We start from the raw sequence: 69,370 nt of genomic DNA on the forward strand, positions 1-69,370 counted from the left end.
TTCCCCTGGCTTGGTTGGGCAGGGCTTCCAAGGGCCCACGAAAGCTGACGGAACCGGGCTCAAAGTGTCTCTTCTTGCCTTTCCCAGGAGGAAGCTGTGGAAGGTAGGGAAGGTAGTAGCGGGGGGCTCTTTCCCAACAGAGTCCTGAGTCATCGGGTCCCCACCCAGCTCAGACCCCCACTGAACCTTACAGAAGACGCTCTAGGATTGGAAATTGCTATGGCAACGAGGCTCTCAGAATACTGAAGAAAACCAAGGTCTAGAGAGGCGACACCCTCCTGTACCCCCTTTCGATTCACGGTTAAAGTGGCGCCCCCCACGCACAGGAACCGTCCCTGGGGCCCCGCCCCGGCGCGGAGACCGCCGTGGACCTCCGGGGGCGGAAGGCCGCTCTGGCCCCAAGCGGAGCCTCTTACTGGTAGACGGGCCCGAGGGAGCCCCTCTGGGCACAGCACTGCCGAGCTGCTCGATGCTCCGACCGGAAGTGCTCTTCACCGCCGGCCTCCCACCCGGCTCTCTGGTCTAGGCGGTAAGATGGCGGCTGCCGCGGAGTGCGATGTGGTAATGGCGGCGACCGAGCCAGAACTGCCCGACGAAGAAGGAGCGAAAAGGTAACCGGGTGGCAGGGTAATAGAAGGGGAAAACTTAAGCTCCGTGGCTCTGGGTAACCCGTCCTTGCCAGGATGTAGCTCCTAGCTGGTGAGGCGACGCCCCGCCCTCGCGGATCCCCCCCCCCCCCCCCCGCTCGAGATCCAGTCCGGATGGACCCCCTGAAGGGGCGCTCTCGGAGGTCGGACCTCCCCTCCCGCTTCCGCCTGGTTGGGGAACTGAGGCATCGGTCGTTCTCCAGCAGAGAGGAAGGTCGTCCCTAGGGCGAAGACTTGGTCTCTGAGGGAATTTGAGGTCTGTTGCGGGGTGGGGGAGGCGGCGCGGTGACAATGACAACTTCCTTACATCGCCCCCGGCCCCTGCCTTATCTTCTGTGCATTGTCGTCTGTCAGCACTTTGCATCTCCAAAGCCCGTGCTCTCCCCATCCTTTTCTTCCTTAATTATACCCCAGCGAGCACTAGTCTGGGTCCGAGGTCATTGTGTGTCTTCATTATTTACCTGGTCGCCCCCTCCCCCCAGTTACCCCAGAAGTCGAAAATGATAAAGAGGAAGAGGGGAGGGGCTTATTTCTTGCGTTACACGTCAAACATCTCTCCCTCCAACCCTCCATCCCCACCCGAGTAATACCCTCATTCTTCTCAGGGCTATTATTCCTTCTTAAGCAGCAAGGAAGAGGGCAGCTGCTTGGGCGCTATTGACACTGCTGGGCAGCTGCAGTGGCTCGAGATTGCCAGTTCAGACTAGCCAAGGGAGCTGCTGAGTGAGTGTTTTTCGAGAACATTCTGGATTCTGGCTACAGCTAAGGCAGATTGTTGGAAGTGGGGTTGGAACACAGTTGTGGGTATTCATACTCGTCCTAATCTTGAAGCAAAATTAAAAGGTTCTGGAAGTTTGGAGCCCTTTCCTTATAAGCTGCAGATTAATTGATTACAATTCTCTCAGTTTCTTTCCATATTTCATATCTTTATACCAAGCCCGTTATGTCTTCAGTCTGGGTTATTTGAGGTGGTGATGTAGAATTTGTGCATGAGATCTGAAATCGGGATTCTGAGATATTTTTACTACGTAAGTTAGAAACAGATTCAGTGAGGCAGAATAAATAGATATCAAGTATAAGGGTAGCTACTGCAGCCATTGAGTGCCAAGTTCCTGACCTGTTGGGAGCCAAGAGGCTTGGCAAAGTATAGTAGGTCTCTGGGATATCAGAGAAGTCAGGATACCAGAACCTGGTATCCTTATGTTGGTGGCAAAATGGCACCAGAATGTTTCCAGTGATTGAACCTTGATTCAGCAACCTCAGGATGAGTTCTGGCTAAGAAAGAAATCAGAGCCAAGACTCAAATACAAGCAAATGTTTATTTAGAAAGTCACAGAGGTAGAGGTGAGCCAGCTGAGCTGCATGGGCTCAGGGAACAAATTACAGAGGCAAAAGAAGGGCCTTTGGAGCTTAGGAGAAAGAGAAGCAAAGAAAACATGCCTGGGGGAAGGAGGGTGGGTAAAAGGGCAAGCCTGCTCCACAGAGACTGCTGCTCTGGATTCTCCTCTGGAGGGTATTTATCTAGAGGTCTCAAAAGGATCCCAATAGAATGTTCATCAGCTTTCCAGGTGTGTCCTTTCAGGATCTAGGTCTCCACTGACTGATTGTTTGGCATCAGGGCTGGGGGTCATTAGTTAATGCAACTGGCCCCTATTTCAGCCACAGCTTCGCTTGTCTGGTTTTGCTGCTATTCTGGGCCTAGAGCTGAAACACAGCTGAGGCCTATACGTATTGATGTGGGTCAGAACCTCATTGTCCTGGGGGCTTAAGGGCTATTCTCCAGCCCCTTTTTTCATTCCCCCTCAAAGGGGGCCTAACTGGAATAGTAGTAACATGTCAGGAGAGGAAAGGTCAGGGGAGGATCTGAACCGCATGACCAGCGATGTGAAAGGTCAGGGGGTTTAAACTGCATGACCAGCGATTTGCTAGGTGAGAGAGGGTAATCCTGGGAGTGAGGTCCTTGTTTTCCCAGATCTTCCCATTGCTGGGCACCCAGGGCTTTTTGTCCTAGTGACCTTCTGTACCTGGCCCATCATCCTTGCGCTGCTCATGTCTAACTGCTTGCCACACTTAGTTATGAGTTTTCACAGATATTTAGAATTAAGCATCATTGGCATTATTAAGGAACTGCAAAATGGGAAATACAACTACCCCAACACAGAGCTTAAATTAATTATAAGGATTAAACTTCATGTGAAAAGAGTTCCATGGTTCTTTGCACTATAAATAGGGTCTTGGGCTGTGTGTAATTTAAACGCACTCAGTGTAAATATCTGATGTAGGGACTGTCCCTAATTTGTGCTCCTCTTCAAAGCCCCCTCTCTAAAGCAAATCCTTTTCCTTAAAAAAAAGGGAAAAAAAGAAAAAATTACAGCCTTAGAGAATATTCGATCATAAAATTATAATAAATGAACTTGAAGATACAGTAAGAAACCTAAAACTGGTGATGCTCTAATGTGACTGCATCACTCAAAAACATGGTGTTTGGTAGCAGTACAGCAAAATAAGGGAGGGTGTTGACTTATGTTAACTGCCTTATTTCATGAAATTGAAGATGTCATTGGTTGTGAACACAAAACAATATACAGATGATGTATTACAGAATTGTACACCTGAAGCCTATATAATTTTATTAACCAGTGTCACCCTGAAATTCAGTGAAAATTAAAAGTAAATAATTAAAAATTTAAAAAGATGCCATTGGCTGTAAAATGCACAAGTTTTTTGTCTTCCACTAAGAAAAAAATAACTAAATTTAACTATGAAAAATGTATTATTACCAAATACTTATATGTTATACATATATATAGATCTCTTTTAAATATAATAAAGCATAGATGTTTATTATATACCACTAAGGTAAACAAATAAAAAGAAAAATAGTGAAGTAAACAAGAAAAAAAGTCACAGAGTGATTTTCTGCATCCTTAGGAGGTTTACATAAACATTGGGATCTGTTATTAAGAAAAAACCTTTGTATGTGTATGGTTTTTCCAATGCTGAAAATGGAGTGGGAATTTAGAAGTTTTGGAGAAAGGTTATTTACATTTTTCATATATCTTGGAATCCTCCTAAGTGGTCATAGCAGAGAGCAGGGATAGGAACATCCCTTATAAGTGCCCTTTACTATCTGTCTTGATTTGTCGTTTGGCCAAGTTCACATCTCTGGTTACAGTCCTACTACCAGTTCACTTGGGGACATGTGAATTGATGGGTCTCTTGGGTTGTTTTTGTGAAGTCCAGCAAGGAGTCCTTCCTTGCATCTTGGCTTAGGGGCATCCTGCTGCTGCTGCTGCTAAATTGTTATAATCCCTCAGGGGGCAAGATGAGAGGAGCTTTCAAGACACTGGACCTCATGGTAACAGCATTTTAAATGGCTACATGTTTTATTTCCTTAGCTTTAGTGTCTCTAGAGAGAAAAGAAATGGACTTGGCTTTTTTGCCTGTCATTCTAATAAAGTTCTTTTCCCCCATAGCAGCTGAGAGGCTAAAATAAGAGATGTATTAGTTGGCACTCCAAAATAGACCAGCATTCTGTACATGAAGATTATTTATTTTTCTTTGCCCACCAGAACAGATAAAGCAGCTTGGAAGACAGAGGGCTAAATTTCATAGGTTTTACATTTCAGCTGTTCTGGGAAGTTGCTGATTGCTTTACCTAATTTATGAATATCTGTCTTGGTTGAAGGCTCTGGTCACATTTCCTGGGCTGGGAGCAGCTTGGTCTCCAGAAGTCTTTATTATGGTAAAATCAGATGGTTTCAAGTTGTTCATTAATGGAGGAGACAATGAATTTAAATCTCGTTGTCTTTTAAACAGAACCAATAGGAGCCATAGACTGAGGAGCAAGGACATCCTTAACTGATTCCTTGAGCTATAGATCTTAACTCCTTTGTATCTGTTTTCCTTATGGATGCAAGCAAGAAGTTATTTAGACCCTTTCTTAGTACCTAGATATTGTAAATTCTGTGGATTTTGCCTTTTATTTCTCCATCCGTATTGTTGGTGGGAAGCACTGAACCCTGAGTCTGTATCCAGGGTTTGCTGTTGTTGTTTACTGTGGCTCCTTGGGACATTTTGGAGTTCGTAGCCTCCAAGAACAGTTTGTGGGGATGCCTTCCCCCCTCTTCTTTACCCTGCTTTCAATCCTTAGGCATTTGTCCCCCTAAACTTTCCCCTGAATTTCCAGGGCAGACAGCTAGACATTTCAGTAAGCCTGCAAGTTAAATGGGAATTTATCTTTGACCTTGAACCCAAATCATTGAGAAACACTATGACACTCAGCTTTCATTTTAATTTTGGGGTCAGAGATGAAAGAATGGGAGATAGGACAAATGAGCCATGGTTAAGGAAGGGGTAAACCTAGAAATACAGAATCCTGAATACCAGCAAATTAATTGAACCCCTGATATTTAACAAGTGCGAAATTGTTAAATAATCATAACTGGAACACAGGTAGACTACAGAGGAAGGAAGGGTCTCTCTGTTCCTTGCTGCTCTAATTCAGATCTACATATTAACCAGAGCCAGGTAAATTGAACTACAGTCAAACCTTGATTCTCAAGCATTTCCCAACTTCTCCTATCTGAAACAACTCAGTTTTTGACCTGAGACCACCAGTAGGACAAAAAGCACAGCGTCTCTCAGACCATAAACAAAGGAGAGAATGTGAATCGGAAGTAAACCTCCTGTTGTTAACATCTCAGGAAATTGTGGTGTGAATATTTTTGTGGGTTTTTTTTTTTCTTTTGTTGTTGGTCGAAATGGACAATTAGCACAATTTTAAAACATAAAGAGGCCAGTAAGAGTGGTAATGTTGCTGAGGGTGTGAAAGAAACAATGATCATAGGCAATTGAAGAGTTAGGAAAACGTGTTGATTTGGATCAAGGAAAAGCGTTAGCCAGTGACTGCATTTTCCAGACAGTGATTTGTGAGAAAGCGAAGATGCTGCATCCCTGGAGGGTGCTGAAAGTGATTCATTTAAGGCTAGTAGGGGGTGGTTCAATAAATTCAAGTAAAGAAGTGTTCATTAAGCAGTTCATTAGATGTACTGTATATAAGGTTAAAATGGAATCATTTGGGGGGGTCTAGAAATGAATTCAGTTTACATTATTTCTAATGGGAAAAAATGATTCAGCTTTCAAAAACTCTTCTCAAACAGCCTTCTGGAACCGAGGTTCCACTATCTTTTAATAAAATGTTGGGCCAGTAAGTGGCAGTTGCTCTAGTGTCTAGTCCATTCCCAACGACCAGAACTCTGATTGGCTTAAGGTCCAGCTGTATGTACATTCCAGCCAATCAGGGGTTAGTTTAGTCATTGAAGCTAGTATTTTAAGTTTTAAAAAGCTGACTGAGTACTGGGCACTTGCCTTTGCTTTCTTTTTCTAGGACTTTAGAAGATTGGAGAACAATGGTCAGCGGCTGCCTAGGTGCCTTGTGGTCTGATGCAGAGTCCCTCTGAGAGCCCATTTCTCCCTTACTCCACTAATGTTTGGTCCCCTTTCTCCAGTGCTGAGTGATGTGGAAGTTACTTAGAGGTCGTTCCAGGTATTCTTTTAAACTGTCTGAATTTCAGCAGTAAGGGCAGGAATCAGTGTACATTATCCCAGTAGTCTGTTGATTTTATTGGATTAACAATTTTTTTCTCCCCCAACCAGATTAAAATGGCAGTTCCTGTGTTTTACTCCATCATTGGCAGGGGTATGAGTGGTTTGGGAATGGTAATATGAGGAGGAATATTTGACTTTTAAAGTCTGATTCTGAGACCTAATTTTTTTTGGCATATAACTTAATGTTTATGTGGGGAGGCCAGACTGATGAGCAAAGTGTTAACTGTCTCTTCTGATTCTAATATTAAACTTTGGGGGGAGGGAGAGGCAAATGGGACCCTCTCTTATTCTTGGAGTTTCTGACCTGAGAGTTCTTTCTCAGACAGTTTGCTCTTAGTCAACCACCTGTTGAACTAAGGAACCTAGAGAACTTGGGAAGCAAAATACTGGTTGACAATCCAGATTCCTTATATTGGTTCCCATTCCTCCCACTTCATCCCCCCCAAAAAAATCTCAGAAAGCAGCCTTTTTCTTAGTACCTCAGTCTAGATTTTGGATGGATGCTAGTGTCCCCGTGAGGGTAGGAGATGTCACAGAATCGGGAACCAAGGAATAGAAAATGGTGGGTTTGGAATATTTTATGAAAACAAGCCTCTGGCTAATTCTGAAAAGCCAGTGACTTGTGTCCTCATAGTGGCTTCAGGGAAGCTTGTTTCTCAGAAGCAGCTTTATGGTTCTGTGTCCTTTCCCCAGGGGTAATTGAAGGTTAGGTGGGTTCCACAGATTGTGACGCCTCCCACCTAAGGAACTAGCATAACTCACAGTTGAAGGAGCTATTTCTGTGAGACTGTCCATCGCCTGCACTGATGGGATTTCTGTCCAGATTGATTGATTGGTTGTTCCACATCCCCCCCCCATTTGAATGAGACAGAGCCAACTCCATCCAGCATGTTGCCTGGTGTCCTTCCCTACTTGAGCAGTAGAGAGTGCTACTGCCTTGTGTAGACTGTATCTATGACTCGGTGCCTCTTGGTCCCTCTGGCTCTGCCTCTTTGAAGCTTCCCCCTAGATAACTAGACAGAATGATTTGAACTGGTATGTTTATAAGTTTTGTTTGTCTTCATCTTCTTCCCTCTTTTGGTGTGGGGGTAGGGCAGATGTTTTAATTGTGTTTTAAAGTGAAAGCAGAATCTGTCTTTTATAGAAAATTGGAAGGAAGCTGGGTAGCCCACCTTTACCAAAAGGTATCAGTTGGATGGAGCCCCACTCTCTGTTTTCTCTGGACCGTAATGAAGCCTTTTTTGCACTCAGTATGCAGTACCTTGCATTTAGCAAGCTCTTAATCTGTGAAATTGTTCTAAGTCATGTATTGCTTCCACCTATCTTTATGAAACTCAAATTGTCAAATCACCCCTAGATTAGTCAGATGATAAGAGAGTAATATGTATTTGGTAAGACAAAATCAAAGTTAGGTTCCTGGGCTCCTTTTACTTTACTCTCATGAAGGTCAGAGAGATTACAACATGAAACAGATCCTGTGACATGCCTTTGGGGACAAAAGGTCTCAAGCTGTGGGAAGGAGGAAAGAATTTCTACTCTGACACTGGCCACGATCCCATGAATTCTGAAGGGTGGAGGACATTTCTAGATCAGCAGCAACTAGTAAATCTGACTGAATAAAAGAAATGGGTGCAACAATCATAGAGTAAGGATGACATTTTGGAAGTAGTAAATGTAGTAGGAATGCATAAAGGGTATTTGTTTCACTGGTGTATAAAGTAGTATTCTTAATAGCCAGAGGGTAAGAAAGGGGAAGGTATCTTTTTTAAGGCTCTTCCTGCCAATAAAATAGTCTCCAGAATCAAAGGCCCCAAACACTCCTCTGTGCTAACAAAATAAATCATTTTGTTGTGAGTTGTAATTTTAGCAAAGCTAGATTTTTCTTCTAAGAAAATGGAAAAAAAACACCCTTGTTCAAGCTGCTGCTTGCGTGTGTTTTGATTTAAATGATTATTAATACCATTGGAAGAGCTGAACTTTATTAAAAATACGTTATTCTAGCCAAATACTTCAAATAAATAAAAGCAGTGTTATGTATGCTTTTTGTCATACAAAAATCTAATCAGCATTTCCTCAGTTAAGAATGTTGCAGAATTGTGAAACCATGCTGGTCTTTATTTTTTGTGCACTGAGGCAGAGTACATCTTAAAAATAATACTGTACAAACGATGAAGCACCTCATCCCTATTTTAATAATCTACAAATGTGTGGTATGTGACACAATTCCAGAGTGAACCCAGCTATGTTGAGAATGTTTTAAAAACTACCACCCAATGAATCCTGCATTATTAAAAGCTGATTAAAATTTCTGAATACCTCTTTAATTGCTAAAAGATAGACTAGTTAGCCTAAGGCAAAGATCTTGCTTAAGTGCACAACTTAGAAGTATTTAGAGAGAAAATGGAAATTTTTGAAGGGCATCTAATTTGGGGCACATTGCAATGTCAACTGTGGTGTTTTAATGTATTTTTAATTTAGCTGAGCTGTAAATGTGCAAAGTTGGCTGGTAATCATAAGCCTAAGTTGTCTGTTTGATCACATGATGCTGAGCCCTGCTAAGACCTGTGTGAAATGATTCCCTTGGCAGTGTTTGTCGGAGTAGTTAGCATCTGTGATGAATGGGTGCTCAAATGGGGAAAAAAAATGTACCTGCATGATTAGAGGATGTACAAATTTTTAACACATATGTGTAGTATAGAAGAGCAGGTTTTCAGACCTGCACTTTTCCAATTGATGAGGTTATTCTGAAAAATAAAGAAATACATTTTAACATAGCAAAGCAAACCAGGAATGGAATGTATTCTCCTTACCTATATTTGTCTGAGGGAAGGCTAGCCCCAGCCATCCAGCAGTGATCCTGTTGTGGGAGACCGTCCCATCATGTGACCAAAAGAGGACAGAGTTTTTTAAAACCTTTTTTCAGTAGCTGTTTTCATAAGAATTTGTTGCCAGCTATTAAAGTGAAAGTACTGGTTTGGTGGAGGGGAGGTAAAGTCATTTCCAGCATCTCTTGGAAAATCAGAGAGATGAAGCTTATTCTGCTTAAAGTTGACCCAAGGATTGCATAAGGAACTGGATAACTTAGTTTTAACCTAAAAACCTTGAAACAGCAGGATCCAGAGGCAAAAATAGGGGACTATAGGAGTTAGGAAACCTGTGCGGCCACCTTGGGTGCCTCAGTTGCTCTTCCTCTGTTGGAGAACACGTGATGTTATTATCATAACCACTTCAGAAGGCCATTTCAAAGCTCCTCATTGGAAATCCTTTGAAAATCTGAAAAAGGACTAGAGATAGAGTACACTGTTAATAGTGCCATCAGGTCAGTTATGGCCAAGCCTATATTTTGCTGTGGTATTACATTTCAGGGTTTAGTCTGAATTTTATTTTGTAGCTGTAAAAGATAATCCGTAGTTTAATTTAGTCTCTTTTGGAATCCTTTCCTTTTTTTAGATTGTCCCAGTGAATGCAGTTAATTCTAATTCTTCCTTTTTCAGTACTGACATGTTTTAGTACGTATGTGTTGTACCTCACTTGCTTATCGAATAAGTTGACCTTGGCAGTGAGTGGAGTGACAGATGCCACCGTGCCAGATTGCCCTCAATTCCAGTGTTAACCAGCTCTTCTCCTTCTTTTCCAGTCCCACGCCTTTGACATCTCATCCTTCAGTCCCTTTGCTGTAAGGGCAGCTTGAACAAGCTTCAGCCCTTTCTCAGACTCCCAGGGCAGGACTTGAATGGATTTGACCCTGGAATTGTTCCTGATGCAGCCTTGTTCAGTTCTTGCTGCTGCCATGCTGGATTCCAAAGATCCACTCTTTCCTCGGCTGGTCGCGCAGGGTCAGGCCCATTGGTTAAAGCTTGTCATGTACTTGGTGGGGAGGATCAAGATGGAGGAGGGGCTCCACTTGGGCGGTGGACCTGGAGGCAAAAAATAAGCATTCAGTCTAAAAGCAGAACCAAGTGCCCATTGTTTAGGCAGCTGTTAATCAACCATGTTTCTATGAAAATAAGTCCTTTTCATGAGGCAGTTGTGTGGGAATAGCTAATTCTTGCCTGATGCTGTGCAGTGTGAGGTTAAAAACATGGTAACTTGTCACAACACAATTCTTCTTGTTCTTTCTGCTGTGGGCTGACTCTACATTACTTGCTTTGTTTGCTCTAGAATGGAATCTACTCACCATTTACTAAAATGAAATGCATTTCTTGGGGGAGGCAAAGTCCAGTTCACTAGGTCTTGGATCTTAAAGGAGCCCTGCTCTCTCTAGGACCAATTGTTAGAATGTCATCCAGATTGCAGTTCTGGAGTTTGATTTTATATATTGGGCAATTTTGTGTCTTGGTTTAAAGAAATTCACGTTCATTGCCCATGTCTTTTTCCTGGCAGTACAGATTAATTTTTAAAGTCTTAGGCAATAGGTAGAAATGAGCATTAGAGAGAAAGTGTAGCACAGTACGAAGTGCAAAGCTTTGTAATCTGACAGGTGTGGGCTGACATCCTGACCTTGGGCCAGTTTTTCACCTCTAAACCTTAATTTCCTTTTTTGAAAAATGGGAATAATGAAACTCATGTAATAAGAAAGTAATGTATGGAAAGTACCTGACCTCAATGATCATTACTAATCTTCCACAGAAACCGTCCTTTGCATTTTTACTAGAAGCCAGAGCTGAACTCGCTCGCCTCCATGGGATTAGTGTTGCACAACAGAAAGGACACTTTGAAGTAGCTCTACAGATTGTTTCACCTTTGACTAACAAGCTTTATACTGCCGACACAACATTTATCCAAGTGCTTAGACGCCTTTCGTTTTCCTCAAGAATTTGTGTATTCTTAACCACTAGCCAGCTGAAGAAATGGCTAGATCTTCTCGGGCACCATTTTGGGCCTGATATTTCCTTTGAATTTACTACCCCATTTCTTCACAGGAATTTGACTCAACTTCTGAAATCCAGTGTTGGAGAAACCCTTTCTTCAACTCTTAGCATGTCTGTTCTGAAAGGATAGGCTTCTCATAGTTTTTATATAGTGCCTTGGTTCACTTAGAGTTATAGGACAGTGCACACAATGTAGAAAGATTGCCTTTGGTCCCACAAGTCTTGCATTTGGGGGATCCTTCTTAAGGACTTTCAATAGCAGGTGGCCTCTCTATGCATGTGACAGTTGGTATAAAAAAAATTAAACAGAATTATCTATTCATCACAATTCAAATCTTGCAGCATTTTTAGGTCATTCCCTCTTTCCTTCTTCTAGCACTCTTTTTCATGTTAGTAGGGCTTGCCAGGACAGTCATGGAGAAGAATGGAAAGGGAGATTGCCTCAATAAAAGGAGGGCAGCTTTGCCAGTTTGTAGTTTAAAGTGCATATGTAAGTAAATCACAAATCTCCCCAATGCCGATATCCATAGTGTCAAGCTGTAAACTCCCATACCATCACCAAGGTTAAGAACTACGTACTTTTGTCCTCACTTCAGGCAGCCCTTGAACTCTGTTTTTGCATGTGTGGAGGACAGGAAAAGAAACAGACTCTTCCTTATAACTTTTCCTTAGATATTTAGTAATGTTGCAGTAATTGTTTTGGCAAAGAGTTATCTTTGTCACTGTAATTGATCAGAATGATTTTAGGTATCTTTGATAGAGGTTGCTAGTTTGTTGTTCCTTTAAAACATTGTTGATTATGTCTTATTTGGTTTTAGTTCCTTGGTCAGGAATATAATTCCCAATGATAAAACATTGTTCCTTTTGGAAAGTACAATTTGTCTAATGGCACAGCTTCAAAAAAATGTATCTTGGGATAGGGCAGAAATTCTGATATTATCCAGATGGTGTTTATACAAGGTACTACAGGGATGGTAGAGAGGGCAGAAAGTACCCATATATGTGTGATGGGCAGAGGGAATACGAGTAGATGGGTAATTTTTAAAGCATGGCATGGCAGCCTATACCTCATAGAAAACCTTATTTTACTTCCTAGTTCTTGATCTTTGCTGTCACTCTGTTTCCCATCTTAAACACCAATGTGCTGTGCTTTTAACTCCTTTGCCACCTGCTTTTGCTCTGCTTGTCCTTCCAGTGACAAACGCATGAGCCACTTCTAAAGAGAGTAAATCATTAAAACTCTAAGGATATGACCCACTTCATATTGAGAGATCAGTTGCCATGAATGAAATTATCTGTGGCTCATTTTTTGTAAGTTCGCTAAAGGGCAGCAGTTGTGACACAGTGGAAAGGAAGTAAATATATAAAGATTCAGTCTCTGAGAGAATGTCTAAATTTGCATGTCATAAAGAGAATGACTGCGGGGGGAGGGGAGTGGGTGGGAGTAGCAAGGTAAAACAGGGTACATGAGAGAGGTTTTCTTAGTTTAAATGTATCTAAGTAACAAAAACTAGCATTTGAAGACCCTGGATTTTTTCATTAGCACCTCCTTTTGGTCCATCAGCCAATGGAACAAATCTATAAATTCCTTCAAGTATCACACTAACTTTCAACTCAATGTGCCAGGGGCTCTAGACCAAAAATTGCTCCCATGAGATTACAGAGGTTATTGCCTTGGTATAGATAGTAACATGATTCTCTTTCTCTTTCCTTTTCAGGGAAGCAGAGTCTTTCAAGGAACAAGGAAATGCATACTATGCCAAGAAAGATTACAATGAAGCTTATAACTATTACACAAAAGCCATAGGTGAGATGGACCTAATGCTTATGCTGGAAAATAATTTGCTAACTAGTGTTAAAATATAAATAGCTTCTCTCTAAAAAGTAGCACATCTTTAAGCTTAATGGCCTCATGGAGGAGTTACTTTTTCTAGCTTAAGTGGGTGGTAGTTCTTTTGGCAAATTAAAAGCTATTCCAGAAATTCTAGATGTTATGGCAAAAAGATGCCCACCTAAATGCATTTCACCCATTGCCAATTCATTTACTATCTTAGAAGATGGCCTTTTTGGATATTCAGGTCTTAGTTACCTCCATGCTCAATTTGCCAACCTATTTTAATCCCATGCTAGTATTTTTCTCACCTAACTTGCTTTACAGGCTTCCTATCCCCAGATAAACAAATGCAAATTCATTTTCATGTCTTATTACATAAAACATAGTCCAGTAAGAAGAGAAGTATGCTAACCCCTATTCCAAAAGATAATAGATGCACTTTAAAACTAAGTATAAATGATTTTTAATAACTTTTTTTACTTTTAAATTGGTTTCACCATTGCTGCTGTCCATTAGCATAGGTAGTCAAAAATTTGACAGTGGCTTTTTAAAAGGAGTATCACCATTCCTATTACAGTTTGATATAGTTCTGAGGAAGATGTCCCATGAGCTTTTGAAGCAGTGGCCCATTCTAAACCTTGTTTTACTTCCTTCTTCCTTTCCTGTAGATATGTGTCCTAAAAATGCTAGCTATTATGGGAACCGAGCGGCCACCTTGATGATGCTCGGAAGGTTCCGGGAAGCTCTTGGAGATGCACAACAGTCAGTGAGGTTGGATGACAGTTTCGTCCGGGTATGTAATGGGCTCTTTGGGGGGAGTGCTGAGTTACTGCATTTGACTTCTAGCCCAGGGTTTCTCAATCTCAATGCTATTGACATTTTGGGCTAGATAATTCTTTGTTGTGAGGTGCTATCCTGTACATTGTAGGATGTTTAGCAGCACCCCTGGCCTTTAAGGTATCAATAGTATCCCCTCCCTTCCCAGTTGTAACAATCTAAAATGTCTCTAACATTGCTAAATGTCCCATGGAAAGAAGAATCAGCCCTGGTTGAGAACCATTTCTCTGGCCATTTTCATCCCATGTCGGCTTTGTGTAGCTGTTTGTTGCTGCTATTAATATCTTGTCTGCTTGGCCATTCATGCTCCTTGTCTTCCTTCTTTGCGTTTCTTCTAGGGACATCTACGAGAAGGCAAATGCCACCTGTCTTTAGGGAATGCCATGGCAGCATGTCGCAGTTTCCAGAGAGCCCTAGAATTGGATCACAAAAATGCTCAGGCACAGCAGGAGGTACGAGTCTGATCCTGTCTGTTATTAAAAGAGACATTGTGGTACCTTTGGGTGAATGGTGACTTGAGACTCCAAGATCTGGTCTCACTTTTCCCATCAGCCATACCTGGGTGACTGTAGGCAAGTCTCATAGTCTCTCTGAGCCTCAGCTTCCTGATCTGTCAAAGGAGTTTTGAATATGATTTACAGCTTTAGAAATCTGTGAAAATTGGAGAGTTTCTGAGATGACTAGGGGAATAGACAGATGCATCAAGGAACTGGTTTGAGTGAGGCTAAAGAATTTAGTAAATTCAAATCCTGGTTAAGCAGCTGAAACACGTTTTAGTTCCATCTCCATATATGCGCAGTTTACCCATGGCTATATTTTAGTGAGAATCTCCAAGCTTTTACTTAGTCCCTGACAGTGCCTTGCCTTTATTTTGTATATGTCAAGGCATGACTCTTGGTATTCCTGAGTTTAAGTTCAAATTAGGGGTGAGGTTTGGGCCTTTAGCCTTTCTGTTAAGTCTATGGTTCTTATTTTCTTAAAGTAGCACATTCATTGGCCTTACTGATTTTTGTGGTGATTGAATCTACAACTTCACTAAAATGTTCCCTTATTTGATTTTCTGGTGTAGTTCAAGAATGCTAATGCTGTCATAGAATATGAGAAAATAGCAGAAACGGATTTTGAGAAGCGAGATTTTCGGAAGGTAAAGTACAACTATGCATAAATCTTTTTTTTTTTTTTTTTTAATATATCTGTATTGATTTCAGAGAGGAAGGGAGAGAGAGAGATAGAAACATCAATGATGAGAGACTCATTGATAGGCTGCAACCTGCAACCCGGGCATGTGCCCTGACAGGGAATCGAACCCCGATCTCCTGGATCCTAGGTCAGTGCTCAACTGCTGAACCAAGCACGGCCGGGCAGCGTAAATCTTATCTACTCTCTCACAAAGGGGTGTGTGTGTGTGTGTGTGTGTGTGTGTGTGTGTGTATGAGAGAGAGATATAAGAGGAGCAGTATGGGTACAGAAGATCTAGAATAGTAAATTTAATTTGACTTTTTCCTTTTAATTTTTTAAGACCTTAAAATTTTTTTAGAATAGTTGTAGGTTCACAGCAAAATCAGGAAGAAGGTACAGAGATTTCCCATATACTCTTTGCCCCATACAAGCATAGCTTTACCCATTGTCAGCAACCACCACTGGAGGTACATTTGTTATAACCAGGTTTTTGGTTATGAATAAAGCTTCTATAAACATCCACGTGCAGATTTTTATGTGGACATTTTTCAGCTCCTTTGGGTAAATACCAAGAAGTGTAATTGCTGGATTGTATGATGAGAATATATTTAGTTTTACCAGAAACTGCCAAAATGTCTTCCAAAGTGGCTATACCATTTTGCATTCCTACCAGCAATGAATTAGAGTTCCTGTTGTAAGGTACTTTTTTTGTTAATTATATTTGACTTTATGATAAAAGGCAAAATGAATTTATCTGAATTTCTGTTTTTGATGTAAGATAGTGGACTAAAAGTGTGCTTTTAGGGGGAAAAAAGAGGAAAAGCCAGTTGGAATTAAATATTGGGTTTGGATAATTTATTTTTATTTGAATAATGAGAGCTAGGTTTAATTCCTGCTTTATGGGAGCTGGATGGAGCTAGTAATCAAAACTATAGAGAGGCTTCTTAGGCCCCTTTTACATTTTGAATAGTATAGATAACCTGATATCACTACCTTTTTTAGGCCTTTCTACAAAAACACACTACTGGCCTTTATGGAGCTGTGTGGTAGTTCATGGAAATTTAAATCCAAAGGGGTTGACAAATCTGAAACATGGGAAAAGTGTAAAAGCTCTAGGTATCTTTCTAGGTCTTATAGTAGTTATGCCTCATCTGTATAATAATTCCTAACTCCCTTCTTTAGATGGTACTCAGAAGTAGCTTTCAGTATAGCTTCAAAAGGGTAGATAAATGGACCCCTGAAAGGTTAAAAACCACTGATCAGAATTGATTTTCATGATCATTTAAAAGTTTGTAAGTACCATCCAAGGAATGGAGTTGTCACTTCATATGTAGGAATTTGCTTGTTGCTTTCTGGAGCAGGTACTCAATAAATGTTTGACAAAAGACTACAGTTAAGAATTATTCTTAAGTCACACACCGTTACGGTCTTTTATTTGGTAATTGATATATCTGATTAGCGTTTGGAGAGTCCCAGCATTAACTTATTAGCATCCCTCTTGTGTCCATTGGTTTTAATAACCACAGTGTCTTTGTAGTGTAATTTATAGGTGTGTTTGTGTTTTATTTTGTTTTGTTTGTGTGTGTATGCTTGGGAAGCGATTCTGTCTCTTGTCATATTTTCTGAGGTTTACATAGGCAGAAGCTTTGTCTCAAAAGGCGGTCTTTGGGTTTCTTTTCTCTCTTGCCTACTCTGGAACCAGAATCCCCAGTTTGTGACAGAATCCTCTGTGACATCCCATCTCCCCCCCCACTGTTGCTCATGGTGATGTCACAAATGAAGAATTATGATCCTGGCAGGGGGAACAGATGAAGTTGGAAGAAACAAAGGACTTCTTTGCTTGCAGCTGTCTCTAGTCATGAGGAGGTGGGGGTGGGAAGTGAAGCGCCGAGCTTCTGACACTCCCCACAATGACAGAATCATCTCCATACAGAATGTTGTGAAAGTAGCAGGGTGTGGCTGCTGAAATTTTGACTGACTGCTCCCCACCCCCGCCCCCCATTCTTTTTCCACTTAAGGAGAGAAAAAAATAGCACCATGATTCTGTCCTACATAATACCTGATTATTCATATTGTCCTTAGAACTTCCAGCACAGTAACCAGTGCCATTGAAGGAGAGGCATCCCTACCACTGCTCTGTTAATAATGCAGAAAGTCTTCCCAGTATAATAACTTGTGTTTACCTACTTCCCCAGATTTTTAAATTTAATTTTCAAATGGGTGGTTTTTGTGGGTCAAAGCTAGAAAGTATAAACATATTCAGTGTTAAGTGTTGCCCCAAATTGTCCTCCATCTGCCTTGATCTCACCTCACGGTAACCACTGTTCTTGTTTCTTCTATTTCTTTCCATAATTTTGTTTTACATATATAAGCAAGTACAAATATAGACTCTTAATTTTCTTTTATTTTGCATGAAAGGTAGTAGTGCTCTGCATACTTCTGTACCTTTTTTTTTTTTTTCCATTTATTAGACTTTGGAAGTCTTTCCATATTAGTACATGGAGAATTTCTTCATTCTATTGTAGAGCCACCTCGTATTTCATTATATGAAGGTCTGCGTTATCTGACCAGTCGCCTGTTCATAGAATTTGCATTATTTCCGCTTCTGAGTTTTCATACTTCATACCTTCCTGATCCCTATGGCCAGATTCTTAGAGGGAATGGGTGTCTCTTAACTCCAGGTTTCGCTTTTGGGTCAGTTGTTCTTGGAGGAGGATATGGTTCAGCAAGGATCTTCCAGGAATAGCAGCTAAAGCAAAAAAATGAAAGCTCAGAAAACAAACTTCTGAAAAGAGAAGTGTATGTGTGTGTAGATATATATGGAGAGCCTTTATGAAACTAAAAGCGTGACTAATTCCAGCTGTGTGCGTGTGTGTGTGTGTGTGTGTGTATGGATACTTGGCTTTTGGTTTGTATAGCACCATGTTGAATATGGTCTATTTACGACCATTTAAAATGAACTTTTATTGGTATGTTTCCGTACTATAATAAAAGTGGGAGAGTGGCCACCAGAGTACTCTTGAGATGTGAGGCTCCTAACACAGGTAGGAGAGAACTGGGAGCAATTTCAGTAACACAGGGAGCAATGATTCCATACCAGGGTATTTTTGGTACTTCCTGTCTTACTAGGCTAAGCATGATGAATTATGCAAAGTAGCAAGTAACAGTTTTTACAATAGAAGAATGTAAATTTTGATCATAGTCATTGTGGATATGATTCTCTATAGAGACAGCTTAGCATGGTGATTAAGGTTATATTAGTATCAAATCCTATTTCTTTTTTTTTTTATAATATGTTTTTTATTTTAGAAAGGGGGGAGGAGAGAGAGAGACATTGATCAGCTGCCTCCTGCATTCCCCCTTCTGGGATGGAGCCCCTGACTGGGAATCGAACCTGGGACCTCTTGGTGAATGGGTCGATGTTCAGCCACTGAGTCACACTGGCCGGGCCAAATCCTGTTTCTATTGCTTATTAGCTTTTGCGACCTTGAACAAGTTATTTAATCCCTATGTTTTCATCAGTAAAATAAGGGTAATAATACTTACTTTATAAAATTGAGCATCAAATGAGTTAATATACAAAGTACTGATAAATGTTTACTCTTGTTATCATCATCTGGATCAACTGCTTTCCTCATTTCAGTGGTTTAATCAAAAGAATTAGGTATGTTCTTAAGCTCTGATGTTACTCTCCTTTGAATCTGTTACCTGTGACCAAACTAAAAATGAAGACATTTCTCGAGTCCAGGATGAAGAACCTTATTTGCTTTTCTTCCTCCCCTGTAGGTGGTTTTCTGCATGGATCGTGCCCTAGAATTTGCCCCTGCTTGCCATCGCTTCAAAATTCTCAAAGCAGAATGTTTAGCAATGCTGGGTCGTTATCCAGAAGCACAATCTGTGGCCAGGTATGAAGTCAGGCCAGTTCTGCATTGAAAAGTCAGATTCTACTGAATGGGTGCTGTCTGGTAGCTGTCTACAGCGGTAGCTACCATGTGTCCTCTAGGTTGGCCAGCTAATACGAATCGAACCTTCCTGGGACTTAAAGCCAAAGATTATACTAAATTTGAAAACCCATAGGGAACATAGGATTATAGGAAGTACTTGAGCTGTATGTAAAAGAACAGATGTGTGGATTTGTTTGGTTTTTATTTTTTTAATTTTTTAATTAATTTTAGAAAGAGAGGAAGGGAAAAGGATAGAGAAAAACACTGACTGGCTGCCTCCTGCACGCACCCTACAGGGGATCGAGCCTGCAACCCGGTCATGTGCCCTGACCGGGAATTGAACCTGTGACCTCTTGGTACATAAGACAGCGCTCAACCAACTGAGCCACATCAGCCAGGGCATGGTTTTTATTTTTTAAATGTCCTTTTATGTATTCCAGGGATTTGCAAACTCTGTAAAAAGGCCCTATAGTAAATATTTTAAGCTTTGCAGGCTATGTAGTCTCTGTTGCAACTGTTCGGCTCTGCCATTGTAGTCCCGAAGCAGCCATAGATAGGAGATAAATGAATAATGTGGCTTGGTGTCAATCAAATTTTACATACAGAAACTGGCGAGAGACAGGATTTGGTCCTGTGGGCTGTAGTTTGCTAACCCCTGTTTTAATAAAGGTTGTGAGACATAAGGAGTGTATTAAAGATAACTGTATGTGGTTTGTTGGGAAATATTCTTGGGAGTCTGTCTACCTTTGGATACTCTCTATACTAGACACATGGTCAAGAAAAAAACCCCCACAAATGATAGTAATGGTGGGGACACCCAAATAACAGCTAAACGTGCCCTCTTTCTGACTATTGCAGTGACATTTTACGAATGGATTCCACCAATGCGGATGCTCTGTATGTACGAGGTCTTTGCCTTTATTATGAAGATTGCATTGAGAAGGCGGTTCAGTTTTTTGTACAGGCTCTCAGGATGGCTCCTGACCATGAGAAGGCCTGTGTTGCTTGCAGAGTAAGTTCTGGGCACCAGACCTCGGTGGGAAAGAAAGCTTCCTTTTTGAGCCTTTAAGAGTTGGAATGGAAGGTTTTAGAATCACAAGAATGTAATAGCTCCTCTTTCTGCTTTGCCAGGATGCTTGGTCCTTTTATTAGAGATGATTTCAGGGGAGCATTTGAGATCTTGCTCCCTGGCATATGTCGTCAGGTTGGCTCAGATATACTCATGAAAATTCTCTAAATTAAAAAAAAAGATTTCAGGACTACTTTATTTTGCCTAAAGGCAAATGTGATCAGATAGGTCAGATTCTTTTAATACTGAAGTGCTTTTTTCTTTGTTCTTCCCTCAGTGAAGGAAAGTTAGTAATACTTGCCCGGGGGAGGAGAGGTAAACCCTGGGAACACGGGTCCCCTTGGTTTCTCCTTTCCACTCTGTAGGAAGCACAGTGAGGAACAAATAGCCCGGGGCTGGGGTGGAACGGAGGCTGTGTGATGCTGAACTACTGGGATCAAGAAACTGAAAATAGACTCTGGCCTGTGTATGTAGTGATCTGAGGCTTTCTGGGTGTGAACTGACCTCCCCTTGCTTTTCTCTGTAGAATGCGAAAGCACTGAAAGCAAAGAAAGAAGATGGGAATAAAGCCTTTAAAGAAGGAAACTACAAGCTAGCATATGAACTGTACACAGAAGCCCTGGGGATAGACCCCAACAATATAAAAACAAATGCTAAACTCTACTGTAATCGGGGTACGGTTAATTCCAAGGTAAGTACTTGGTCTGGGTGTTGGGGCCTATGGAGATATTTTTAAGGGACATTGAAGAGGTCTTGGGAAACCTGCCCAAGGAGGGTAAACCAGAGGACAAGAGAAAAACTTGTTTGATTGGTATCTCAGCTTCTTAGGAACTTCTGAGAGGCAAGCTTTTGTCTTTTCTATGGAATTTAGGGGCACTTGAGGAATGATTTGAAAGGATATTCCCACCTGTTCTACCTCAAGGTCCTTTTCTTCCAGAGAATGACTAGAGCTTTGGGATAATTTTTTAAGCAAGTACTGTTGCTTCTTTTTGCCTATGCAAGTGATTCTTTAGGAATGATTTGGAGGAGATGAGAGTATGAGGCAGGCTTAAGTCTTTCCTTCGGCATAACTGTTGGTCACCATACCAGGCTCAGGTGAAAATAGCCTGAGTGCCCCTGAGGTCCTACACACCATAGGAAAAAAGAGTAGGCTCCTTGCAGAGTTCCAGTAGTTAAAAATCCCAGTAATTCTGATCCCTCTAGTTGATCTCTGGAAGAATGGAGGGCAGGAACCACCCTTATTATTTCCATGTCTTCGTTGGGCACTAACCTGGAATAGTAGAGGTGGTTTTATCCTTATAGATAAGTGTGCCTGGCTTCCATTACTCAGAAAAGAAACCAATTTCAAAGTTGGTGTCCTTAGCCCACTGAGATACAGCTTTCCCAGTGACCAAGAACAAGTGTGACAGGGAGCAAGCATGACTGATCCTCTTAGAATTTTGAAGGCATGTTCACAGCTTCTGGGCTCCTTCAATCACCGCCATGTGAAGTATGACTGCTCTCTCTCTCCTGAAGCTTAGGAAACTAGATGATGCAATAGAAGACTGCACAAATGCAGTGAAGCTCGATGACACTTATATAAAAGCCTACTTGAGAAGAGCTCAGTGGTGAGTGCCTCTGCTGGGTGGAGGGAAGAGGGAGTTGCTGCTGGCCTGCCAGGGGAATTGCATTATGGATGATGAAGCAGACCCGGGGATGTTGTGAGGTCATTTGGTCCTTCCCCCTGCCTCTAGGTGGGATTGTTCCAGCCCTAGACTATGTTTATAGACCTCCAGCGGAGGAGATTGCACAAGCTCCCTCAGTCTCCCATGCCTGTGTCTTACGCCCCTCACGGTCAGTAAGTTTCCTCTGATGCCTGACCCAAATGCCTTTTGTTAAAAGTTTAAATCCATTTCCTTTGGAGATTTTGTTTTGTGTTGTACACTTTTGCTCTAACTTGGCACAGTGCTTAGCACGTAGTAAGTGCTCACTAAATAAATGTTTTGTTGAATGAATGTATGGTGCTTGAAAGAAGAATCATCTTGGAGACAGTTGGGAGTCTTGCTTAGCCTGTTTGTTCTGGGTTAGGAAAGACAGTCTTAAAGTTAGAAGAGATTTAATCTAGCTCAGTCTCCCAGCAGTATAAGGAACCCTATTTGGAAATACTTATCAGACTAGGTGATTTCCAAGCCAGGATATGCCTGCCTCTGGTGCCTAGATTTGCTTTCAGAGTTGGAGTGCTCCCCAGCATACTTGTTCATCTTACTCTTGGAACCACCAGATTCTTCTCTTTGCAGGAACTTGGCAAGAGCTAAGAGAGACCCCTCTCAAAAATTTGTCTCTTTTTTTTTTTTTTTAAATCCTCACCTGAGGATATGTTTAGAGAGGAGGAGGAGAGGGAGAAAGAGAGAGACAGACAGACATTGGTTGGTTGCCTTCTCCTATGTGCCCCAAACGGGAATCAAACCTGCAACCTAGGTATGTGCCCTGACCGGGAATGGAACCTACAACCTTTTGGTGTCTGTGACGATGCCCCAACCAACTGAGCCACCTGGCCAGGGCAAATCCATATTTTTTCAGATTCTTTCCCAGAGAACCTCCCATCTTTAAAGTTTCTAATGGAAGACCTAATTGTTGTATACCAATCTTCCATTCCTTGTTATGAAATGTCGTATCTAAAGAGTAGGTAATGTACTGATGCCTGATGAGCCCATCATTTTTTTAATATATTTTTATTTTTATTGATTTCAGAGACAGAGGAAAGGAGTGGGAGAGAGAGATAGAAACATCAATGATGAGAGAGCCATTGATCAGCTGCCTCCTGCACACCCCCCACTGGGAGTCGAGCCTGCCACCCAGGCATGTGCCCTGACCAGGAATCGAACCTTGATCTCCTGGATCCTAGGTCGATGCTCAACCACTGAGCCACGCTGGCCTGGCAAGCCCAGCATTCTTTAAGCACCCAAGTCTCATCAGTAGTGCAGAAAGTGGCCTACCTCCCATTTAGTTTTCCCAAAATTATCCACATTTTTTTAAAAATAGGAAAACTGCTACTGTGTGTGTGTTGGGGGGGGGTGTTGTTTCTTTTTGTGAATTTCTAAGTAAAGGAATAAGCCTGTCAAACAAACACAAAATTATAGATTCTGTGAGTTATCTCATCTTTACAAGCCACAGTCAGACAAATGTGGAAGCTTTGAAAGACAAAAGAGTACTCTTTGACCCAGCTAAAGACTTATTTTAACAGATGCAAAATGCTGTATACATGTTTACTGTTTACAGTTTTAACTGTTATAGCAAAAAAGGAGAATCACCTATATGTCTAGATACATGATACTCTATCATACTCGGAGTACTCTGCAATGGTGAGAGAACAGACATTCTTGATTTGTTAGGAGGAGGATGGGATGGAGTATTATTTTTTTCATATCTACAGTAAACAAAAATCAGGAGTTGCTTTGATCAGACATCTCCTTATCTTTGTGGTAGAAATAGAACTGTCCTCGGTGTGGCTCTACCTTTGAGATCCCATCACGGGGCAGTAGCACTGTTTGGCACAGTTGGCTGAGAACTTGGCAACAGTCCCCTCAAATAGCTGTGAAGAATTGGAGATTAGTTCAGACAAGAGCCTTTTCAGAGCCCTGACTGTTGCCCCAGTCTGCCTCAATTTACCCCTAAAGTTTGAGAGATGTTAGACCTTTGCTCTTATCTCCCATCCTGAGCTGGAGTTTCTCATTTTCCCTAAGGCCCTACATACTTTTCTTCAACTTTAAAAAAACTTTTAAATGTAAGAATATCCTAGAATTTTGTTTTAAGTGTGAGGTAAAAATGTAAATCACTGTAATATCAGTTTGTTGAGCATATCACATATGGGCCTAGGAAGTTTAAGGTTGCTGGTTTGTCAGATCATTCTATACCCAGGGCAGTCAGTTACCAACTTTCTTTTACTTCAGTTTATACTATACTTCATCCTGTAAATGGGTTCCCTGAACTAATAGCATTTGTGTCCACAGGGCATGGTTCAGTCACCACTTTTTTTAAAGGTGTAAATCAAGATGTTGACAGAAAGAGATGCCTCAGCTGTTGGGCCTCTCTTTGGCCAGCCACATGAGCAACACTTCCTCTGTTCTGGTCTCCAAGCCTGGTGGGGCTCTCTGGTGTTTGTGAAGATGGGCTTAGGTTGGAGCGTTAGAGTAAATTGAATCTCTGTTGTGTAGTGGCCAGCTGCACTGCGTGGTCACTTCCCACTCCTCAGCTGATGGTGTTTGTCTCTACAATTCCTACTGCAGTCTGTGTAATCAATAGGCTAGTCTTGGTGCCAGTGATCTTGTCAGGACACAGAAGATGCCCTTTTGTTTTTGTGGAAGAAACACTTAAAAGGTCCGGCAGTCAGCCTATCAAGCCAGATTCCTCCCATCTTGGGCCAGGGCCCCTCCTTTCTTCTACACTCTCCAAATCAAAACAAGCCTCTTAAGTTTAGACTGTGCTTTTCTGTTTCACCTACATCTCTTTGATTGATTGGTCTTCATGGAACAATTTGCCAATGGCCACCACCTTTACCTTGATCCTTCTAGTGGCTCACTAATCCCACTTCTACCCTGGATTGAAGCTGGCCCTGCATGTTTATGGCACTCCAGGTTTCAAAGCTCTTCCACATCCATTTGTTTCACTTGCTAATTTTTCTCATGTGTTTCAATTCCAAGTAATCAAGTAGGTGCTTTCACATTGCCTTTTCTAAGGCAGGCCAGATGCCTCTTGGTGGCTCTGTGAAATCAGAAGGAACTTTCTCCTCTTAGTTGCTTTCTGCTCAGAGCAGAACATCACTTTGTGGGTTGGCTGCAAGTGGCATGAGACCTATCTTTTATTTTCTCAAGGAAGTAATTTTATTCTCATGGTTAGCTTAAGGACTCCTGTTTCATGAAGCATCTCAGCCAAAAGTCTATGTCTCTTGCTTGAGCCATGCCTCTTCCTTTAGAGTAATACTGAAGGTCATTGCTGTTTATATCACTGTACTGCCCTGTATTTCCTTCTCAGTTACATGGACACAGAACAGTATGAAGAAGCAGTGCGGGACTATGAAAAAGTGTATCAGACGGAGAAAACAAAAGGTAAAGGTGTTTGGGAGCATGCTTCTTAGGAAACTTGCCTTTCTTGTAGGCCCTAAAACTGGACACAGGAGTAATTTGATTCAGGGATCAGGATTGTAGCTCTAGCTTATTTGATCAGCAGCCAGGAGGAAGTGAGCAGAAATCCTGAGTGCAGAACGAGGCACCTATTTTCTGGTTCCAAATCTTCCCTGTTACTTTCACTTCCTTTTTATGTGAGGAACCCTAAGTATGAGTAGGGTTTTTTTTAATCTCTAGGGGTAAAACACACCATAAACACCTGGTATAGTTAACAAGGCTTCTGACTCCAAGGCATCTGGGCTGGGACCTGGTAAGGGAAGCCAGAATCAGATTTGTCCTTGATGCTAGATGTCTCCCTCTAGAACACAAACAACTCCTTAAAAATGCACAGCTGGAACTGAAGAAAAGTAAGAGGAAAGATTACTACAAGATTCTGGGAGTGGACAAGAATGCCTCTGAGGATGAGATCAAGAAAGCTTATCGGAAACGGGCCTTGATGCACCATCCAGGTAGAGTGGTGGGGGAAGCGACCCTGTGGGAAGAACATGCCAGGCTGGCCCACTGCCGAACTCAGTCCAGAATGAGAGCCTCAGGCTCTGCTCTGGGAAGAAGGTGTGGCTAAGTTCAGTACCCTCCAAATTTTGGGAAGTAGTAAATTCTAAAGTCAGGTATAAAGTGGTCTTTCTTGTAAACTTTCTTCTGAGACAAGTTTCCTGTACTCCCTTTAGATCGGCACAGTGGAGCCAGTGCTGAAGTGCAGAAGGAGGAGGAGAAAAAGTTCAAGGAAGTTGGGGAAGCTTTCACCATCCTCTCTGATCCCAAGAAAAAGACCCGCTATGACAGTGGGCAGGACCTGGATGAGGAGGGCATGAATATGAGTGGTGAGTTGTTTGGGGCGACCTGCAGTGACTGTGACAGCTGTAGAACTTTAGTGTCTTTTCTAAAGGTACTCAGAGGGAGAATCTGTGTAATTAGCCAGTGACGTGCAGTGGTTCCTAAAGCATACCCTTGATGAAGACCTCTGACATGAGGCAGCGTGTTGGGTGCTAGAAATAACAAAGATGAATCAAACAGATTCCCTGACCTCCAGGAACCAAGTCTAGAGGTTTGCAAACTTCTGCCCACAGACTAAATATGACCCCTGATCTAATAGACATGGAATCCAGTGAGTGCAATGTGTAGCAGGTGCCCAGAGTGCAAAGTGCACCAAGGAGTAAGCAATAGCAAGGGAAGGCATGGAAATGCAGAAAAGCAAAACACCCTTGGGAGCTGCAAGGGGTTCTGTAGGATAGAGGGTGCTCGAGGTGGGCAGTGGGGAGAAAGAAGACCAGAAAGTAGCTAGAGCAGACGTCAGAAGGCCTTAGGGGCTGGAGTAAGGAATATGGGCTTTTCCTATTGGCTGGAAGTTCTTTTTTCCCCCACTGCAAAGTGTGTGCTGATATTTATGTCCGTCATACATTCCTGTAAGCCCTCACAGATTTTAATTTCCCCAAGACTTAAAATGATGTAAAGCACAGCTGTCAGCATCATTTTTCTCTGTGAGCTTAGAAATAAAAGAGGCCTTGAACTGTGCCCACTTCTCAGACCACTGTCTCTACTGCCAACCCCTTCTCCTCCACTAAGAAAATCTGTTGGAAGTTAAATTAAAATTGATAACGATATATAAATAATCCTGACCTCTCCAGTTCAGCGAGAGAAAGAAACATAGGATTATAAATATTGCTCTGCCCAGCATTTGAGAAGAGCTATAATCCATCAAAAGCTATTGAAGTGTTCTAAGTAGAAGAGCTGTGGACAAGATTTAGGCTCTAGAAATACATGTGTGATGGCAGCAAAGAGAGGTGGTTTGGAAGGAGAGGATAGTGGAGGGAAGACAGTAAGTAGATAGGAAAGGACTGGAGGGCACAGTTGAGAGATAGTGGTGGACTCAGCAGGAGTTGGTTACTGAATGTGTTGGGAGAGAGGAAGGACCAAATTGAAAGTGGCTTTGGCATAGCAGACTCAATGGGGCCATTCACTGAGCCAGGGGACCCAGGAAGATGAACAGATGTGCTGGCACAGAATTCACTTTTGGACACTGTGTGCCTGTGGGATTCACTGGTGGAGATAAATCTTTCTGTGCAGCTTAGCAGGTCAGGCAGGGGTTGAGGGCATCAGACCTGCTGTGGTCATGTGACAAGGGAACAGTGCTAGAGTCAGACAGAAGTTGTAATTTTCAGTTATTTTGCTTTTATTGTCCACATGATCTTGGGCAAATTACTTGAGCTCCCTACTTATGTTTCGTTGAGTATAAATTGGTAACAGGACTTACCCTGACAAACTGTTATTAGGATTAAATGGTATGTATGCAAAGTACCCAGCGCCATGATTGGCACCTAGTAGGTGCTTTAATAAACCACAAGTTTTCTGGAATACAGTGTAGACAGCATAAAATCAAACAGATACAATAACTCATAGGTTTTATATTATTTTCTCTTGATAGTGTGTAGGTGATAAACTTTAGTCTTTTCAGTAGCAGACCCAGCAGTATAGGGAGACAGTGTGGGGAAAGTCTTGTCAATAATTGCAATTGGCATTCCCAGCTGTGGAGAAGAGAGGGCCAGCAAACTGGGTTGAGGCAAAGAATGCTCTCCTTTGGGACTGCACTTGGGAAGAGAAAGGAACATAGCTCAGGAATGGGATCAAGTGGTAAGGTATGCATAGGGTGGGGCAGATTTGCTCACCTCTAGTCTAAAGTTTTGGGAACCGAGGGAAATGATACTATCTGAGAAAGCTTTGGAGACCCGACCTATTCTGTCATAATGTTCCCCTTCAAACACTTTTTTTCACCTTTTTCTCTGTTCTCACCTTGCTCCACAGAATTTGATGCAAACAATATCTTCAAGGCATTCTTTGGTGGTCCTGGGGGCTTCAGCTTTGAAGGTGGGTATGCCTGCTGTTCTTGGGAGTTCCCAGATCACAAGCTGACACAGTGACTCCCCAGTTAGGCAGCTCTTTGATCAAGGGGTCTCATGACTGGAGGCAGCTGAATTCTTACCTAGGTAGGGCTTCGGTCTATTCAGGTGTTGCTGAGGGTGGCAGAGGGAGCTTTCTGGGCACACCTTACCTTGGGACCATTATAGCCACACCTCCACAGGGTCAGGTAGGCATCGCTAAGCTGCCTAATACCAGGGCTTGTTTGCACAAGGGAAGGTGTTAGAAGCTACCTTTACACCCAGGGTCTAGGCTGTTTGATACCTTTAGAGCTGCTTCTCTGACGTTGAAGCAGCCCTTGGAGACTTCCATAATCAGAGCAAAGTGATCTTTCCTAGAAAACCCAGAGTCAACTAACCAGCCCTTCTTTCCTTTACAGCATCTGGTCCAGGGAATTTCTTTTTTCAATTTGGCTAATGAAAGGAAACCATCCAGAACCCAGAAAATGCCGACTTGCTCAGTTTAACCTTGAATGTGGACACAATTCACCTCCTCTCTTCATCATGTCTCCATGTACTTAGAGCAGTTTCGTTTTCTCAGTTGGATGCCCTGTGTCTGTGAGTGGGGTGAAGGAAAGGGAGCCAGCGCCGAAGACTGCGGGTAGGGGAGGGAGGCGGGGGGGGTGAACAGGGAGGCAGCTTGTGAATTTTTGTTTTACTGTTTAACTTTATTAAAAAAAAAAAGTTAAGAGGATAAAATGTTTTGACCCTTTCTGGCACTTTTCTCTGGCAGCTGCACTGTCAGTGCGCCAGAGCTGAGCCCAGGGCACAGAACTGATGCTGACATGGACTTTAGGATCAGCAGGCTGCCCCACAGGGGTGTGGGCACCCAGAGCCTGGTGGCAGGTGGGGTGCTGGCTGCCACTCTCAAATCTGTTTAGCATGTCAGTGCTGAGCAGGTGCTGGATAGTCTGCTGGGCCCCATCTGATGTCAGTTATAGGGAATTGAGTTCAGAAAACATGCTTAGCTTATGGTGGGGGCCACGAGAAATCACTAGAAGCTATGTGTATCCAAAGCTCACATAGAGCATGGATGGATATGTGTCAGGCCAGGCTAACCTAGACAGGAGGTTTACACAGACTCAGTTACTTTTGCAGACTTGAGGGAGATGGAGACAAGGTAAAATCCTGCCTCCCCGACCCCAAGGCCCTTTCCCAGTGAGACAGGCAGCTCCCGGGCCCAGGGGTCTGTCTGGTTGCTGACATTAGTCCACACGGGGAAACACCATTCTTAGCAAGTGCTCTCACTTCTCCACTGGTTTCCCTTTCTGCATGGAGGCAAGCTGGGGAAGGAAGCCATGACATATGTCATACTGGTCTGCTCAGGATTAGTGTTTGTGGTGAGGAATCTTGTTGAGATTTCCAGGCAGGCACTACAGGCTTTGGTTAGGTTTTTGGTGCTTTGGTGGTAGAGATGGTGGGACAGACCTTGGACCAAACAGATAACATGATTTCTCTTCCTTCAGAGCCCCTGCCCTGTTCTTTATAGTCTTCCCCCTTTGGTGAAGGCCATGGTGAAGTGAAGACTGAGGCCTAGAAGTTCCCTATGTAGCTGTCCAGGCCCTTGTTGGCTGGAAGAGACTCTAAATGTCAGGCTTTCCTTTGTGTTTGAGGCAGCACTGACCTGAGGGTGGCCTTCCCAAGAGAACTGGGGAAATCCATAGTAGGAGTTTGGGGTCTTGCCTCTGTGAGAAGTCTTTCTTGATTGGATGGGGCTGGGTACACCTGTGGGCCTGTTTTAGTAGTTAATAGGGGATGAGAGGCTCTGTGCTCTATTTCCCTCATACCCAGCCAACCCCCACTTTTTGTGTGTGTCTAAGACCAGCCTCCCCTTTCTGCCTCCTCATGAAAGCCAACACTGTTCAGCTGCCCAGCCTTGTCACAGCTGTGCCCAGCCAGCAGCGGGGAGACAGGACCGATGGCCCCAAGCTGTGGGACAAAGCCAGTCCTAACACACCCAGCCCTCACCCCAGGGGATGATAAGCTGGGCACAGAAGGGTGAGAGAGACTGTACACAGCTAGGATTAACATGATTTATTTCATTATCAGTATTACAAGTTGCTGAGGTTGGGCAAAGCCAGGATGGTAACTCAAATCCCAAGCACTAATTAGCAAGGCCCTGTTACTGAGCAGAGGGTAGTGGAGGGCACCCCAGAAACCACAGCCCATGTAGCAGTGTTAAAAACCCCTCTCAAAGGCACCAGGTGGGGCTTAGCCCTTAGCAGCCAGGAGTCCACTCCATTGGCTCTTAGTACCCACCAGCCCCCTTTAGAGGAGGCACAAGAGGCCTCCAGAGGCACCAAGGAGGGCAAGGTGGGCTGGGCAGACTGCAAGACTGGAGCTTCCCCACCAAGCACTGTCTCTGGCTTAGGTCTCCTATCCATACAGCAGAGCCACACCACCAGAAAGGATGGCCACCCCATCCCCTTCTGGGGTGAGGCCCTGGGGTGTAGCTGCTGCTTACTGTTCTGTTTTCTTCCCTAGTTATCAAACTGTTACCTAGTTAAAGTGTGAAGAAGGAAGGGACAGGCACTTAGGACCCCAAGGTGCGAGGTAAACCCTTTTCTACCCTGGTAAATAGCCTCAGTCTTCCTGAGGCTACACTGATTAAGAAATAGGATCAAAGCCCAGGGATCCTCCCCTCTCACACCTACCAGTGCTTCAGGGCTATAGGGACATGGAGCCCTGACATCTCTCTCCCACTAGTGAGCTCTGGGCAGGGCTGTGGACCTGGGCTGGGGGCATCAGTAACTGAAAACAGGGCTCACGGTTGTGGCTGTGGCTCCAGGCCCAGCTCTGCCCAGCCTTATCAGCTCTGGTCCAGATTCCTGAATGGTACCTGCCCCCACCCCTTTATGTTGAGAGCTTGAGTGTTAGGAAGAGGGTAGACAGAAAAAGAGGGGCAGTTACTTTACAAGTTTTTTAAAAGTTACAAGGTTAACTGAATAAAAAAATCTTAAAGATCAAGCAGAGGACATGCTTCCTTCTATACCCCCTTCCCTTCTAAAGAGGAGCACACAAGGGGTGGTAAGAACACTCAGTTGATGGTGCAGGACTGAAAAACACCCCCCTTGCGACTGCCATGTGTGGGCACAGGTTTGCCCTTCCCATAGTAGCCCGTGAAGATGGCCTTAACCTTCAGGTTCTTGGTCAGATTCAGCATCCAGCGCCCATTGCCCAAGGAAAAGAGCTTGCCCCGGGTTAGCTCACCCACCTCCTCTCCTCGGCTGCCCCCCTTCTCCTGCCGCACAATCTCCAGGAGGTCAATGCCAGTCTGCACAGCCTCCACGTCATCTGCGCAGCCTAGGGTGATGTGAGCGCGGCTCCCCCGGGGCAGGCTGTCAGAGGGAGACAGCTTGTCCACATCATTTGGCCACAGCAGCAGCTCCTGCTCGCTCAGCTCCACCTGGGCTCCCGTTGTCTTGGGCGTCACAAAGAGGGCAGAGATGGTCAGTGTGAAGGCCTTGGAGTAAGATTTCTTCACCACCTGTGGACAGTGAGAATGAGGACCAAGCTAGAGGTGGTGGCCTCCAGAGAAGACAGCTGCAAAGGGTGGTTCTGACAGGTGAGCACACCCGAACAGAGCCCTCTGGTAAAAGCACATCACCCACAAACATCCCTAACAGCCTGTGTGGTGTTGGGGTGTCTTTCCACTGACTGTTGAGGCTGATGTGAAAAAACCAAGGTGCCAGAGAGGCAGGGGTTAAAAGCTAGACTTCCTGAGTTCAGAATCTATAGTCCACCATCACTAGCTGCAGGGCTGTGGGCAAGTTGTTGAACCTCTCCACGTTGGTTTATTCACCTGTAAAATGGGAATGACACTAGAACCCCCTCCATGTGCGGATTAAGGGAGTGACTGGGTGAAGAACTTAGAACAGTGTTGGGCACGTAACAAGTGCTACTGTCTACTAGGCTCCCCTGGCAATAACCACCCTGGTGACCAGGCAATATCCTGGGCAGGGCAAGGTGAGAAATGCCTTTGAGCAAAATCTCTGTAAACCTTGGTTTACATCTGACTGCATATCTGTTTATATCTGATTCTCTGAGAAAGCCCATCTCTTCCATGTGACCACAGAACTTCTCTATTTTTGTTCACAATTCTTTGTCCCAAAGGTGTCTAGCACATAAACGATGCTTAGCACATACTGCTAAATGAATGGTTAGAGATGGTAGTAGAAAGTGTTACACACTTATTCATGTAGCTATGCCAGGTGCTAGGAATAGAGGTGAACCCAAATAAAAATTCTCACACTCAGGGAGCTTCCATTTGAGTGGGACGAGGGTCAGGAGGCCTTCCCTGACCACAGAGAGCAAACTGGCTACATTAACCTAGGGAGCGAAGTAGGGGGAGATGGGTTGCGTGGAGGGTCAGAGAAAGCCTTGCTGAGAAGGCGACCTGAAGGAGGCTGGAGACAGCCATGTACATCTGGGCAAAGATCACCATGTCAGACGCTGTAGGCAAGGATACCAGTTGTGAGGTGTGGAAGGAACTGGTACCCCTAAGTCAATAAGCCTCTATGCCTGGACACTCCCTACTCTGGGGCAAGGCCAGGCCTCGGACCTGAGGACAGAAACCTCAGAGCACCAGGCTGCCTTGGGACAAGGGACTCCTAGCCTTTGGGACTGAGCGTAGGCTTACAGAGGCCAGAGCAGGAGTCTGCTCCCAACCAGCATTCTCCATTAATCTACAGGAAAACCAGCACTGGTGGGTAGGCCTAGGGACAAATGCGAAAGCTGGCAGCACTGCCAGGTGGGCCCCAGAAAGGGTCCAGAGGGGTGAGCTGGAGCAGATGATGTCATTTTTCTTGAGCTGCCATCTGGTTTCTGGTCCCTGCCTTAAGCCAGTACCCACCTCCAGAACCCTGCCCCTCCCCACCTCCACCAGTGTCCCTGAGGAGCACTCACATCCTGCTGGGCATACTCATCTGCCCCGGCAGCCTTCCCATAGTCACAGAACTTGGTTGTGCAGTGCAGCACGCCTGGGGGTCTCTTCCCAAAGTAGGTGACCAGGTCAACCTTCTCCCTGTGCTCATCCCCAGAGACAACTGCAGGGAGAGAGAGTGGGGTCATCAGGGCAGAAGAGCAGGAGCATCCCAGCATCTATCACCAAGACCATCAAGGCCCAGAGGAAAAAATTGGACATTAAGCACAAATTGTCAAGCCCTGGCCAGGTAACTTAGTTGGTTAGAGCATCAATCCAGTATGCCAAGGTTGTGGGTTCAATCCATGGTCAGGGCACATACAAGAATCAACCAATGAATACATAAATAAGTGGAACAATACATCTCTTTCCCTCCCCCCCTTCCTTCCTTTCTCTAAAATCAAATAAAAATTTTAAAACAACCCAAATTCTTGAGCAATCCACTGTAATTCATTTATTCATTAGTTGGTCAAACTAATAGCAACTTCAGGGCTATAAAAAGGTGCTTAAATTCCCTGGCTTTATGTTATGTCAATTTTTACAGCTCTTGCCCAGACTTGAGCACTAACGCACTTGTAACCCAGAGGTGGGCAACATAAGCCAAAGAATGAGATTCACCAGCATTGCATCTATACAGGGAACCCACAGTGGAAGGGGCCGGAAGGAGCATCATTAACATCCTAGCACACTTTTAGCCGTTGGACCTGGGTCAAGTGATTGACCCTTATCTGTCAATGAAGTACAATAGGGTGACCATTCACCCCTTTTCCCACAACCCCCCAGATAACTATTAATAGCACCCTACACCACTCAGTGGGATAGTTACCTGGTCACCATACTATGCTGTGTACCTCGCAGGCTTGTTTGGTGGGTGAGAGCCTATACAAGCCCTGGGGTGTAATGGGTCTTGGGATATAATGGGATGGCATTATGTGTCTGGCAGATACAACGAGGTTTGGAGTATCTGTCTTTTCAATTTCCAGACTCCAAACCTTGTGGCTAGCTTCGAAGTCACTAGGGTTTTCCCTGTTTATTCCCAGAATCAAGTATACCTGCGAGGATGTCACTCTCTCTTCTCGGGGGAGGCCTCCACTCAGAGCAGGCCCAGTACATTTCTCCTGCAGTATCCCAGGCAGAAAAGGATTCCATTTTACAATGGTAAAAAGCAGCTTCAAGAGGCATTCGCTCTCTAGGGCAGAGCCACCAGCTTTAACCAGGAGTCCTGGCTCTAGGGTGCTTTGCTCAGGTACAGGACTATTCACAGGTACAAGACACACCTGGCAGTGTCACTGCAGCCTCTACCATTCCCTGGTTTCCCAGCGCTCAAGCTTTAGGAGCTGAGCAAAGAGTTCTCTGAGAACATACATAGGCACAAATTATCTGCCTCTGAGCAACACAAATATATTGGGGGGGCGGCATTTCAAGTATGAAGATAACCCAAATTTGGGGTACCTAGAAATGGGTTAAAGGAACAAATGGATTAGTGGGTGGCATCTCTCTAATAGGTCATTGCAGGAGAATGAGGGCCACCAGGGCCCTTCCTTATCCAAACCTACCCCATCACTGGAGCAAACTGCCCTTGCCAGTAGAGAACCCTGGGGAGGCCCCTGATGGAGTAGGCAGAGTCCAGGCTCTCACTATGACTTTAGGCAAACCCCACATCCCTTCTGGGCATGTTTCCATCTGCAAAACAAGGTGGTTGGACTAGGTGGGAGACTTCTTTGAAACATAGGATGCCACAGTGCACTGGGTAGCCCAAGGCCGGAGAACCGTCCCCGCTGAAGTCACAACAGTCCTAGTTATAATGTTTTTGCAGCATAGGATTCTGCAGAACATTTTATTTTAGAAAAATGGTTCTGCTGCTAAAAATGAGTTTGAAAACATTGGGCCAGATTCTCCTTCTACAGTTATATGAAATGCTGACATATTTCCTATTAGGACAGTAATTTGTTTTCCCACCTCTAATAAGACAGGGTCAGTGGTCTCGATTCCCCTGGGGAGAAGCATGAAGGGGAAGGGAAGCACCTCTCCCCATATCCCACTGTGCTCCCACTACCCAAGACTACCCCCCCCCCCCGCCCTATACTAGGTGAGCCTCCACCTGCTTCCCTTCTCGCTCGCAGTGCTTCAAGGACACCTTGGTCTTGTGCATGGAGCACCTTGTGCACAGCAAGGGGGGCTTATGAATGAGGCTAATTGCCCCCACCCTGCCCACCCTGCCACCTACAGTGTCGCAGCTCCTTCTTGAAGGCCTTGTGATTCCCCAGCTCATCCAGGAAGGCCTGGCCAGCTTTTCGGAGGCTCTCAGAACTTTTCTTGGTCAGGAACCAACCGAAGTAGAGTGGCAGGAAATCCTTCTCCAGCCCAGGCTTCAGCTTCTTCAGCTCATCAACCGACAGCCCCCACTGGTTCTTCTCTTTGAGCTGGGCACAGTCCAGCCGCCACGCCGTCTTGGGCTCCACCAGTAGCACCTGGTACTGGTACTGGTCGGCTAGTTCAAAGAGCTGCTCCAGCCGCTCCCGCTCATGGTTGGTGTCATCCAGCACAAGGACTCGGATGTCCCGGCGGCAGCAGTCAGCCAGGTCCTTGTCCAGCTGCTTGTACTCCTCAGAGAAGCCGCCTCGAGCGGGGGTGATCTTGTAAGTGTCGGCAGACACTGTCTTGGTGCTGTCACGGTACCTGTCCATGATGACCCGTGCCAGAGTGGACTTGCCACTTCCTGGCAAGCCACGCAGGATGAAGAGCGTCTTGCACTCTTGCAGTGTGCCCACCGTCTCCTCATCCTGCAGGAAGGGAAACTGCAGCTCAGGCTTGTCCTTGGCCCCTAGGGATGACATCTTGCGGAAGAAGATCTTGGGCAGGAGTGTATGGCTCTTTCGAGAGAAGCCTCTATTCTGTGTAAGGAGGGGAAGAGCAGATGTCAGCCAGGTCACTCGTGGCTCCCTTGCTCCCTTGTCTCTGGCCTTGATCTAACCAGGAACCCCGCCCTGCTTGGAGCTCGCCAGCCCTCATTTACAGGTACCCTGCGTGTTGTGGGTGCCTCCCAAGCTGTGAAGTAGTGGACTCTCGTCTCTATTCTGTACCGAATGCTTCTGGTTGTGGAGGATGAGGACAGCCTGTCCAAGCTTTCCTAGATCTTCTTCTAGTCAGAGTAACCCACTGCTGTAACCTCGAAAGGAAAATGCTGCAAGTGTGTGCAGGGAGGGCCCGAGGCTGTGCTTCTAGAGCAGGCCCCCTAACTTTTATGTTCTCCACACCTATTCAGGATGACCTCTTTGGAGGAAGGCATCTTACGTCTGGGCACAGCCACAGCTGCCCTGGCTCTGAGTGTGCTGAGGACGGTGTGGGTGGAGAAGGGTTACCCAAAGACTGCGTCCCTTCCCCCAACAATGGCAGCAACAGATAATACTCTCTTGTCTGGGATGGGGGGGGACAATGGTCCCACAGAAGGGTTGGTGGGGGGCAGGGCTGGAGAGCGCTGGACAAAGGGCCTCATTCACCACGCGTGCCACCTCCTCCTCTGCTCTCGACCCCCCTCAAAGTCCTGGTCTTTGTGCCTGCACCAGGACTGGGCAGTACTGGGCACCTGCGACCAGGGTCTAGCTCTACCCACCACTTTGCTGTGCGTCAAAGCACCTCTCTGAGCCACTTCTGCCAGCTAAAAACCACAAGTGACAAGTTTTTACTGTAAACCGTCTTCTCTACACCAGCTCCACCTCCCGCCAGCACCATGAGAGATGCGCTGGCACACTGAGTTCCGAGACAAGGCCCCAGGGCGGGGAAGGAGAGGAACGCCCGCCCGGCGCGGGAGCCACGCGCCATCTGGTCCGAAGGTCCTAGGTCCCCTCCTCTTCCAGAGGCCGCCCCCCACCCCCAGCCCTGTCCCCGTCCCCCTTTCCTTGGTCTCCCCTACCTCAGGGACTCGCCCGACCACAAAGAGAGCCTCAACTCAAGTCCGGAACTTCAGGGCCTTATTTGCATGCCACTTCCTCCCAAAAATCCCCCAATGCTCCCGGATCCCGTTAGGGCGCTACCCCGTGCCCCGCTCGCTCCCGCCTCCCGGCCTTCCCGCGCCTGCTCACCATGATGGGGAGGAGGCGCCGCGGTCACCGCCTTCGCAGGCACTAGCTCTCCGGGGCCACCCGCCTGCGCGGAGGGACACGGAGTCTAGCGATCCCGCAACCCCGCGCCAGGCCGCCTTACATAGCCGGGGGGCGGAGCGCTCTCGGAAGGGCCCGGGCGCGCCTTCGATTCTGCGCAGGCGCGACAAATCGAAGCCCGAAACTGACTCGGCGTCGGGGCGGAGGGTGGAGACGGGGGCTGGGCGTCCGCCCGGAGGATCGCGGGCGGGAGCGCACGCCGGCGGCGCACCTGGGAGCCGCGGGCCGAGCGGCAGCTGGGGGTGTGGGGTGGGAGTTTGTCCGGCCTCTTTTTTCATTCATTCATTCATTCATTCATTCATTCATTCATTCATTCATTCATTCATTCATATAACCTCTTTTTTCTTGTAGGTGTAAATAATGAACTCTTTAAAGAGGAAAACCAAACCGTCACCCTTCTCCGGAAGCAGGGTTGGATTCTGTCTTTATATAAAATTCTGAATTTTATTCATCATGGGTTTTTGCATTAATTTTTTTTTTTTTACAATTGCATTAAAATACTGTTTATCTTGCTTACTGAGTTTTTTGGCATCCCATGAAATGTTGCAGCTGAAATGCCTCACTTGCCTCACCCTGGTCCAGGCTCTGTCCCAGCCTAAATTCAATCTCAGTCCACTCCTGCCAGGAATTGTGGGGACAGAACCAGGATGGCAATGGCCAAAGGGACAGATGGTTAACTGTAGTGACATTCTAACTCATCCTCTGAGGCAGCTGCTCAGCCGCCACTTCCTCTGTGAAGCTACTGAAAGCTTGGGTGGATTTTGGAGAGCTTACTGTGTACCAAGTGCTGTGCTAAGCACTCATATAATCCTCACAGCAACCCCAGGCAGGTACCCATTCTACAGAGGAGGAAACAAGCTTGGGAGCCTGACTTACTTGACTATACAGGCAGCGACAGCACAGGTCGGCCTGCCCTAGCTCCTACTCCCAGGTTACTTCCTGTTCTCGGGCAGGAACCTTTTCCTTCCTCTGGGTTCCTAGAGCCCAGTGTCCCTATCAGGGCCAGCATCCACTTCATTTTGCTTTCAGGGCTTAGGGGTTTACAAGTAGATCTCCCTCACTGAATGATGGTTGAGGCTGTCCCATTATTTCTTCCATAGAGCCTCCCACAATGTGCTGCAGAAAGTAGATACTCAGCAAGATGAACCAATGGCCAGCAGCTGGGCAGACAACCTCCACTCTCAGGCCTTTCTCTTTCCTCCCTCCTTTAAGCCGTCCTGGTTCTCAGAGCTCACCTGTTTCTTCACGCTCCCGAAACTCTTTCTTCTTAGCACCTTTCTCTTTCTTCCATAAGATATTTGGACAGGGCCTCGGGGAGAGGATCATGCTTCACACCTTGATCACACTCTGGGTCAGGCCTTGTTTTGGGCTCTCTGTGTTTCACCCAGTCAAGGTAAGACCAGAGTTCTGCTTGGTCATAGTACGTCATTCATTTTGAGAATGGGTGGGGGTAAGGAGACAAAACAAGAGACTGAGGGACTGTAAGAGTGAAAGATATATATTTAAAGGGAAAGCAATATCAGAAAGAGGCAGAGGTGACCTGTGGGGCCCAGGCCACATTTTTTCCCCTTAAAAAATCTCACTCAAAAGTCTAGCTTAATAAGGTCCCCATGGTCCCTGTGAACACCCGCCTCTGGATCCTAATGCCCACTAACAATGGCTTCATTCATCTTCCTTTTCATCTTCTTCCATGTTTTCAGCACTTTCTGTTTTCATTCCTTCTTTTTCTCCCAATTCTATTTCCCCCAGTTCTTCCAACTCTCTTCTGACAACTTCTGAAAATTTCTCCTCTTGTCCTTCCAATTCCCCTTCTATGAATTCTGAGTTTTGTTGGTCCAGATCTGAAGGCCTCCTGTAAATTTCTCTTGATTCCCTTCTGCTCACTTCTGATACTTTCCCACCAGCTCCTTCTCCTGATCTTATGCCTAGTTCTCCGGACAGTCTCTGGGCAACACCTCCTGAGTCTCTCCCCATGGCTCCCAGTTCTTTTCTCCTTGTGGAGCTGGTTTTTTCTACTTTTTCTCTCTCCCCGTTGTCTTCTTGTCCATTCACTGTGATGGTCAGAGGTTCTTCATTAGACAACTCATCCTCTGTATCTTTCTCACTCTCCGCCTGCTCTCTTTCCCACTGCTTCACCACCTTCTCGGGCTCATCTCTTACTCTTCTCACTCTTTCCTTCTCCTTTAGCAATGTTGCTGTTTTAGCCAATGCAGCAGCCTCTTCTGAAAAACAAGAGGAAGGAGGAGAGAAAGGTAGAAGTTTTTCCACCTCTGGGCCTGGGAGAACCCCAGCCTGTGGTGGCCTGTGCTTCTAAGAGAAGCAATCCTTTGCAAAAGGAGAGAAAGAACCTCATCCATTGCTGAGCACCAGCCCTGTTCCAGACATCGTGTGAGCTGCACAGATTATACCAATCATCGTAAGTGCATAGTGTCATAAAAGTGCATAGTGTCATTGATTCGAGTTTGCAGTCAAGGGACCTGAGATTGATAAAGAGAAATCACACACCATGATCACACGGCAAATCAATGCAGAGTCAGAATTTGAACCCAAGACAGTCTGCCCCCACAGCACATTCTCTTTCCCTACAAGAAATAACATAGGTACTGGGAAAGGACAGAAGGGGTGTTTTCTCCAGCACCCTCATTCTGCATTTCTCTTTGTCCCTGGGAAGCACATTTCATCATTTGTTGGGAGGTTCCCTGTAAAAGTATGAGCAGACTGCTAGCAGCAAGTTCAGCTGGAGAGCTATTTTACAACCAGAGGGATCCTTGCTCCTTGTGTTTGCCAGCTACAGAGAAAAGTCACCAATCCCTCTCCTCCTGAGTCACCCTCACATTCTCTTTCTGGCAGCCCCTGGTCTCTAAGGTGCTTATAGGGGCTCTCCATTCACAGGGGGGCTGCCATTTGGCAGTGAAGACATATGCAATGCTGCCACCTGCTGTTCTGGGAGGGAAGTGCTCAGCAGCTGGCACTGGCCACAGGGCTTTTGGGATGAGTTTTCCCCGAGGGCACCTTCCCCAGCACATGGCCTGCCAAGGTTGGCAAGGGAGGTGTGAGGGAGGATGCTTGGAGCATCTGCCATTTCCCAGTTGTGTCCTTTCACATCTGTTGCTACTGTGGCTTCTGAGAACAGCTCCAAGGTCATGTGGGGCAGAGGCAGAGCCTCTCACTGAGGGGATCTGCCCACCACATGGCAGGTGCTGGATGATAAAGGTCTACTCAGGTGCCTGCAAACTCCACACCCAGCTCCCTACCACCATGCCTGGAACAGAGAGGGCTTCGGCCTTGGTGCCTGGAGGTGGCTCTGTCCTCTTGGCTGTACAGAGTAACTGAGATGTGGCTAGGGCACCACAGAAGGGCAGACAGAGGCTGTCTTGTCACCAGGAACAGTGTAGAACCATGGTAAAAGCCTGGGTTTTAGAGCCAGGCTGCCCAAGACTGAAAACCACTGTGGGACTTCAACCCCTCTGCCTCCGTGTCATCCATAAAATCAAGTGAATAATAATACTTATTTCATAGTGTTCTTGCGGGATCAGGTGAGTCAGAACATAGTGTATAATGCCCGGAGAAGAGTGCCTGGCACACAGGCAGCACTGAATGGAGATCAGCTTCTCTCATCACCCATCCCCTCTAGATCCCCTCTAGAATCTGTCCCTAATGATTTGGTGCGGCCTGGGGGCCTGGAGTCCCAGCCATCTTCTTCCCTCACTTCCTGGAGCCAGGGAGTCAAAGGCCTCTTTACTCCCTGAGGCCTTGGGAGAAAGAATGTGATAAGGTAGATCGTCTTTTTGTGCCCCCCTGTTCCCCACCCCCACCCCTACCCTGCCCATGCTGGCCCCAAAGAGCAGTGCCATGCAGCAGGGGACAGTGTGGCTCTGAGTCAGACTGCTGTGTGACCCAGACAGATCACTCCACTTCACTCAGCCTTCATTGCCCCCCAAACAGTACCTACCTCCTAGGGTGGTGAGGACTGAATGAGATGCTTAACCCAGTGCCTGGCACACAGGACGATTCTTCCCCTTCGGAGCCTTCCCTATTTCCCCAGAGAAGTCAGAGCGCGTTGCCTGCGCTCATAGCAGAGCAGTTCCTCCAGTTCCGCCCTCACCTGCTGGAGCCCAGTCAGGGGCAACTATAATAGCCTGGCTTTCCCACTGGGCTGTGGGCTCCTCCAGGGCAGGGGCTGAGCCTCTGTCTCCCTCGAATCTTACACCTTCCTGGCATGTGACCAGTGCTCAGCAAATACTTGATGAATTCATTGAAGAAATGTAGGAGTGGGCTCTCTGGGCAGACAGCATGGGCTGAGCCGGAGGTGGGCTGAATTGCCCCAGGGAAAGGCTGGGGCTGCTGGCGGCTCTGAAATCAAAGGGCTTGTAGACAGTGCTAAGCCCTGGGACTGGACAAGCTACTGGAAATTGCAGCTGAGACTGACAGAAGAGAATGCAGAGGGAAAATTCTGAAGCTGCTTGTCTCAGGGGCTCCAGGAACTCACCTTTTTCTTTCTTTTCTTTGAATAAATCCCTGTAGTTAGTTTTCTTCAGCTCATCGATGATGCCCTTGTTGGCATCGTCCAAAGCCTGTGGGTGGTAGAAGAGCCCATAAACTCTCATAACCCCTGTTCGGCACCTACACTTCCCCTTTCACCCAAGTCCCAACCCCAGGAGGCAGGGCTCTGCACTAACCCTGCCCCCTTCTTTGCTCCTGGCTCCTCTAAAGGCTCCTGCCTGGAGGTTAGTTGATACCTAGGGACTTGGAAATACCCAGGCTAAGTGATATGAGATACATGACTGCAGGGATCTCAGACTTCATTTCCCTTGGGCTTAGGCATGTATTTGGGAGGTGTGTGTATCTACTGATTTCCACCTTTTTACCTAAAGCTTCCTTTGGCTTCAGCCAATGCAAAGACACGATGCAAGTCCCTAAGGCCACAGCAGGGCAGCAAGCCAGGGAGGGAATCAGACACACTGCAGGGTGGGCCAGGGGCTTGCCTGCCTTCAGAGGGGCTTCCAGGATGGCTGCAGGTTCCCTGGGGGCCTGCAACTCAGCCTGCGCACATCTTGAGGGCAGGCTCTGCCTCCTTCCTTGTGACTTGCATGGGCGGAGCACCAGTAGGCACTCGGAACCATCTACTGAACTACCACCAGGCCTGGACACTCTTGTGCACTGTTGGTCTCCACCCTGTGTTTGCCTTCCTGCCTGGAGATGCCCATCCAGGTGGGTAAAAGGTCAGGGACCTGGTCCCATGAGGAGTCACTTATGGCCATAGGGTTGTTTGACCCCACAGTCACTTCTCTGCCTCTCAACCTTTCAAATCCCTGCCCAGCCAAGGTGACCTCAAACCCTTCTTTATAGGAAAGCCCCAGCCCTGCCTCCCTGTTGGGCCCTCTCACTCTGAATCCCCTGGTCCCTATTGCACTGGTCACAAACAAGGGGTTTTTGTTATAACTTTCCTGCTGACACCAAGCTTCCTGAGGGCCAGGACCTTGGTTGTCACCTTTGGGTTGGACAGCCCAGGCCGACTTGTGGTCAGCAAATACTTACCACATTTAATTGCCATGCTATCTCTCTCCACATATTTGCAGGGCGATCATGTGGAACAGGATTAATTGGGAGAGACCGTGTGTGTGAACTGAGGAGCACATGGCTGGGCTTCAGTGAAGGGGAGCACTCTACCTCTGGAGGCCAGATATAAAGGCAACGTACACATTAAGGGAGCTGACCCCCTTGACAAAGAAAGAGAACAAGTGACAGGCCTAAGTCGCCCTGGGCCAGGTGAAAGCAGAGCATGGACTGCCATATGGTGGGGTCTTTGGGGGAGTGGTTTCTCCTCCATGACAGGGAAAAAGTGGTTTCACCATGGTCCTCACAAACCATGATCTTGCCCCCTAAAAATTAGAGTGGTTCAGGTGGCTTCCTTGCCATTCCTAGATCTTTGAGTCCAGGATGGTCCACTGACTGCCTGGGGTTCTTTACCCCTAGTCCTTCTGCCATCGTTACCCAACTCCTGGATACAGGCCAGGGTCTCCTTTTCTGCCTCCCACAGATCCCTCAGCACCTGCAGCCTCCGTGCCTTCAGCCTGGCCAGACCCTGCAATCCTTGTCCTTCAAATCCACCATGAGGGCCACCTCCAACCACAGCATTTTCAAGATGTCCATTCCCACGGTCCCTGCTCCCTTTGCTGAATGCCTGCGGCACCTCCAATGCGGTTCCCGGGCCACACCCCTCGTGCTGCCTCCGAGTTATGCAGTCTGGCCCCTTTCAACCGCTGGGCAAGCTCCCGAGGGAGAACGACGGCCTATTTCATTCACTCCAGCAGATGCCTACTGGCGTCCAGCTACGTGCTGGTGCTGCCTCTAGAATTTCGACATGGGACAGCTTAGGGGCAGCAGCTGGCCGGCGGCAGGAGGGGAGGTGGCCAGCAGATTCATGCTAAGCTGCCTGAGCATCTGCGAGGTCAGTGTGCTGACCCTACTGAGGTTGTCCATCTGCCTGGAGTGGCTCTGGAAGCAGAGGCTTCACCTGTGGTCTCTGCCTCCTGAAGCTGACAGTCTAGGCCAGCACCATCCAACAGAAATTTCTGCAAGGATGGGACTACCCGAGATCTGCACTGTGGCCGCAGCCACGTGTGGCTATGGAACACTGAAATGTGGCTAGTGTGACTGAGAAACTGAATTTTAAATTTAACTTTTAAGTTACTTTCATTTAAATAGCCGCACATGGTCAGCGGCTGCCTTATTGAGCAGCGCAGGTCGAGGCAAGTGAGCGAGGAGATCATACTGTATTTCCTGTGGTCTCCTGGAGGAGGGAGTATTTTTGAAACTGCAAGTCCTAAAATCAACTTAGGTCTCCACCAGCATTAAGTAAAAGAAAATGAAAAATAAAAAAGAATAAGGAATATTAGCGTTTGGAGTAAGGTAAATATGTTTTGTAAAACTTTCATTTCTACGTTTTGTTTATTTCAAATAAAATATGTGGCCCAGTCGCTGTGGCTCGGGGGTTGAGTGTCGACCCATGAACCAGGAGGCTGCGGTTCGATTCCTGGTCAGGGCACATGCCTGGGTTGCAGGCTTGATCCCCAGTAGGGGGCATGCAGGCGGCAGCCAATTGATGATCCTCTCTCATCACTGATGTTTTTATCTCTCTCTCCCTCTCCCTGAGATAATAAATAAATAAGTATGGGTTGCTATATAAACTGATGGCAGTGGCAAACATTTGAAACCACTGCCCTACCTAGAATGTGCCCTGCAGTTGGTAGGTGATCAATGTTTGTGGAATGGCCACTGGGAAGGCTGAGGGGCTGGGGGCCCGCGCCCACGGCAGGCCCAGCTGGGGAGAGGCTTACGCTGATGATGGCCTGCTGTGCCTCGTTGTTGTGGACCAGCTTCGCTCTCTCCAGGGCCTTCTCAAAGTTGTTCACGGCCGACTCGAAGTCTCTCAACTTCACTGGAGAACAGAGGGCAGGCACAGCACAGGTAGGTGGTGACACTGTGTTGCATGATGTGGCTGCCCTGCAGGTGCCAGGTTCCCTCCCAGGGTAGTGACACACTTGTGTGAGCTGGAGTCAGCCCCAGGTTTCAGGCAGCATCACGGAGCAGCCCAGGATCACCCTTTCGATCACATTCCTGGGTCATCTCCCCACTAAGGACAAAACCTGGGAACCTGTGCTATGGAACCTCAGGCCATTCAAAGCGGTCAGTGAGCCCTGGCTGGTTTGACTCAGTGGTTAGAGTGTCAGCCCTCAGACCGAAGGGTCCCGGGTTCAATTCCTGAAAAGGGCATCTACCTCAGTTGCAGGCTTGATCCCCGGCCTGCGTTGGGGCATGTGCCAGAGGCAACCAATCAATGTGTCTCTCCGATGTTTTTCTTTCTCTCTCTCTCTCTCTCTCTCTCTCTCTCTCTCTCTCTCCCAATCTCTCTGAAAAGCAACAGAAAAAACAACAACAACAACAAAGGTGTCAGCGAGGGAAGGAGGCCTGTGCACACAGGACAGGGGACAACTCCATCTGGTCCCATCTTCAGATTGTCGCAAAGAGAAAATCCATATTTTTAAAGTGTTTGCTCAACTTTTTTAAAGAACTCTGTAGAGACCAAACAAAACACTGAAGGATTGGACGTGACTCATGGGCCAGCGGCTGGAACCCCAGCTCTCCGGAGCCCAGCTCCCACAGTCTGAACCCAGAAAGGAGGTGGATCCTCTGAGCTCACCCACCTCACCAGTTAGCGCTGGAGCTGGGACTGGAACGATTGACTGCCCTTTAAAAGAGCTTAAGTTCAGGAAGGAAAGAAAATTACTCGCCAGCCAGGCTGGGAATCCCACATTTCAGTTTCTTCACATACCACAGCTTCCTCTTATAACTGAATATACCCAAGATGCACGCCCCTCCCAAGAACTGCTTTGGGATCCATGGGGGAAGGAGGGCCTTGCGTCCTTCCGCAAGTCAAACTGCCAAAGGCTATTCCATTAGATAAGCAATTCAATGTGTAACTCTGAAAGTATATAGAGTCACAGTAAGTGGGGTCATATATACATATAACCCTTTAAAGGAGAGTCACAGTATTCATTGAGACCACCAAAAATGAATGTCAGTGTCATTCTGACACTGCAGGTCTGTAGAGGAGTCATAACACTTATTAAAGAGAGTAAACACTAAAGGCTATTTTTTAATTGAATCTGTCACCTAAAGTTACCTTGATTCTGGAAGCTCTTTTCCCCTTCTTTCCCCTCTACATGCACAAATCTACACATTTATGCCTACATTTTTGTTGAGCCATAAATAGGCTTTTCCAAGGCCTGTAACTTTCTCAACACTGTTAGAAACACTTATGAGAAGTTGATGAGAGGGCAGGAAGGAAGAAATTAGTATTTAGTGAGTGTTCACTAGTTGCCAGTTCCTGTTCTCAGTGCCTACACCCTTAAGTATCACTCTATTTCTTTACACCAACCCTACAGGTAGATACCACCATTATCCCTATTTACAGAGGACAAAACCGAGGCACAGAGTGGCACTTGTCCAAGCTCTGCCCCCTAGGCTGTGCTGCCTCTAGACTCCGGTGGCTCCCAGGCTGCTGTGTTTGTTTGTTTTAACTCCAGTGTGGGGGAACTGAGACCAGCAGTAGTGGCCTGGTTCTCCAGAGACCCTCAGGGCCCAATAAGTCCTCAAGAGTGGACTCAGGATAACATCCAACCTGAGGGGTACATCCTGTCGCCCCTTCAGCTTATACAGTGCCCTCCTAAGAACAGGAAATGTATCTAGGCAAAGCCACCATAATCGTGTCTGTGATTTAGGTTTAAAGCTTTCTGTACTTTTCTCTATGCTTTTAGGAAAGAATCCATGATTTGTAAGTAGGCCCATAAGGCCCTGTGGATCTGGCCCCACATCAACCTCCTTTCTCCAAACCTCCCTGGTCCCCAGGACCTCCAACTTACATTGGTCTCCTTCGGCTTATAAAATTGGCCCAGTTCCTGCCCACCTTCCTAAACACTGTTCCTTTGGCTGGACAGCTCTGTTCTCATCCTTAAAGTTTCTGCTTAAAAGTTATCTCTTCAGACAGGAGGGCAGGAAATTGTTATCAGTTTTGCTCCCTACTGTACCCCTAGAAGGTACCAAGTAAGTATTTGCAGCATGAATAAAGGAATGAATGATTATGCACCTGATCATAGCACTGGTCACAATTCCTCCCTCAGTGGGGTCAGCTGGGTGCCTGGGGCAGGAGCAGCTTAGCACAGCTTTGCAAAGCCTGAGCTTTGGAGTCAGACAAAACTGAGTTCTAGTCCCAGCTCCATCGTCTATTAGCTTGTGACCTGGAGCCATTCCTTTTTACCTTTACATTGTGAAATATTTCAAATATACACACTGGTAAAAGGAGTAGTAAAATGAACCCCCATTACTCATCACTCAGCTTCAATAATTATCAAAATATTGCCGATCTTGTTTCATCTGTTTCTCCTTACCCCTGCCCCTTGCTGTGTGTGTGTGTGTGTTTTTAACAATTTCATTGAGATGTAATTCACATATTATAAAATGCATCCATTTCTAAGTATAGAGTTCAATGATTTTTAGTAAACTTATAGTTGTGCAAGGATCACCACAACCCAGTTTTAGAACATCTCCACAGACCCAAAAAGTTCCCTCGTGTGACCTGGAGCAATCTGCTGAAACGCTCACTGCCTCAGTTTCCACACATAAAATGAGGACAACACCGCCTACATCACTGGCTTGCAGTGATTCAATGCAAGAATGCAGATGTAAAGAGCACCAAGGCAACAGGAGGTGGCGCTGTTCTTTTGGTTTTGTTTTTTTTTGGTTTTGTTACTCTTCACCAGAGGACTTCTTCCATTGATTTTTAGAGAAAGTGGAAGGGAGGGAGGGAGAGAGGGAGAAAGAGAGAGCCAGAGAGATGTGAGAGAGAGATATCGATTGGTTGCCTCCCGCATGCGCCCCTACCAGGGCTGAGCACCCAACCTGCATGCACCCCGGGTATGTGCCCTTGATTGGAAATCGAACCTGAGACTCTTTAGTGGGGGGCGGGGGGCGGCGGTGCAACACTCTAACCACTGAGCAATTCTGTCCTGCCAGGGTGAGGTTGGCGCTGTTTTGATGACCAGAGGGTTACGTTGTGCTGGTTTGCAGCTGAGCTCCTCAAGAGCAGGGGCAGCTCTCAGGGTGCCCCAAGTCCTAACTGCGCTTAGCCCAAAGAAGGCACTTATCCTGGTCAAAATGGACAGGGTGGGCCGCACTCTCAGAGTCAGAATTCAAATGGGCGGGGGCACACAGGGATGCTAAGTTTGGCCCACAGGACTCCCAGCCTGGGAGTGGCAGCCGGGCCTGAGGGCTGGGGAAGATAGGGTATCCTCTCTGAGCCTATACCTTGTGCCTGTGCCACCAGAACACTGGCATTCAGCTGCCACTCGATGTCCCCTTCTTCCTCGGCGCACTGCTGGGACTTCTCCCCGTAATTCTGGGCCTCCCAGGCCTGGTCCAGCTCCAAGTAGCAGCGGCCAATCTCATGGAACAACCAGGTCTTCTCCAGGGTGGTTTTCGCCAGAGGGATCTTCTCCTCCCACCTGGGGGTATGAAGCGCCAGGTCAGCTTCTTCCACTCTAACCCTGCCCTTGGCCACAGGAGGTCAAGGCCTCCTGCTGAGGGGCAGGATAAGAGCTGTCTCCAACCACCAGTTCTTTTAGATAACAAGTGATGCTAAGAAGCATTAACATTCTTTAAAACTTCCAAAACTATTTTGGAACATCTATGGGGTCAAATTTGATACAACAGTTGCAAATAATGTTTACAAAATATCATTTGAACTAACATAAAAAAAATGTTTAAGAATATTCTTAAGTTCGAATAAGAAAAAAATCAACACAGAAAAAAGAATGGAATGAAAAAAAATCAATAAAAAAAGTTAAGAGTAGGATTACAGGCCCTGGCCGGGTAGTCAGATGGTTAGAGCATCGTCCTGATACGCCAAGGTTGTGGGTTTGATCCCCAGTCAGGGCACATACAAGAAGCAACCAATGATGCATAAATAAGTGAGACAACAAATCGATGTTTCTCTCCCCATCTTTCTCCCTTCCTTTCTCTCTCTAAAATCAATAAAATAAAAAATAAAATAAAGAATAGGATTAGAATTAGTGCTTGTCTTTGGGTGTGGGACTGAATAATTTTTCTTCTACTTTTCTATATTTTTCAAATTAATATTTTAATAATAAGCACATATTTACTATAAAACTTTTTATTATAAAAATATGTAGGTGGCACAGCCAGGCGTGGCTCAGCGGTTGAGCATCGACCTATGATCCAGGAGATTGTGGTTCGATTCCCGGTCGGGGCACATGCCCAGGTTTTGGGCTCTCTCCCCAGCGGGGGGCGTGCAGGAGGCAGCTGAGCAATGACTCTCTCATCATTGATGTTTCTATCTCTCTCTTTTCCTCTCTCTCAAATCAATAGATATATTAATATATATATATATATATATATATGTAGATGAACTCTCATACTCCTCTGTCTTTTGGCACATAGACACCAGGAGCCATTCAGGAAACCAAATGATGTGTAGCAGAGATGAACAAGTAAGTCTATTTCAATCAAGCGATTAGGGCCTGAAAGACATTTCTCTCTGCACTAAGTGAGTGGGCCCAAGGAGCTGGCTCACCCAGCCCAGGCTGGTCTCCAGGTCAGGCCTCCCCCGAAGTCTCCCTGGGGCTGAATCACCCCACTGGAGTAGGTCACTAGCCCCTGGGGCTGGACATCAGAAGTCCGGCAGTTGGGTCACCTGGAGAGTTCAGACTCTGTTCCAGTGGACCCCACATGACCACAGAGTCACAGAATAGTATCAAAAGAGGTCCCAGACTCAACTGGTCCACCAATTCCTGAACTGGTCCAGGGTAAGGATCACTGGAGTATTTGTCAAAAACAGATCCCTGAGCTCCAACCCGAACCTGCAATTCACATACCTAACAAATGCTCAAGGTGATTCTTGTCACTGGGACATTCTGAGAAAATGCTGATTCTAGTCTATTAATTAATTTAACTGATGAGCCCCTGAGTTTACAAAGTGGCTTTCCCATGGTTGCCTAGCAGAGCAAGGAGAAAAACTTGGGTCTTCTGGATGCCTCCTTGCCTGGCATCCTGGCCCCAGGCTGGGAGTCTGGTGTGAGGGTGGGAAGTCCTGGCCCCGAGGTGGGCAAAAGGCAGTCCTTGGTCACTCACGTATCAATGGCTTGCTGGAATTTCCCAACTCTGGCAAAAACCCTGCCAATATTGTCAAGGGCTCTCGACTTGGCATCAGGCAGGTCACTGAGGGGAAGAATCATGACAAGTTGTTCACTAGAAATCAGTCATTCTAGGCACTGTGGAAACAGAAAAGAAGTTAAAGACAGGGGCCCTGGCCTCAGGGACTCAGGGTCCAGTTTGAGGGACATGCCCAGCTGGCAGGGCTGACACACACAGGGCCTCCCATGCTCTGTAGCCAAGAATGAACATTATCAGGACCTTTCTGGAGGGCCATCAGTGAACAGCTTGCAAAGATGCCTCTTTGATCTAGTAATTCCCCTTCTAGGAACTTACCTCAAGAAAATAATGTGCCAGGCCGACGTGCCTCAGCGGTTGAGCATCAACCTAGGATCCAGGAGATCGAGATTCGATTCCCGGTCAAGACACATGCCCGGGTTTTGGGCTTGATCCCCAGCAGGGAGCATGCAGGAGGCAGTCAATCAATGACTCTCTCATCATTGACATTTCTATTTATCTCTCTCCCCCTCTCCCTTCCTCTCTCTGAAATCAATAAAGACACATTTAAAAATAAATAAATAAATAAAAATTAAAAAATAAAGTGGGTTCTCTGTTATGGTGTCATGAATAAGTTGTAATATGTTAATTTATTTACAACAATAATATGTAATAAGATAACAGTAATGAGAAAGTAGGCAATCAAATCATCTATAGAGTATTCGAAGAAAGAAATGAGGACTGGGATCATTAAAGAAGCTACTTAGGCAAGTTGGGACTTGAGCTGCACCCCAAGGATAATAGGCTCAGGGGAGGGGCACAGAGTGAGGGGCCTGGCTTATTAAAATTAGGGAGCACCTGGTGCATGCTCAACTCACAAATTAAGACTGGAGGCCCATTCATGGATGTTAAAGAGGAACTAACTTTGTTTAAGGAACATGTCTCTTTATTCAGCCACTTAGCATACATTTACTGCGTTCCCATTTGTGGCAGGTGCTGGAAAGAGAAACGGAATATAAAATAGTTTCATCCAGAGTCTAGAGTCTAATAGGGCAGACAGGATACACGTGAGTGTTGAGAGAGACGGCAGAGCAGGGATTTCTAACTCACCCCTGGGGTGCATGGAAGGCTTCCCAGAAGGAAGTCACTTATTTAAATTTTGAAGAATCAGCTGATGAAGAAAGGGCTAGCAAAAGAGAAGGCCCCTTTTAGGGATTAACAGGAGCAGAGCCACAAGGCGTTGGCTGGACACAGATCTTCAGGGCCTGGAGAGAGCTGGGTCAAGAGAGACCAGGACAAGCCAGGTAAGGAAGGGCAGCAGAACTGAGCACTTGAACTTTATCCGACCATTGGATTTCTTTTGCACGGAAGGGCCAGCTGGGCAGCAGGAAATTCAGGTCAGAGGAAACAGGCAAGAAGCAGGAAAGGTCAGTCTGGATTGAGGTGTGGGAGAAAAACAGAAGAGAAAGAGGCAGCCTGGACAGGACCTGGGCGAGCTGAGCATGAGCAGTGATGGGAGGGAGGTGTCTGGAAAGCAGCCTGGGCTCCTTCTTGGAAACTGAGTGGCCAAAAGTGACATCCTCACAGATAGGGAACCCTGGAGCAAGAGGTTTGGGAGGGACATAAGGGATTCCACATTGCACAAGTTAAATTTGGAGTTCCTGTGGAACATGCAAGTGGAAATGTCTTGGAATTAGTTGGATATGCAGGTCTGGGGTTGGGGAGGGATTCTGGCCAGAAGTAAAAATTTATGTCTTTAGGACATGGGATATAGTTGGATCCAAATTACTTACTGTATGTACATATCATTTAATTCTCATAATCTCTGCAAATCGGTATTATTATGCCTTCAGTAGAGATGAGGAAACTGAGGTGAGCAACTTAATCAAATCTACACAGCCTCAGTGCCAGAGCCAAGAGTCAAAGTCAGGTCTGTCTCCAAAGCTGGTTGTTGCTGGTGGTTGTTTTTCCTACTTTTGGAATGGCCTATCTGTGATACTCCTGCTCAGCACAGTGTGGGCAGGCGAGAAATGAATTGGCAATGGACGGCATGCCTTCTTACTCTGATGAGTAAGAAGGAGAGGGTAGGAGGCAGGAATGTTCAGGAAATTCATTTTGAGCCAGATGGAGGACTGACATTAGAGGGCTTTACAGAGGTCGGTGCAGAGAGGGCCTTGAGTACCAAGCAAAGGCATTTGGTTTTAACCTGCAGGTAATGAGGGGCGAAGGCCTGTTTGTCAGCAAGGGAAGGAGTGTTGATAGATGAAAAGCAATGTGTCTCTGGAGGCGATGTGTGGCAGCAGCTGGGGGCAGGGAGAGCCCAGGGCCAACCCGTGCATAGAAACAGGATGATGAGCCAGCCAGGGTGGCTCAGTGGCAGAGCATCGACCTATGATCCAAGAGATCACAGTTTGAATCCTGATCAGGACACATGCCCGGGGTTGGGGGCTCGATCCCCAGTCGGGGGCATGCAGGAGGCAGCCAATCAATGACTCTCATCATTGATATGTTTCTATCTCTCTCTCCCTTTCTCCCTTCCTCTCTCTGAAATTAAGAAAGACATATTAAAAAAGAAGGAAGGAAGGAAGGAAGGGAGGGAGGAAGGGAGGGAGGGAGGGAGGGAGGGAGGGAGGGAGGGAGGGAGGGAGGGAGGGAGGGAGGGAGGGAGGGAAGGGAAGGGAAGGGAAGGGAAGGAAAGGGAAGGAAAGGAAAGGAAAGGAAGGGGAGGAAGGGAGGGAGGAGGGAGGGAGGGAGGGAGGGAGGGAGGGAGGGAGGGAAGGGAAGGAAAGGAAAGGGAAGGAAAGGAAAGGAAAGGAAGGGGAGGAAGGGAGGGAGGGAGGGAGGGAGGGAGGGAGGGAGGGAGGGAGGGAGGGAGGGAGGGAGGGAGAAAGGATAGATGCTGGGCGACTGAAAGAGACTTAGAACTGTGGCATAAGTAGGAACCAGGTAGGAGAAAGTCACAAATGACTCCAAACCAGAGCAGGCCATCAAATTTGAAGAGTTGGTTCCTGGGAGAGTTGATATTCCTGTTACTGTGGATACACAGAAATGTCCTGAGGTCTTCATATGTACTCTGCATGCCGTCCTCCCTCCCACCCTATCAGGTGGGGCTATTGCTATGTCCATCTGACAGAAGAGACACCAAGGTTGAGGGAGGTTAAGTGCCTTACCTAAGGTCCCAGGGCTGGGAGATACAATTCCAAAGCTCAGGTTGGCCGGACTCCATGGTTTGCCAGGCCCTGGTTGGATCTGACTCCTGCCCATTGATCCAGCCTCCTCTTGCTCACTCTTGCCCTGGCAACACCCTGTCCTCTCCACCTTACGCTTCCTCCTGCCTGCCTCCGTGCCTTCCCACAGGCCATATAAAGTGTTCCCCAATAGCCAGTGAAGTGCTCCTGAAATACACTGCTCATAGCATTGGGTCTTATATTTTTCCTTCATGACCCTTATTATTATGGCGATTTGTTAGCTATGTCACTTTTTCTTTCACACCTGGAGGGAAATGACCCTTGTGTCTGGTCACTGTTGTGCTCCCAATGCTAGCAGCACCTGGAACACCTGGGGTTGAGGAATGCTTGCTGACATGGCGTAAGAATGAAAATATCCCTATGAGTCAGACCACTGGGAGCTTTTTAGAGTTTTGGGCCAGTGCCCTCCTCTTTGTGGCAAAAAAAACCTGACAGTCTTGTTCTACCCTTTACTCTCAGTCCTGGGCAGGTGGTTCCTCCCTCCTCGGGAACTACCTCAGGCATGCTGGGCAGAAAATGGGAGCTCAGCCACCAGCAGCCTTGGCAAAAGGCCGAGCTGTATGGTCCAGTCCAACTCCTGCAGGCCCCTGGGCCTGGGCCTCCCAGCCTCCCAGGGACTCACTATTCCTTGGCGATCTCCAGGTCTTTTCTGTGGCTCTGCAGGGCTGCTACCATCTGCCCCAGCTCAATCTGCGCATTCCCTATGCAGCTGTACAAGTTCCCAAGCAGCTCATCCTTGTTGGGCACCTCTTCTTTGTTCCATTCCAGCACCTTCTTCAGCACTTTCTCAGCTTTCTGAAGGCTCCCTTCGGCGCTGCCGCTGGTCAGCACTGGGGAGGGAGCGCGGTGGTGTGGATGTGGGAGCAGCCTCTTTGCGGCTGAGGGGAGAACCCCCCTCCCCCCAGACGCCACCCACAGTCCAGGGAAGCCAGGGGCTCAGGGTATTCTGTAGCTCTCTCCCCACCCAGCAAAGTCCCCCCCCCTCTGAGAACAGCACCCACGCATGTCAATGTCCTCCAGGCTCTTGAGGATGTATCGCGCCGTCTGCGAGGGCCGGCGCTTGCGGTTCCGCAGCCATTTCTCTTGCATCAGCTTGCGGTCGCGCTCCCTGGCGTAGATGGGCTTCTGCTGCCTCCAGAAGTTACTGCGGGAGTCCAGGTAGTTGATGCCCGTCATGATGAGGTCCTCCACGGTCAGGCCGTGCTTGATGGTGCCTTTGATCAGGTCTGTGGGGAAGGGTATGAGGAGGAACCAACCAGAACAGGCATCTAAGGGAGTTGCCTCCTCTTGCCTCTGGGTCCCCGTTTCAGGGCCCCCTGGGAAGCTCTGCCTGGAGTTGCAGAAACAGTGAGCAAAGCAAGAGCACATGGGTGGCAGAGTGGGTCTATCTGGGCCTAGATGAGGCCCGAGCTCCCCCTTTCAGGCATTCTCGCGGTACAGAGTTTAGCGCATAGGCCTCTTATGGTGAGATAAGAGGAGCTACCATAAGGGGCAGCTGGTGGATAGCCCCAGCCTTCAGGGCTCCCCCATTTCAAGTAGTGTTCTCAGAGAAGACAGTCTAAATGCATGACCTGGCTCAGGTTGCCAGTGCCAAGTGATTCCCTAGGTGCAAAGTGGGCCAGTGTAAGCTAGGAACTGGAGGGGTATGCCCAGGTCCTGCCCACCACCTGAGCAGAGGTTAGAGCTGGTGGCAAAGCTGTAAGGCCAATTGGGGTAATGTTCAGGCCACCTGTTCCCTCCACAGAAGCTCTTCTGGAGGAGGGAAGCATTCAGGCCTGTTATGGAGATGTGCCAGCAGTTAGCTGCCCCCCTGTGACACAGACCTGCAAGGAATCCTGCAGATGACCTTGGAAGTCAGCTCTGGAGAAAAGTCATCTGATTCAAGGGTGATCCCTGCTCAGGCTTATCAGCTAATGGCAATACCCCCATCCTGCATGTTTATGTGAGGCTTTCATTTCCAGGCTCCATCCTATTTCCTGTCACTGCCAGCACAGTACAGTGTGTTTGAAAGAGCGTTGGACCAGAGGTTAGGAGGCCTGGGCTCTGGCATCAACTCCACCATTAACTTGCTTGTCACTTAGAACAAGTTACTCCCCACTTGGGGTCTCTCTTTCCTTATCTATAAAAGGAAGGTTTGTACCAGACGAGGTGTGGGACATTTTAGTATTAGTGCCCTAGGATGCCTCCCAATTGGATTCCTTTGCTCTTTGTATTTATTGAAGGCCAAGGGGATAGGTGGTAGAGGAATCCAAATCTTTGGAGTCCCTTCCCAGGGTAGCGTAGTGCTCAAGAGCACTGGTTCTGAAATTCAACTTCCTGGATTCACATCTGAAAGCTGTGTCACTGCTTACCTATGCATGACCTTAGGTGACCTAACTTTTCTGTGCCTCAGTTTCCTCATCTGTAAAATGAGAGTAAAACCTGTCCATAGGAGCATATCGGCTAATATTATATGATAGACTCTGCCTCTGCCTCGTGCGTTAAGCACCCACCCGATTCCCTTTGCCCCGGTCCCTGTTGCAAACAAAGTATCGGAAACCTCCATCCAACAGGAGCTTCTCCAGATACTCCTTGTCCACATAGAGCTCGCCTAGAAGCTGGCGGACAGTCTTCTCGCTCTTCAACGAGCCCCTCCGCTTGGTCTCTCTCTTGGTGTGGTGGTATAAGAGCTGTTTCATGGGATGCGGCTTCTGCAGGGCTTTCATATTCTGGGAAAATGGAGCAACACCCGACAGAGCCTCAGCAAGGAGCACAGAGAATCCAGGGACCCAGAGTCTGTGATCCCAAACTCTCCCTCCAGGACCTCCCTGTGGGCAGAGACCCATGGAGTGTTTCTGGCCCGGGAACAGCTAGACTGCTGGGACCCCTCTAGAGCTGGGGCAGAATCCCATGGCTGCCTGTGATGGGTAGAAGCTAGTTGTTCCCAGGCAACAGGGCCACTAAAACGTGTGCACCTCAGGCACATGTGGCCTCTTCCCTTGAGGGGATAGATCATCAGAACCAGGGCCCCTACCTCAGCCTGCTTGCTTAAGAAGGAGAGGTCTCCTTTGTTCTCCAGCTTAATTGAAGAAGGACCTGTAAGGACAGAAGCTGGGGCTCAGTTCCACCAGGCCCCCAGCATGACCTCTCACATATTTTTATGTAGAAATGGTTCCCTTTGGCAGGGGGATGGTGGGCATGGTTGCAAAGTTGGCTCAGAGCCAGCCTGGCAGGCAAATGGTTCGTCATGTTTGGTGTAATACTCTTGTAGGAGTTAGGCAAGGTCCCTGCTAGCCCAAGGCCGTGGCAGCCAGATTTCCAACCAAAGGGAGCTCTCCATTCCATCCATTTCCATACCCAGCCATCCACACTGGCACACTCTCTCTCTCCTTCCTCCTCCCTCCCCTGACACAAGGTCAGCTCTTGGTGCACAGATGGTAAAGAAGAAGTGAGAGACTAGGGAAGACTAGGCTCAGGGCTCCATCCTACTGTATGACACCAGGCCAAAAATGGGCACTTATCTCACTCATCTGACTTGGGGTGAGAGCCCTTATCTGGTATTGAGGATAACCAGCTGTTGTAGTGCTCAGTACAGTGGATCAGGGATTGGTTCTCCTAGTGAACAGTTCCTAATCCTCAACAAAATCAGCGGCAGCCAACTCCAAACATGAGACTCCCTGTAGGCCTCTTAGTGGTCACCACCCAAGGCACCCAGGCCTTCCTCCAAACCTAAGAATTCTAAGAGACTTCCTGGATAAGGGCATAGGCCCCATGGTCACTCACTTCCCACTGAGTTGTTGATGGCTTCCTGGGCTTTCTGAATTCCAACTTTGAATTCCCGATCAGGGCGCAGCTTATAACCTCGATGATAGAACACCAAGGCAAACTCGAAGTCTCCCATTGTGTACAGGGTCTCCGCCTTTTGTAAAATGCCCTGAAATGAGAGGAAGTCAAATTGAGGTGGACAGACAAGGCCTTACAGGACTCAGGTGTGGTGGACCAGAAGGGGCCCGGGCTGGGGTCAAGGTTGGGATACTGAGGCAGGGAGGTAGGCAAGTGACCTATGAAGGAACAGAAAATGGCATCAAACTCTAGGTGGTCTGGCTGGTTCATCTACACTTCTAACCAGAGGTTGCTGCAGACAATGGCAGTGGTGAAAGCAAGATAGGGTTCTCCACCCATACAGTCACCTTACAGAAAGTTGGGTCGCCCTGGAGTGAAGCCTCAGCATCGTTCAGGGATTTCTCTAACTCTCCCATCTTCAGGAAGCACTTGGAGCGGGCAACCAGGCAGTTCTTGTCTCCATTCTGAAGGTGAAGAGCCTGAGAAAGGAACCACTCAGGTTGACAGGTACTACGCAGGGAGGGCAAGGTCAAAGCTGGATTGGAAAAAGCCACCCAAACTCTCCTGCCAGAGTTTCAAGGGGTGTCCTCGGGGCAGCAAACAGGTCTTTGGATCTTATGCGAAAAGCAGCACATAATCATTCTTCGCTTAGTCAACTCGATTATGTGCAAGTGGCTCATCTTAAACAAGATCAAGTCACAACCTAGTGTGGAAGCCACTGGTGAAATGTGAGAATATATTGCTCTGTGGATATAACGAATTCCCTGAGTGTCTGGGATTCCTCCAGACGACTCAGACAATAGATTCTTTTTGTGTGTGTGGGGGTTTTTAAAAAATATGTCTTTATTGATTTCAGAGAAAGGAAGGGAGAGGGAGAAAGAGATAGAAACATCAATGATGAGAGAGTCATTGATCGACTGCCTCCTGCATACCCTCGACTGGGGATCGAACCTGCAACCCTGGCATGTGCCCTGACTGAGAATCAAACCACGATCTCCTGGATCCTAGGTCGATGCTTAATCACTGAGCTGGGCCTGGCTGGGCCAGACAACAGATTCTTAGGATCTGTTTGGGGCATATCAAATTCAACCACAAACCTGAAATGGCTGCACAACACACTCAAAACACATTCCAAAGGCTAAGCACTCTGAAAGCTAACAAAATGGATTCTAGGACAATCTGCTACTTGAGTTATCTATTCCATTAGCCCTCTTTTTTTTTTTACATAGCTTATTGTGAATGAATCACTGTTTCAGGTGATTAAGATGAAAATGCCAGCAAAACTGAAGCTGTGATTTTGGCTCTAAAGTGGGAGCAGCACCCGGCTGGCGTGGCTCAGCAGTTGAGTGTTGACCTATGAACAAGGGGGTCATGGTTTGATTCCCAGTCAGGGCACATGCCAGGGTTGTAGATTCGATCCCCAGTAGGGGGCATGTAGGAGGCAGCCGATCAATGAGTCTCTCATCATTGATGTTTCTAACTCTCTTTCCCTCTCCCTTCCTGTCTCTGAAATCAATAAAAACATATTTAAAAATAAATAAATAAAGTGGGAGCAGCCCTGGCCGATTTGGCTCAGTGGTTAGACCGTCGGTCCGCGAACCGAAGGGTCAAGGGTTCCATTCCTGGTCAACAGCACATACCTCGGTTGCAGGCTCTATCCTCTGCTCTGGTCAGGGCACATGCGGGAGGCAACCAATTCATGTGTCTCTCTCATATCAATGTTTCTCTGTCTCGCCTGGCCAGGTTGAGCATTGACCTAGGGTCCAGGAGATCGAGGTTTGATTCCCTGTCAGGGCACATGCCGGGGTTTCAGGCTCGATCCCCAGCAGGGGGCGTGCAGGAGGCAGCTGATCATGACTCTCATCATTGATGTTTCTTTCTATTTCTCCCGCTCTCCCTTCCTCTCTCTGAAATCAATAAAGATTAAAAAAAAAGTTTCTCTGTCTCTCTCCCCCTTCCTCCCTCCCCTCCAATAATGGAAGAAATAGCCTCTGGTGAGGATTAATAAACAAACAAACAAACAGTGGGAGCAGAACTCTTCCTTTACTCCCCATGTCCTCTTCTTTTGTTGGAGATCATTGCCATAGTCTGTGGTATACTGTCTTTCCTGAAGCATCAGCCTGATTCACTCCTTTCTAAGACCTTCCCACTTTTCCAAGAAGTGGAAGTAGCTACTCTATTTCATGGAGAAGAAAAAACAAAAAACCCACTTCTCATCCAAAGCTATCTTCCCTCAAGGTGTTCTTTTCTCTCTGCCTGAACTCAACTGTTGGCCCATCTGGTCAATCATTTCTGGTGGTAGGTAATGGAAGGGATAAAAGATTCTGGGTAGCAATTGAGAAGCTTGAGTTTAGGGGGAGCCTCGGGACTGGTTGAAGAGAGCTACTTTGCCACTCCATTTGGAATAGGAAGCGGGCTATTTGTTGTAAAAGAAATTGTCATAAGAACATCTAATAGCTTACTCTCGAAGGAGTATCATCTGGTGATTAGCACCTCAGAACTGGAGTCTGAGTGCCTGAGGTTGAATACTTCCTCTGAGACTTGCAAGTTTGGTGATCTTGGGCATGTTACTCAACTTCTTTATCAGTTTCCTTATCTCTAAAATTGAGTAATAACAGTACCTCCCCCATAGGCTTGTACTGCATTTAGCAGTATGGCTGGTATCCTAAAACAGCACTTAATCCCCTTAAGGTGGGTGGAGCAATTGATACTAAGGTTATGCATGATATTGCTAGTTATCTACTGACCACCATCCATAAGCAACTGAGACTTCACTTCTGTAAGAAGTCTCTCAGCCAGTCTCCTGGCCAGTGGTTGGGAAATTGGGCCTGTAGAAAGAGGCCAGTCAACCACCAAACATTTGAGTTAAAAAGAAGTCACTGTCGTCGCACAGAATGGTTATTAAGAATGAGGCAGAAAGCAGGTAGGAATTGGTAGAAAATGGCTCAGCAGGAGCTTATCTGTCACAGTGGTGCATGGATCAGGGACAAGAGAATAGAAACGTTAGGGTCGTGCAGGCCTTATCAGGACCTCAGCGTTATCAGCCATCCTAAGGGATGACGGGTGATGGGTAGGTTCAGAGCGGGACTCACGTTGCTGAAGCTATGCGCAGCTTTAGAGAACTCCCCGCAGAGATAGAGCCGCTCGCCCTCCGCCATGTAAGAGGAAAAGGTGCTTCGCAAGCTGTCAGTTTCTTGGTCCGACATGATGACGGGATTCGGAGGCGCCGAAGCGGAGAAAGGGAGGAAAAGAAGCCGGAGAACCTCGGTCTGTCTAGTGGCAACGCCGTCTCTTAGCAACCGGAATACACAAAGCCACTTCCGGTCCCCCCCCCCCCCCCCCCCGCTCCTGGGGCCCTAGGTCCCGGGGACTGCGGCAGCCCGCGTGCGCCTGCGCCTGCGCCCCTGCAGCTGCGCACTCGGGGGGCGTGTGACGACCGCGTGTCCGCTGCGTGTCAGGCCGCCCCGCTCCAGGGTTCGCCGCCGCACGCTCCATCCGTTCTCTCCGTAGTTGAATCGTGTCCAGAATTTACAGCCAGAAAAAGAGGCAGAGGATTGCGGGCAGAATTCTAAATAGGGACAAGGCCCACGCGGCTGAGGTGCGCGCGCCGCCGTGGCGCCGTCGGGGAGAGAGCGCTGGGCTTGGAGTCGGCGTAGTCCTCGGGCAGCCTTCCTTCCCTAAGTGCGTAGCCTGCGGCGGGCAGGTAAGGGCTCTGCGCCTTTAATTTTCCCAAAGGGAAGGTAATCAAATCTTCCAGATGTGAGGGTCTGCATGAGACAACGTGGAAAATAACATTGGGTTCAGCCTTCAATTTAACACACTTGTTGAATCCCTGCTAGTGGCAGGCCTGGATCAGGGCCTCTCCTGACATTCTTCCCTGGCCCTCCACTCCTCCCTGCCCCCCAAATGGACTAGGTTCCAACAAACACCCTTGCCTTTACGACATTACTTTTAAAAGGTCAACTCTCAACTTCAATGAGATTGTGACCTATCTATGCTAAGGCTGCTTGCAGAAGTTTAATTTCTGGCATACGGTTGTTTATGGAAGGTGGTCAGTCGATAACTAACATTATCAGACATAGCCTTAGTATTAATGGCTGCATCCCACCCTAAGGGGATTAAGCGTTGTTTTAGGGCACCAGGCATACTGCTAAGCACAATGCTAGCCTAAGGGGGAGGTACTGTTTTTATTTGAGATAAGGAAACTGATAAAGAAGTTGAGTAACAAGTCCAAGATCACTGAACTAGCAAGTGCAAGAGGAAGGATTCAACCCCAGGCTCTCAAACTCCAGTTCTGAGGTGCTAACCACCAGACTGTACAAAGGCAGGGATCTTGTGTTAACCTTATATTCCAGAATTCAACTGCCTGGCGCATAATAGGAGCTAAATAAATCATTGTTAAAGTTTAGATAGTAAAGCGATATCCTCAACTACACACATATATACACACAATGAGTACATGTAAAACTTGGGAAATCTGAATAAGCTCAGTGGATTGTGTCAATGTCATTTTTCTGGTTGTGTTATTGTACCAAAGTTTTTCAAGGTGTTACCATTGGGGGAAACTGGGTAAAGGGTACATGGGATCTCTTTGTATTATTTCTTACAACTGCATATGAATTTACAATTATCTCAAAATAAAAGGTTTAATTAAAAGAAGAATGCCTTTAATACCAAGATAATAGAATATAACATGGTTCCTTCCCTGGAAGAGTTTTGTCTAATCAGGGAGAGAGGTGCATAAACAGTAATGACTACCCAAAGTTTTATTAAGTTATTGAAAGTTCTGTGTGCCTGTGAGGGAGATGAAGACAGAGTGGTGTGAAACCCAGATGAATGAGTGATTCAGTTAGGGTTTGGTATGGGTCAGAGACAGCTTCATAGGGGACTAAGATAAAAATGCCAGCATAACTGAGCTGAGGGTGAGTAGGGTGGTGCCGAGGACACCTAAGTAGAGAAGGAAGTGAGAAAAGGCCAAACTTAAGTTCACAAGGTGTGTAAGAAGCAGCAACTCCATGCACTGGAGTGAAAATCGTCCTGTTCTAGGTTAAGATTGGGGAATAGATGAATTAAACACACTGCTGAAGTAATCAGCAGTTAATTGGGGGGAAAAACTCCTGCAAAGAGGATATCTATAGATTCAGCAGAATCCTAATAAAAATCCCAGCAGACATTTGTTTTTTAGTAATTGACAAGCTGATTCTAAAATGTATGTGGAAATGCAAAGGACCTAGAAGAGCTAAAACAATTTTGAAAAAGGACCAGGAGAGCTTACACTTTCTGCTTTCAAGACTTATTTTAAAGCTACAGTAATGGTATTAGCATAAAGATTGATATATAGATCAATGGAACAGAATAGTCCAGAAATAGATTCACACGGCTTTGATCAATTAATGTTCAACAAAGTTGCCCAGGAAATTCAATGGGGAAAGGATAATCTTTTCAACAAATGGTGCTGGAACAATTGGATAGCCATATTCCAAAACAAAATAAACAAAAAAAACCTTGACCCTTACCTCACACCATATTAGAAATTAACTCAAAAGACTTAAATGTAAGAGGTAAAATTATAAAACCAGAAAAAAATAGGTGAGAATAATAGAGCATGAAAAATAAAAAATAAATTTGACATAATCAAAATTAAAACCCATTGCTCCTCAAAAGACACTGTTAATAAAATTAAAAGGCAAGCTACAGACGGGGGTCAAATAATTGCAAAACATATATCTGACAAAGAATTTGTCAGATACAATACACAAAGAGCTCTTATAACTCTATAAAAAGGCAGATAACTCAAATAAAAAGTGACCAAATGATTTGGACAGTTACTTCATCAAAGAAGATATACATATGGCCAATTGGCACATGAAAAGACACTCAACATCATTAGTCATTAGGAATATGCAAATTAAAAATCACGGTGAGACACCACTGCACACCCACTGCTGTGGTTAAAATAAAAAAGCCTGCCCTGCCCCTGCCCTGCCGGTGTGGTTCAGTGGGTTGAGCATCGGCCCTTGAACCAGGAGACTGAGGTTCCATTCCTGGTCAGGGCACATGGCTCAGTCCCCAGTAGGGGGTGTGCAGGAGGCAGCCAATCAGTGATTCTCATTATTGATGTTTCTATCTTTCTCTCCCTTCGTGTCTCTGATAAAATATATTTAAAAAAAAAAAAAAAGCCTGCTCTTAACCAGGTGTTAGGATGGTGAGCAGCCACGGTTGGGAGGGTACAATAGCACATTCTCATATGAGCAGTCTCATACACTGCAGGCAGGAATGTGCAGTAGTATAGCCACATTGAGAAACAGTTTGGCAGCTTCTTAAAAAGTTAAACACACCTTTACCGTATGACCCAGCCACTCTAGTCCTAGGAATTTATCCAAGAGACAAAGCTGTCCAGGAACATTCATAGCTGCTTTATTTGTCGTAGCCCCAAACTGGAAACATATCCGTTAACAGGTGAATGGATGAACAAATCATAGTTTATCCATATAATTGAATACTACTCAGTGATAAAAAGGAAAGAACTATTGGTACATGCATAAAATGGGTAAACCTCAAAATAATTATGCTCGGTGAAATCGTTCAGACAAAAAGACTATATTATTTCATTTTTTGAAAAAATTTTAAGTCAGTAAACACGATTTATTGTCTATAAAAGCAGTTTCAGTACAGAGAAGTCAGGCTGCCCCCGGCTGCCCCTGACTCATCATGCTCAGTAGTAACCTGCCCCTCCTCAGGGCTGCTGAGGACACCGAGAGTGCCCAGGCAGCATGGTGCACAGCCATGGGGCTGTGGCCTGGAGGGCGGCTACGCCATTCATACCTTTGCTGGTCACAGACACTTTGCACAATTCACGACCCAATCGCTAAACACCAGAACAGACATACAAATATTACCCTAGGTTCATTCTGCTGCATTCTATTATTTCATTTATATAAAATTCTAGAAAATGGAAACTTAAAATTTATTGCCCCAAAGCAAAAAGGTGCCTCCTGAGAACATGGCAGTTGGGCAGGGCAGGATAAATTGCAAAGGAGTCCAGGGAGACTTTTGGGGATGAAGGATATGTGCATTCTCTTAACTGTGGTAAAGTTTTCATAATCATTAAACTCATCAAATTGTACACTTTAAATATGTACAGTTTAGCCCTGGCTGGGTAGCTCAGTTGGTTAGCGATTCATCCCAATACTTAAAGGTTGCAGGTTCAATCCCCAGTCAGGGCACATACAAGAATCAGCCAATGAATGCATAAATAAGTGGAACAATGAGTTGATGTTTCTCTCTTGCTCGCTTCCTCTCTCTCTTTCTCTAAAATCAGTAAAAATAAAAAAATTAAAATGCCCAGCCAGAGTGGCTCAGTGGTTGAGCATCAACCTATGATCCAGGAGATCGAGGTTTGGTTCCTGGTCAGGGCACATGCCCAGGTTGCAGGCTCGATCCCCAGTGGGGGGCATGCAGGAGGCAGCTGATCAATGACTCTCTCTCATCATTAATGTTTCTGTCTCTCTCTCCCTCTCCCTTTCTTTCTCTGAAATCAATAAAAACATATTTTAAAAAAAAGTTTTAGCCCTAGCTGGTTTGGCTCAGTGGTTAGAGTCTCAGCCCACGGACTGAAGGGTCCAGAGGGCAAGTACCTCAGTTGCAGGCTTGATCCCCAGCCCATTCAGGGTGTGTGCAGGGGACAGCCAATCACTGTGTCTCTCTCACATTGATGTTTCTCTTTCCCCCCTTTCCACTTTCTCTGAAAAGCAATGGGGAAAAATAATCCTTGGGTGAGGATTAAAAAATTTTAAAAATATATGTACAGTTTATTGTACATCAATTGTACACCAATAAAGCTGTTTATTAAAAAACAATAAAATAGCAATAATAACGAGTGCTCTTTGGCAGTTTACAAAGCACTTTGTGATCTTACTGCACCCCAGTGAGGAAGGGAGCCAGGCAGTGTTTTACTGGTCTCACAGACGAAACACTAAGGCTGGGAGAGGTGATACAGTTTGCCCTAATCCACAGTACCAACATATAGGTGAGCTGGGCTGGAACCCATGCTTTCAGTTGGATTGGTAGGGTAAAAAGCACTATAATTGGATCTCAGGCATTTACTAACTGGGCTTCTTATGTTACCTCTTTATATCTTCTTTTACTGTGAAATAGACCATAGGTTGTATCAATTTGCCCTCCCAGCTACATTAAGGTTACCTTTTTGGGCCTCAGTTTCTCCTACACTTTTTTGTAAAATAAGAGAATTGGACTAGGGGATTTCTGCAGTTTCTTTTGGGTCTGACATTCTATAAATCTATGATCAAGGAGCCCTGAATAAGTAGCACTTGGGGCTCTGCATTTTTGAGGCAGTGCCTAAATTATAAGGGAGAGAGGTGAACGCAACCCATGCTTGGGATGAGGCCTCCAAACATCCTAGGTGAGGCACAGTCCTAAACTCTTGGTCCGGGTGGAGGCTGGCAGTGCTTTTCTGTACACCATGACCTCTGCTTCTTCCTGACCTTGAGAGACTTCCCAAACATAGAACTTGGTTAAGAGAGAGAAGAAGCGAAAATAATAAACTCATTCAGAGATAAAGTTAAGCATGTCAAGTAAAAGTCAAGGGTAAGTGATCCTATTGTGAGAGGAGCTGTGCAAGTTCTGTCTCACAACGGGAAGTGGTAAATGGCCTTCCTAGAGGAAGGCTCCCTGAAAGAAAGGGGACTTTCACAGAACCGGGCAAAGAACCTGGTGGCAACATGACATTGTTGTGAGGAGTATGTGCTAGCACGCATGCCTTTTACATAGTGGGTGCTCAATGAATATTAGCTAAAATGGGTTAAAGTCTAGGAGGGAGTCATTAGGTAGTCTAAGGCTTCTGGAAGCGAGATAGAATGTCCAAAGCCTGGGCACAGAGATTGTACCTGTATCCTTCTGTGTCAAGTAACATGAAACTGTCCTCCAGCCCATTTTATTTATTTATTTTATTTTAATTTTTTTAAATTTATCTTTATTGTTGAGAGTATTACAGGTGTCCCATTTTCCCTCCCAAATGGACCCCCTCCACTTCGCTCCCACCCCCTCCCCAGGCCTTCACCCAGTTATTAACTGTGTCTGTGGGTTATGCATATATGCATATAACTTCTTTGGTTAATCTTTTCCCACCTTCCACCCCCCTTCCCTCTTTCCTCTGAAATATGATCGTCTGTTGCATGTGTCAATGTCTCTGGATCTATTTAGTTTGTCAGATTCTTTTGTTCATTAGCTTCTTCTTAAAAAAGAGTCTTCAACTTTTCCTGTAATGCTGGTTTGGTGGTGATGAACTCCTTTAGCTTTTTCTTATCTGTGAAGCTCTTTATCAGACCTTCAGTTCTAAATGATAGCTTTGCTGGGTAGAGTAATCTTGGTTGTAGTTTCATGTTTTTCATCACTTTGAATATTTCTTGCCAATCCCTTCTGGCCTGCAGAGTTTCTGTTGAGAAATCAGCTGACAGTCGTATGGGTGCTCCCTTGTAGGTAACTAACTGCTTTTCTCTTGCTGCTTTTAAGATTCTCTCTTTGTCTTTAACCTTTGGCATTTTAATTATGGTGTGTCTTGCTGTGGGCCTCTTTGGGTTCCTCTTGTTTGGGACCCTCTGCGGTTCCTGGACTTGTAAGTCTATTTCTTTCCCCAGGTAGGGGAAGCTTTCTGTAATTATTTTTTCAAATAGGTTTTCAATTTCTTGGTCTCTTTCTTCCCATTCTGGCACCCCAATAATACGAATGTTGGGCCTCTTGAAGTTGTCCCAGAGGCTTCTTATACTATTTTCATATTTCTGGATTCTTTTTTCTTTTTCTCTTCTGGTTGGCTGTTTTTTGTTTCCTCAAGTTCCAAATCGCTGATTTGATTCTCAGCATCCTCTACTCTACTGTTGATTCCATGTAAATTAGTCTTCATTTCAGTTCCTGTAGCTTTCATTTCAAATTGCTACTTTATTATGTTATCGATTTTCTCAGTTATTTCCCTAATAGTCTGCTTAAACATCCTTATAAACAAAATTCTGAACTCTGTATCTGTTAGCTTGCTTGGATCTATTTTATTTAGTTCCTCTTCTAGAGATTTCTTCTGTTCTTTCCTTTGTGACATGTTTCTTTGCCTCCACATTTTGGCTGCTTCCAGGTGTTTGTTTTTATGTATTAGGTAGAGCTGCTATGTCTCCTGGAATTTGTAGAGTGGCTTTGTGTAGTAGGTGTCCTGTAGAGTCCAGTGACTCAGCCTCCCCAGTCACCTGAGCTGGTCCTTCTAAGTGCTCCCCTGTGTGGGTTGTATGCACTGTCCTGTTGTAGTTGAGCCTTGGTTGCTGTTGGCGTCACTGAGAGGAATTGACCCCCAGGCCAATCAGCTGTGTGGACCAGCTGCAACTACAGCCAAAGAGCTGCTGTGCTGGAGACAACCCTATGGAGCAGGACTTACTTCACTGGGGCTTTGGTGTTTACCAAGTATGCCCCTTGAGTGTCACTCGTGGATGTGGTAGGGTGGTAATCCAGTGTGGTGGAGTCTGACCACCAGGTGCACTGTCTCTGGGGCCTCCGGGGAGGTGCAAAGTCAGCCTGTGCCAGTGCCTTGCCCAGGGCACCCAGCATGAACTACACAGCAAACCGTAGTTGGCTGCTACTTGTGCTGGGCTTGGAGGTGCCCAGGAGAGGCCAAGCTATGAGCCAATGCAGGCTGCCACTAGTGCCAGGCCTGGGGCCACTTATCAAGCTGTATGGGGCCCGCTGCTGCTTGTTTGAGAGATTTTGGGAAAGTCCTAAGCATGAGGCTCGAGAAGGTACTTGCATAGAAAAGCCCCTGGAAATGGCCTGGATGAGCCTGCAGGTAGGGAGGGGTGGGGCCTCCGGGAATCTTGGGGCGGGGCCAAAGGTGTGAGCCAGGTGCTGGTGATTCAAATATGGCTCCTGCCTGCTGGCTGTGTGTGGGGAGGACTCGCCAAAGGAGCAATGGCCTCTGCCAGCTCTTCTGCCTGGGAGGAAGCCACCCCTTCACCTCTCACCCTAATTTCAGGCAGGTTAGTTCCTCCCCAAGTGTCCCAGGTTCCTTTCCAGCTGCTGCCAGGCACTGGGCCTCAGCGCGTCTGAGTGAGTCCATGCACGGGCCCTTTAAGAGAAAAGCCTGGGACTCCCGCAGCCTCTGCTGATTTCACAGCCCGGAGTTGTGGGGACGTCTTTTCCCGGCCCTGGAGCCCTGGGCTGGGGGCCTGCTGTGTGGCTGGGACCCCTTGCTCCTCCAGGAAACCTCCACAGCCGAGATTCCCTCCCTGGTTTAAAACCGAGGCACCAGGTGTGGGCCCGAGGCCACGTCTCCAATTCAGCCCCGATGCGCCCTCGTCTGCGCCCCTCCTGCCGGTCTCGGTGCTGCTTCAGTTCCCTGGTTGTAGGGCTTCTGTTCAGCCAGTTTTCAGGAGGCTCTGAGCGATGGTGATTCTGTATTTTAGTTGTAATTTTGTTGTGGTTGCAGGAGGTGGCGGGTGCAGCTGTTACCTACGCAACCATCTTGTTTCTCCTCCAGCCCATTTTAGAAGATTCAAGTGGGAAAAGCAAAAGAGTTTAGAACTTTTATTTATTTATTTTTTTGTTAATCTTCACTCAAGGATATTTTTCCATTGACTTTTAGAGAAAGTGGAAGGAAGGTAGGGAGAGGGGGAGAGAGAGAAAGAAGCATGCATGTGAGAGACACATCAATTGGTTGCCTCCCCCCACATGCTCCTGGACTGAGGCCCGGGATTGAATCTGCAACCCAGGTAGGTGCCCTGGACCAGGAATCGAACATGAGACTTTTCAGTGAGAGGGCTGGTGCTCTAACCACTGAGAACACCAGCCATGGAGGAGTTTAGTGCTTTTAAGTCAGAGAACAGAAAGATGAGAAGATGGAGTTATATTGATTAATTTGGGGCACAGGAGTCTCTGTGGGGACATGGTGGGGTAATGAGAGAGTCTATTCTGGGGAGGTCAGGGGTTAGGGGTTGGGAGGAGAGGCCTGGAATGGGACCAGTGAGAAAACTGAAAAACTTCAGTGATGGACTCATGGACCCTCTGGCCAACACCTCTTCTGCCTTACTTTCAGACAGTTACTTTCTTTTTACCCCTGTCCAGGACTAGTCATACTTGTCCCAGCAACATCTAGAGGGGGGACTTAATCACGCAGCAAACATTTATTGAGCATTTACTAGGTACCAGGCCCTATTTAAAGTGCTGGAGACATAGCAGTGAAGAAAACAAAGATCCCTATTTTCGTGGACAAATGCAAGTATATCTGAAGGATAAGTTCTTAGAAATGAAATAGTTGAGGCAAAGGGCATGTGCCTTTTAAATTTCTCTGTGTTGCCAAGTTGATGTACAAAAAGTTTATTATAGTTTATGTTCCACCTGAATGCCTGTTTCTGGACCAGTTTATCTTTCTAACCAGA

The 69,370-nt window shown here is 46.3% G+C and overlaps 3 protein-coding genes across 7 annotated transcripts; 1 reads left to right on the plus strand and 2 right to left on the minus strand.

Annotated features, from left to right (window-relative positions):
• Window positions 1-500: 500 nt before the first annotated feature.
• On the plus strand, window positions 501-28,965 carry DNAJC7 (DnaJ heat shock protein family (Hsp40) member C7). Of its 4 annotated transcripts, XM_016222005.2 has the most exons (15): window positions 542-611; window positions 6,037-6,195; window positions 12,847-12,935; window positions 13,631-13,755; window positions 14,138-14,251; window positions 14,869-14,943; window positions 18,765-18,883; window positions 19,781-19,934; window positions 20,518-20,682; window positions 21,507-21,598; window positions 25,002-25,075; window positions 25,456-25,602; window positions 25,822-25,974; window positions 27,953-28,015; window positions 28,446-28,963. In XM_016222005.2, exons 2-15 carry the CDS (start codon window positions 6,167-6,169, stop codon window positions 28,481-28,483), a joined length of 1,437 nt encoding a protein of 478 aa, XP_016077491.1. In that variant the 5' UTR covers window positions 542-611; window positions 6,037-6,166; the 3' UTR covers window positions 28,484-28,963. The 4 variants fall into 4 exon arrangements, with proteins under 4 accessions (XP_016077489.1, XP_016077491.1, XP_087682232.1 ...); XM_016222003.2 differs by lacking the exon at window positions 6,037-6,195 and having other exon boundaries at window positions 501-611; window positions 28,446-28,965; XM_087826106.1 differs by lacking the exon at window positions 542-611 and having other exon boundaries at window positions 4,033-6,195.
• Window positions 28,966-30,084: 1,119 nt separating this feature from the next.
• CNP (2',3'-cyclic nucleotide 3' phosphodiesterase) lies at window positions 30,085-37,180 on the minus strand. 2 transcript variants are annotated; one of them, XM_087826107.1, is made up of 4 exons: window positions 37,069-37,180; window positions 35,214-35,880; window positions 32,971-33,110; window positions 30,085-31,552 (listed from the first exon to the last, which is right to left on the minus strand). In XM_087826107.1, exons 1-4 carry the CDS (start codon window positions 37,069-37,071, stop codon window positions 31,103-31,105), a joined length of 1,260 nt encoding a protein of 419 aa, XP_087682233.1. In that variant the 5' UTR covers window positions 37,072-37,180; the 3' UTR covers window positions 30,085-31,102. The 2 variants fall into 2 exon arrangements, with proteins under 2 accessions (XP_087682233.1, XP_087682235.1); XM_087826109.1 differs by lacking the exon at window positions 37,069-37,180 and adding an exon at window positions 36,900-36,983.
• A 1,371-nt stretch (window positions 37,181-38,551) lies between these two features.
• On the minus strand, window positions 38,552-60,247 carry ODAD4 (outer dynein arm docking complex subunit 4). Its single transcript, XM_016215116.2, has 12 exons — window positions 60,035-60,247; window positions 57,290-57,421; window positions 56,883-57,033; window positions 56,134-56,195; window positions 55,660-55,828; window positions 54,122-54,346; window positions 53,743-53,950; window positions 49,855-49,941; window positions 48,013-48,209; window positions 44,487-44,587; window positions 41,636-41,720; window positions 38,552-39,368 (listed from the first exon to the last, which is right to left on the minus strand). Exons 1-12 carry the CDS (start codon window positions 60,146-60,148, stop codon window positions 38,809-38,811), a joined length of 2,091 nt encoding a protein of 696 aa, XP_016070602.2. The 5' UTR covers window positions 60,149-60,247; the 3' UTR covers window positions 38,552-38,808.
• Window positions 60,248-69,370: the final 9,123 nt, after the last annotated feature.

Source organism: Miniopterus natalensis, chromosome 17 (assembly GCF_054644295.1).
Source record: "Miniopterus natalensis isolate mMinNat1 chromosome 17, mMinNat1.hap1, whole genome shotgun sequence".
Lineage (NCBI taxonomy): Eukaryota > Metazoa > Chordata > Mammalia > Chiroptera > Miniopteridae > Miniopterus > Miniopterus natalensis.

Coding starts and splice junctions, on each gene's coding strand:
- DNAJC7 (XM_016222003.2), top strand. CDS start 535: ATGGCGGCTGCCGCGGAGTGCGATGTGGTAATGGCGGCGACCGAGCCA. Junction 12,936..13,630: donor CTATTACACAAAAGCCATAG/GTGAGATGGACC, acceptor CCTTTCCTGTAG/ATATGTGTCCTAAAAATGCT. Junction 25,975..27,952: donor GGAGGGCATGAATATGAGTG/GTGAGTTGTTTG, acceptor CTTGCTCCACAG/AATTTGATGCAAACAATATC.
- CNP (XM_087826107.1), bottom strand. Junction 33,111..35,213: donor CAAGAAGGAGCTGCGACACT/GTAGGTGGCAGG, acceptor CTCTCCCTGCAG/TTGTCTCTGGGGATGAGCAC. Junction 31,553..32,970: donor ATGAGTATGCCCAGCAGGAT/GTGAGTGCTCCT, acceptor CACTGTCCACAG/GTGGTGAAGAAATCTTACTC.
- ODAD4 (XM_016215116.2), bottom strand. CDS start 60,148: ATGTCGGACCAAGAAACTGACAGCTTGCGAAGCACCTTTTCCTCTTAC. Junction 55,829..56,133: donor TCTTAAGCAAGCAGGCTGAG/GTAGGGGCCCTG, acceptor CCATTTTCCCAG/AATATGAAAGCCCTGCAGAA. Junction 39,369..41,635: donor CAAAGAAAAGAAAGAAAAAG/GTGAGTTCCTGG, acceptor CTTGTTTTTCAG/AAGAGGCTGCTGCATTGGCT.